Source organism: Lipophrys pholis (genome assembly GCF_963383615.2).
Source record: "Lipophrys pholis genome assembly, chromosome: 6".
NCBI lineage: Eukaryota > Metazoa > Chordata > Actinopteri > Blenniiformes > Blenniidae > Lipophrys > Lipophrys pholis.
The window spans coordinates 34584034-34651012 of NC_137629.1; the positions used below are offsets into that span (position 1 = coordinate 34584034).

Consider the following 66979-nt stretch of genomic DNA (forward strand, 5'->3'; position numbering starts at 1 on the left):
TAGACAAAAAAAAACCTTGGAAATGCTCTATGTAAATCAATAAATCTATACTTTATGAAAAAAATATATACACACTATATAAAATAAATAATCTATATCCAGGTATACACACACACACCAATCTAGAAATACATACATACATACATACATACATACATACATACATACATACATACATACATACATACATACATACATACACCTAAATTAGCATATCTGAAAAGTTGTAGAAAGAGGTACAACTTGTTTTCTTCTTCTATAATCAAATCTTATATTTATCCTGCTCCAGTGAAAAATGTATGAAAATTGATATTTATATTAAATATAGTTTGACAAAACCTGAAAAATTTCAAATACCCCAAGACAAAGTAACTGCTATTTGAAAATTAGTCAAATAATGTTTGCAGCTTACATTTCTTCTTTGTATTTTGTTTCTCCAAAGTTATTGAAGTTGTACCTGTTTACTGGGGAAGGTCTTGTTTATGCACATGCACCGATCAGCTGGGTCCAGTCGGACTGCTTTTGAGCACTGAATCATCTGTGTGAACCAGTCGGCCTTGGAAAACTTTGGAAACCATTTCAGCTGAGACAGCCTTAATATCAAATTGGAAAATCAGTTACTTTAAATTAGAAACTAACATAAATTACAGTTTGCATAGCCGTCCTTCTGGTTCTGTTTCATATGTTTGACCGCCATCATGCCTGGTTGGATTTGTTGAGTTTTCACACTGTGGAGGTTTCCAGTACTGTGCAGACAAACAGAAAAACTGTGGGCTGCATGTAAATTGTTGGTCCTGCTGTGTCCGCCATCGAAGGAGAAAGAAAGGATGAAATCCTGCAGCAACATGAAACCTCATGAATATATCTAGTGGGAGACTGACATCAGGTTTGATGCTCACTTAAATCTTTTTCTGAAAACGTATGGAGCACACTATGTTTCAGTGTGTTTCAGTGTGTTTCAGTGTGTTGTGGACATGATGGTGGTACCTCACCGGAAGTGTGTGCTCAGTGGGTTTCCACGGCAACATGCCATATATTCTCAGTCTCCTTTATGATCATGAATAGAAGTCAGGAGTTAGAAATAATTGGTTTCCTTTTTCAAGTATATGTCATGTTGCTTGTACTAAGGCTACTTAGCCTCCTCCAACAGCTACTTGTAAAATCTAAATATTTAGAAATGCATATAATAAATATTCATTCATCATGCAGATGAATGAATATTTATTATATGTAACCATTAGATTCATAATTTTAAAAGAAAATTATTTTTTATATCTATATTTTCTTAGATAACTAATGTCCAGGTTAATGTTCATATAGTTTAATGTTTTCATTTGATATTTAATACAGATACATTAAATGAAATGGTTGGTATTAACCATGCATTTTCATAAAATTATTAATTAAAGAAAAAATTAGTTTGTGTAGTATTTGGGAAAAGTCCATTGTTCCATACAAATCAGGAAATTGTACAGCAATACTTTAATACCATATTTTTCACCTTTTCTTATAATAAGACATTTACCAATATAGTAAATGACCAACAATCACACTTGATTGAAAGCAATCTTAAACACATTTATTCACCATGAAATGTTCTTGTTGTATATTACAATAATGGGGGTGCTGCTGTTTGTTTTTATAATGAAACCACAGACACTTGCAGCAGAGAACAATGAGCTCCAAACATTGACCCTGGGAGAACAGGACACTCTAGTGGACAGACCACAAAGTTGGATTGTTATTATGGCGACTGTCAAAATAAAAGTACCAAGTCCCAGGACAATGGACTAGGAGTCATGACACCACGGAGGAAACATTGTACTTCTTGTCCATCTTCTGAGCATGTGCAGAACAACTAGTTACTTCGGCAAGCATTTCCAGGAAGTCTCTTTTTCAACGACAGAGTTAAAGTGTTTTCTAAAAGTTGCGTTTTCAGCAGTTCTGAGCATCATTGTTGTGCAAATAGACACAGAAAATGCTGTGAAAGTTTAGCATTTTTGCTTAAAATCATTGCTGTGTAAATGGGCCCCAAAGTGCAATAATTCATATTTTTGCAGCTATTACTCTACTCATGGGAAACAGAATGAAATTAAAAGAATAATCTGCTGCGTTCACATTCAAAGTTTCACCAGCGGGTCTCAACGTGGGGTCCTGGGGCCCTTTTTGGGGAAAATGACCTTTCCTTGCATCAAACACTATAAATAAGACACTTTCTAGTGTTCAGAACACATTCATATGTTTAGAATGTGTTTATACAATAATAAACTGATAAGAACATTTTACAGTTTCATTTAATTTTGACTGTTTATTCCTTTTAGTCTTTGAAAATGGTGATTTTCAAGAGTTTTTTCTCTCAACCCACAACTGTCTAGTCCAGCAGAGATATTCTCTAAAACAGACGAGTACAAGTGGCTTTTTAATCAACGTCTCCGCTCCTCCTTCCATACAGACTCTGTCCTTGCAGGTGGACGACGGTCAGGAATGCATTTTTCAGCTCGTGTCTCATTTAAATCAGCTATAATTACATACAGTCGGTCAGAACTTGGTGAAACAGGTGCAAGTACACTTCCCATTTAAATGCAGCCTGTCTCTCTTCCGCTCACCTACTCACTTGGGCTGAGAAAATCTCTCTCACACACATAAGGCGTGTAGTAATTAGTGTAGTAATTACTTTGCCCAATGTAAAGATTTCCACTGTAATCCTTTTCATCTGAGGCCTTCATTTTGTGTTCCTGATTGCCTGCTGCTGCTTTTGAGTTGTATTATTTATCAGGGAGTGTCACATGGTCCACAGGGGAAGAGGAGGCAGGGGAGAACAAGACTCATCTTCTATTATTGTTTGATTTACCTCCTCACAGAGTCGGCCGGGAGCCCAGTCCGCTCACAGAGCCAGTTTCACCTTTAATTGCTCTGGTTTGACAGTATAACACAGACTGGAATTATTGTGTGGTAGAAATTATTTGAATGTCCTTTTTTGTAAATACAATAGTAAGAAAAGCTTGATATTTCAGCCAATTTGATAAGAATTACTATGTATGTGATATTTGTAATGGAATGACTTTGTTGTATTTGTTGTTAGATGTCCAATGAACTTGATACTCAAATGCAAAGAAATTCAACCACAATGGTTTTTGAGCTCTTTGCATTGACTTCAAGGCACAGGATATATTTCTGGATGAATGTGATTTCCCGGCTAGCTCAGTTGGTAGAGCAATAGACTCACAATCTCAGGGGCAGTGGGTTCGTGTCCCACGCCGGGCGTCACCTTCCCGTGGGCTCATCACCTGCAGGAAGGTTCTTAATCGGTGCGTTGTGATCTGGGTGATGGTGCTCAGACTATCACCCCCGCGACCTGGAAACAGATAAGCGGAAGAAAATGAATGTGATTTTATTAACCTGCAGACCTCTCAGAGGTTTTCAAAGGCCTTTTGAGAACAGGAACAGGGGGTCGCCAGAGAGCTGCAGAGGGGGCGAAAGAGTGAATCTGGGGGTCAAGGCATGCTTTTCTCAGAATAATTCATTGGTTCATCATTTGAGAGGAAATCATGATAAACTAGGTGTCTCAAATGCATTCCACAGCACAGTACTTGGAAAACTTTCCAATTCTGAGCAGCAGTGTCCAGCTCCCACTGAATCTCCTTCTCTCCTGTTAGGCAGTGGAGCGTCTGCACTTTGTCTGAACACCAGGGGGCAGTGTTGTGTACCGAGATTTTTAATAAACTGAGTTAACTAAACACCCGGTGTGCGCAAAGCGGCGTTCAGCCCAATTTCACCTTGAGTGGGCGAGTGGGCCAGGCCAGTAAAATATTGTCGTAATAACTATCAAATTTAAACTTTAAAGGTTTTCTATGTGGTTGGCGCAGAGTATACATGATAGAAATATCTACATTTTGAGAAAACTAAACAATTACCACTGAAAATGACTCCAATCTCAACATAAAGCAAATTCTAATGAAACCTTCTGGTGCAAAATCCAGCGAAATGTCCAGAAAACTTCTCTTGTAGCTGCTGCATTCTCATGTCTGACACCCCTGAAAAGAAACCAAAAACGATGAAGCAGAAACACTACTAATAATTCTATTATTAAAAACCTTGTTAGAACAAAATGTGAAGATATTTTTTGGGGATGATTAACATAAAATAACAAATGAAATACCAAAAAGGACAGACTAAACTATCTCCCAAGACTTCTTTACCGACCTAGTTATATCTTTTTGTTTCTAATAAGAGAAAAAAAACTCAGATTACGTGTTGGACTATGTTCCCGTCATGAGCAGCACCTTTCTGGAGTCTGTGGTGGTTGCCTGGAAAATGCTCACTGCCAACAAGCTGCTGTTTTCACTCTCTGGTTTTTATTAGTGAAATAATCAAACAGCCAGTCACCAAATGTTTATGTTTCCCACGTCAGACATTCCTCTTCCCACATTTTTAATAAAGTACCATGAATAGGCACAACGAACATTACATGAGTTTGATGTGCAGAGTGATTGAATATTGAGTCAATGTGGGACAAAACAGCAGTCTTGATGTTATCATGAGGTATGTAAAGAAAAAGGGTTTCTTTTTTTTTTTCTCATCCAAATTCATGGTTTGAACATTCTTCATAGGTTGGTAGTTCAGTCATCTTCATCAACAGCCTCAAACACATTTTAGTGCCCAACTGTATCTTGAGTGGACTGGACAGGTTACATAGTGCCATAATGCCCTTTAAATTGGCATTCAAGAAACGCATAAAAGCTAGAATGTTAAAAAAGTATGAAAATTACATTTGGACAAAAATAATGTTAGACATTTGATTTGAACAAATATGAAAATTATGGGTTCTTTTGTATTTTGTAAATATTGCACATAAAATTCCAAAATATATCTGTGAAACTGTAAATGTTTAGAAAGTTGGATATTAACAAAATAACTGATGTAAAGTGATTGTAAGGTAACAAAGGGGTCTGATCTTCTGTTCTGCTCCATCTCATTCAGACTGTCAGATTGGAAGTTTTGTTGTGGGAAGTGTTTTTGATTGTTACTTTTTAGTGAAAAAAAATAAAAAATAAAAAACTAATTCAATCTTTAGTTTTTCTTTGTTGTGGCGCAGGGTATAGTTGATGAAAATGTCTATATTTTCACACAAAAAACAGATAATTATGACTGAAAATTACTATTATATCAACTTAATCCAATTTATATTGTATTTTCTGGTGCAAAATACAGTGAAATGTCAAAAAAGCGTTGCAGTCTGGCTGTTTTTACAAACTCCCCCTGACAGCTAGGTTTTTTTATTTGTGTGTGGAAAAGTTCATTTTGGACATGTGGGTACAACAACAAAACAATAAAACAAACAAACAAGCAAACAAACAAACAAACATAACAGAGCAAAAGTAAACACAAAAACAAAAAAGTAACACATAACTAAATAAATAATAAGGTTATTAAAATACATAATAGCAACTATAAATGATCGCGACCTGGTTGCTATGAAACGATCATTCATGGCAGCATCGCCGATTTCCTCAGCTCCAGTCTCAGACGAGCCGTCTCCCGTTTTTTGTCTACCAATATCAAATTGGAAAATGAAAATCAGATGGTTTCCCGTTTTCGGACATCAAAAGGAAAATCGAAGTCACACTTTACAATTATACTTTACTGAATGCAATACACACTGCATGGTGAGAGACGGGCGAGCTTCACTGAGGCCCCGTTGTAGATCAGGAGGAAACGGCCTGAAGCAGCAAGAGGAGAGGAACCAGGAAGGAAAATACTCACACTCTAGATATGTGCAATTTTGGAAGAGGTTTTATTCATAGATAGGAAAATATGGTAGATAATCTTAAAGAATGAATAACATATTTTGCATCCAGTCCTTTCTGATGACACCAGGTGGCGCTCAGCCCCCCTGCCCCTAATGACCAGTTGCCCTTCATCAATGCCTGCAGAAGGTTCGGGAATGTTGCTCTGACTTTTGTTAACAATCCGGCTAACCGTTTCCGAATAAATCCCCCAGAATTGTGGAAAAAATGTCCCATCCAGAGTGAATGGGAGAGGCACTTCGTGGAGATCAAAGATTAAATATATCTTTCACATATTCTTTCCCATACCACTGAAATGTTTTCTTTGACTTTTGACTTCAATCTGACTTGGAAATGTTTTAATTTCTTCCTACAAACTTGACATTTGTGGCGAACAATAAGGAACAGAGCTTGTTTGTACAGGATTGTGATATTTCAGGTTAGTAATTAATCATTTTACTATTTAACAGAAAAAACATTTTCAATACCAAGTTGAATAATTATTTGATTGTACTATTTCTGAAGACTGATCTGATCCCTGATTTGATCAGTATTTCAGCTTTTCACTTTTTCTTTTACTTTGACATTTGAGGAAGTATGATTCTTTTATTTTGAAAATGTCATGCGGAAGTTCCTGCGCGGCCGCGTGAGACTGGAGACCTTTGACAGGTTATTGTTTGTGCTGCTTGCCCTTGTGGGTCTAGATGGTGATATAGGACCACCAGACGGGAGGAGGACGACTGAAGATACAGGACCTGTGAGGTCGGTCAGTCTGTCGGTCTGCTTCTACACGAGTCGGTCTGTCTCTATAGGAGTCTGTCTGTCTGTCTGTCTGTCTCTCTCTATAGGAGTCTGTCTGTCTGTCTGTCGGTCTGTTTCTGCACGAGTCGGTCTGTCTGTCTGTCTCTATAGGGGTCTGCCTGTCTGTCTGTCTGTCTGTCTGTCTGTCTGTCTGTCTGCCTGCCTGCCTGTCTGTCTGTCTGTCTGTCTGTCTGTCTGTCTCTATAGGAGTCTGTCTCATGTTTGACCCACACTCGGGTGACCTGTTGCTTCTCTACCGGTCTCACCCGGGGCTCTGGAGGCTGCACGCGCACCTCCTTCATGTTCTGAGCTCATTGGCTGAAATAAAGTATTTTATTTTGTAGCATAGCACCATTGCATCCTGGAGGACTTGGTTGAAATAAAGTCTTTTATTTTGTAGCGTTACACGGTTGATTAATGTGCCTCCTGGAAGACTTGGCAGAAATCAAATTTTATTTTGTAGCACCATTGCATCATGGAGAACTTGGCTGAAGTAAAGTCTTTTATTTTGTAGCATAGCACCATTGCATCATGGTTGGGAAGCACCATTCCACGTTTTTCCCTTCCGATCCGATCCCGATACTCGAATTTGGATATCTGTTGATACTGACACTATTCTGATAGCAGAGCTCTGTTTGTTTTAATATTATTATTATTATCATTATTGTTGATTCTATATGAGGCTGTAATAAACTCCTCTCTACAGTAAAGTATGAAATGTACTAATGTATACATGTACTCTCTCTAAAGACAACTTGAGGTTAGTATCAGGACAGAAAAGGAAGCAGTACAAAGTATTTTAGTTCCATGTGGACAATGTGGGGGTCTGCATGACGTCATCATCTCATAATAAACTAGTTCTATCTTTAAAAGCTCAGAATGACTTTATTAATCCCTGAGGAAACCCTTGAGCAAGGCAGCAGCAACACAATGTTTCCAGCTCTAACGCAGCTCCAACCATTGGGACTATTTCCAGGGAGTTTAGGGTGGAGTAGGACGCAGCTTCACGGAGGTGTGAATCTCCTGCTGACAGCCTGGAGGAGCTGCTGCTCATTGTTCTGATGTCAGAGCTGTTCTCCTCCCAGAGCTGGAGGCTGAAAACACTGAGGTCTGGCTGCAGAGCGCCGCCCTGCTGGACTACGGCTCTGCTAACATCCACGTTGCTGCGTTGCTTTGAAAACATCCACGTTGCTGCGTTGCTTTGCAAACATCCACGTTGCTGCGTTGCTTTGTAAACATTGATGTGTTGCTTTGCAAACATCCACGTTGCTGCGTTGCTTTGTAAACATTGATGTGTTGCTTTGCAAACATCCACGTTGCTGCGTTGCTTTGTAAACATTGATGTGTTGCTTTGAAAACATCCATTTTGCTGAGTTGCTTTGCAAACATTGAATGTTGCTGTGTTGCTTTGCTAACATTGCACATTGCTATGTTGCTTTGCAAACATCCATGTTGCTGTGTTGCTTTGCAAACATTGCTGTGTTGCTTTGAAAACATCCATTTTGCTGAGTTGCTTTGCAAACATTGAACGTTGCTGTGTTGCTTTGCTAACATTGCTGTGTTGCTTTGAAAACATCCATGTTGCTGCGTTGCTTTGCTAACATCCACGTTGCTGTGTTGCTTTGTGGTGTTTTGAGTGTAAAATCCATCCAATCAGCAACATGTTGCCATGAAAAGTTGGATAGCACAGTGCTACTTCCCTAGCCTGCTCGCTGGCTGCAAACTGTGGACTGGATTTCCTGCCTCATTCCTCCTGGTCTCATTGAGACCCGCCTCCCTTCAGGAAATCCAGTCCACAGTTTGCAGCCAGCGAGCAGAGCAGCAGCAGGGAAACACTGGGGATCATTTCAGCACCATGAAGCAGACCAGGATCATGGATCAGACCAGGATCATGGATCAGGAACCTCTGCAGGTTGGATCGGAAATTTCTGATCAGTAAATTACGTTGATATCGGAACCTGATAACGGTACTGGATCGGATCGGCCCCTTCCCTAAGACTTGGCTGATATAAAGTCTATTATTTTGTAGCATTACATGTTTGTCATCTGACCATCAAACCGTTTTCGTCTAATGGTTCAACGTCACATTGAGCTGCTCTGAGTTCATTCATGATCAAAAGTACCAGGACCAGGTCCAGCCAAGCCACCAGGACCAGCTTCAGCCAAAGCACCAGGACCAGCCAAAGCACCAGTACCAGGTCCAGCCAAAGCACCAAGACCAGTTCCAGCCAAAGCACCAGCACCAGGACCAGGCAAAGCACCAGGACCAGCCAAAGCACCAGGACCAAGACCAGCCAAAACACCAGCACGAAGACCTGCCAAAGCACCAGGACTAGGTCCAGCCAAAGCATCATGGCAAGGACCAGCCAAAGCACTGCAGCAAGGTCCAGCCAAAGCACCATGGCAAGGACCAGCCAAAGCACCAGGACCAGGTCCAGCTAAAGCACTGAAGCAAGGTCGAGCCAAAGGACCAGCCAAAGCACAGGAGAAGGTCCAGCCAAGCACCAGGAGAAGGTCCAGCCAAATCACCAAGACCAGGACCAGCCAAAGCACCAGGACCAGGTCTAGCCAAAGCACCAGGAGAAGGTCCAGCCAAGCACCAGGAGAAGGTCCAGCCAAAGCACCAGGACCAGGACCAGCCAAAGCACCAAGACCAGGACCAGCCAAAGCACCACGGCAAGGACCAGCCAAAGCACCAAGACCAGGACCAGCCAAAGCACCAGGACCAGGTCTAGCCAAACCATGAAAACCGTTCAGCCACACACTGTATGCAACTACTTTGTACTGAAGTACTTGTTGTAGTTCCCTGAGCCACAGTGTACTGCTGAGTGAAGTTCTTTTGGTTGTTTCTACCTTTTTACCTTGAACTTTCTGCTTAATCTTGAGATGTTTGAAACTATGTGGCGGCTCTGAAAATTGAACATCTAATTCCCAGAAATATATCTTATTTTATGATAAGAAGCACAAATGCAAGAAAATATTTTGGTAATATTTTCATGTATTATCCTTTATAAGAAGCAATATAACGTTTAAACAATGCTTAACTTCTGAAACGAATCCTTATATCTATATAATTAAGAATAAAGTACAAATTTAAATCCAGAAAAAAAACCTGCATCAATACATGAAAAAAGAAAAAAACATTTCAGAAAATAAATTTCATAAAAATTGCAATAAGATAATTTGTTATTTAAAAGAACACAGTGTTTACAGGGTAGAAAGGCAATAAGGAAACGATGAATATAAATGTGAGGCGTAAAGTGCATCGAAAATATAGTTTATAAATTCTAAAAGCAACTCTAACCTTGATAAATATGCTGATATGGAGAACTGGTTCCATGGTGGCTGTTCTGATAGAGGAGAGCTTTATCCTCTGTAGTTTTACTCTGGTGGAACATAAAACGCCACTCGACCCAATCACAGTAGAACTGGGGGGCTCTGTGGTAGGACGAGTCCAGGAGCCAAGTTGATCTTCATTAGAGAACAATGTGGTGGGGAACATTATAGTACTGACTGGTTCTGACTGGTACTGGCTTGTCCTAGCTGGACCTGACTGGTCCTGACTGGTTTTGACTGGTTCTTACTGGTCCTGGCTGATCCTGACTGGTTCTTACTGGTCCTGGCTGGTACTGACTGGTACTGGCTGGTCCTGGCTTGTACTGGTTGGTTCTGACTGAACTCTGTGGATGTCTCTCTCTCCAGATCTCCAGATGTCAGGTTCTGGTCCATGGGTCTGAGCCGACTCGATGTTTTCTACAGACGGCTGCTCCTCACTAAACTCTTCATCGGGGGATGGGGGAAGCCTGAAGACCTGAAACGGTAAAATTAGATAACCGATGATTGGAGCTGCACCTCTACAGGTCTGTAGCGTTAGTCTGTCTGACTGTAGGGGAGGGTTAGTCTGTCGATTAGGGTTAGTCTGTGTGTCTGTAGGGCAGGCTTAGTCTGTCTGTAGGGTAGGGTTAGTCTGTCTGACTGTAGGGGAGGGTTAGTCTGTCGATTAGGGTTAGTCTGTGTGTCTGTAGGGCAGGCTTAGTCTGTCTGTAGGTTAGGGTAAGTCTGCCTCAAGCTTCAAGACCAGGTCTAAGCTTCAGGACCAAGTCTAAGCTTCAGGACTAGGTCTCCTTGGATATTAGGGGTGTAACAATACATCCAATCACATCAACACATCGATTCATTTATTAATGATGCAATTACATCATGATGCACAATGACGACATCGACTCACATCTTCATCTTTTAGATATGCCTTTATTTTGAAATTCACGTAGCACATCTGTACGTCGGTGTCACCATTTCCTTCACACTCCCGCCGCTTTCACGCAATGTGTCCAGCGGCGTCATGGCTGGCGCGACCAGCCCAAAAAAGTACGACATACGCTCACCTCTTGAAAATAAATCAGCGGGATGCAAATATTTTGGATTCCGACGGAAAGACGGCTCAACAGACAAAATGCAAACACTGTCAATGCGAGTTAAAATACTCGGGAAACACTACGAATTTGCCGGGCGCCTACAGAAGAAGCACGAAGATATCACATCACAGGCTTGTGAATCAAATCGAAACAACAAACATTTCGACATCGTATTTTATTTTATTTATTTATCCAGGAGAACCACATTTCTTTTTCAAGTGTGTCCTGGAGAGCTGGGGGGGCTGAGGGTCTTGCTCAGACATTTTCACATTTAACCCAAACCCAAATCCCAAACTACAGTTCTAAGGAAGGCCTCCTATTCCAGAAAAATTCTGAAAGCTTCTTCTATTCCACATGCTTTGGAGGGATCAGAAATAAAATCCTCAATGTTCTCCTCTTTGTTTTGCAGAATCTTTGAGTTCCGGAAAATAATTGCTGACAGAGAAAAGTGCAAGTCGTTGGTACCCAAGGACTATCCGGTGTACATCAGCAAGGTAAACTGTTTGCTCTCAAGCTGCTGATGCCACTGGTCTGTTGAGGATGTCTGATGAAGCTTCTGTGTCCAGACCGAGGAGCTCTCTGACTGTCTCGTCCATGATGGCTTCTTCTTCTCTCCGCTGGAGCACCTGGTTCCTGGCATCCTGCCTAGTGAGGCTGTCAAGGCCAGGTAACGTCCCGCTATGGAGTCTTACTGCTGTGGTCACTCTGGTGGAGTCCACTGAACACCATTGTTCTCAGAGGCTGTGGTCACTCTGGTGGAGTCCACTGAACACCATTGTTCTCAGAGGCTGTGGTCACTCTGGAGGAGTCCACTGAACACCATTGTTCTCAGAGGCTGTGGTCACTCTGGAGGAGTCCACTGAACACCATTGTTCTCAGAGGCTGTGGTCACTCTGGAGGAGTCCACTGAACACCATTGTTCTCAGAGGCTGTGGTCACTCTGGAGGAGTCCACTGAACACCATTGTTCTCAGAGGCTGTGGTCACTCTGGAGGACTGTGTATCATTACAGAAACCATCTCTCCATCCCGGAGTGTTTTGACTCGTCTGCCTGTAACATGTGTTTGATACGACTACATAAAGGAATTGACTTATAGCGTTGATGAATTTAGTGTTGCTCTGACCTGAGCAAGTTTATTCCTGATCAGCTGTTGTGGCAGCGTGTCTTTATTATTTATTAGATATTATATTTTAGAAACATTTGTTCCTTTGGACAACTTCCCTGTTAGAACAGCAGCAGCAGCCACTTTCACACATAGTGTAGAGCAGAGGGCGGAGAGCCCCTCTGTAGTGGCTCTGTAGAGTCACTACAGAGGGGCTGTAGAGCTACTACAGAGGGAACGTAGAGCTACTACAGAGGGCCGTAGAGCTACTACAGAGGGGCCGTAGAGCTACTACAGAGGGAACGTAGAGTCACTACAGAGGGAACGTAGAGCTACTACAGAGGGAACGTAGAGTCACTACAGAGGGGCCGTAGAGCTAATACAGAGGGGCCGTAGAGCTACTAGAGAGGGAACGTAGAGTCACTACAGAGGACCGTAGAGCTACTACAGAGGGGCCGTAGAGCTAATACAGAGGGAACGTAGAGTCACTACAGAGGGAACGTAGAGCTACTACAGAGGGGCCGTAGAGCTACTACAGAGGGAACGTAGAGTCACTACAGAGGGGCTGTAGAGCCACTAAAAGGGGCAGGAGTGTCACTATAGCCATTACAGAGGGAAGGCAGAGCCACATGACTGCACAACTGTAGATTGTCACATTATACCACTTTTACAGAAACTACAAAGTACCGTGATGTAATTCAAACATGGGTAAAGGCAGTGCTGAAGCTATAGTAACTGTATTAGTAGTATATGTCGCTGCATGTGAACAATTTCAGGAAATGTGTAATCCAGTGGAAAATATAATTTGAAAGAAACCAAAACCTTTTCTCTGATAAGAAAAGGATCTTACCTTTATTACGCTGCTTTCTGCTTCAAGTTGTCTGTCACAGAATATTAAACATGGTTCTTGTCAAACAAACAATAACTGCAGAATTGAGACTTTATATTAATGCAGCTCAATGTGGAGGTTCTAATATATTTGTGTAGTGTGCCACAGCTGTCTATTCTATTCTATTCTATTCTATATTTGCGTCGTGTCTCATAGCTGTGTGTTTCCAGGTTCCAGTTCATAGTCCCTAAGAAGTGGCAGAAGAACAAACCAGTATGCATCCACCTGGCAGGGACTGGAGATCATGTAAGGCTCCTAACTTTTCTCATCAGGCTATGATTCTGTATGTGAGGCATCTCTTCCACTTCCTGTGATGCGTCTTTTTGGTTTCTGCTGCACTGCAGCCAATCACACTTCACTAAGAATTACTGCAGCTTAGTGAAACACTGTTGAAATCAAAACAGAAGCTGTGCTTACTTTTTGACTGTGCCACAGACAAAATATCAGATCATTGCAATAATTGTACACTTATTTTCTGTATTTGTGATCCTCCTGCAGCATTTCTGGCGCCGGCGGACCCTCATGGCCAGACCCATGATCAAAGAAGCAGGGATGGCCTCTTTACTTCTGGAGAATCCTTATTATATCCTCCCATCATTTTACAATCTGCTCCTTTGGTCAATATCGCCCTTTGAAATAATGCTGGTGGTCCCTTTACAATAAGCTATGATTATTTAATATTTCACAGACTTGGAGAAATTCGCTGATAGATGTGTGATGGTCTTTTCTGATGACTTAAATATTAAGACAGCTGTGTTCAACTCCACGAGACTCCTACATTAAGATGTGATATTCAGATTATGTCTGAAAGTGCAGATGCCAACCAGTTAGCATCGTTGACATGTATTAAGTCTTGGTGAAGACACGAATGAGATTTTAACACTACATCAGGACAGAAGTTGTTTGTTTTGTTTTTTGTATGTCCTGCACACTTTGTGGGAACTTCATATTCCTTAGCTGAGAACCACATGGCTATCGGAAGCCCAAAGACCAGCTGTAAGTCCTCCACTCAAACCCTGCCGGTTCACAATCATTCTGATGGTTAAAGGAGCGAAACTGCATCAAACTAAGCTTTTTCATTACAGTGATAGGAAGCATTAATCCACTGAAGCAGCTCTTTAATTAGTCATTTAGCAGTTACAACTGAACAACAGCTTATACTTTTGTTTTTACTTAAAAAAAAAACCTGTAAATTCAATAACCTTTTATGTGCTGACATTGATGTTTTTCATGACAGTAATACGTGTGTGGGGTCATGTCCTCCTTCTACACTTTATTTGTGCCATGCTTATACAGTACATCTATGATGCATAAGCATGATGACAACCTGCCAGTTCCGAAAAAGATGGGATGGTGGTAAAATTTCTAGAAGAATTCAGTAAATCACTTTAATCAGACTTTGGTGCCTCATTTATAAAATAGGTAAAACATTTAAACCCACACATGCAAAATAAGAGATTCATCCTTCTCTGCTGCAGATTCATTCAAAATGCATTTGTCCTGTAGCTCCAAAATACACATTTCACCTCCTTTTGATTCCTTCAGCTAAAGAGAAGGATAATTCCAACTTTCACATACATAACCTGTGTGAGTAATGGTGGTAATGGATCTTTGGATTTGGCCTGGATTCAGTCCTCATGAAGCCAAACTGGATTATTTGTGAATATTTAGGCGCTCCTGTCTGAAGAACGTGTCAGACCTGTTTGTGATGGGCGGGGCTTTGATACTGGAGTCCACAGTGCTTCTCCACTGGTTGGACAGAGAAGGATATGGACCTCTGGGAATGACTGGCATCTCCATGGGAGGATATGTAAGTCTTTATTTTTGGTAGATCTTCTTGGATCTGACCCAGCTACAGGTGGGCAGATTGATTGATTCTTACATTACAGTCATTGGATGACAAGAGTCACCAACAAAGAAAAGCTGTGTTACAGGACAAATTTGACAAGTTTAATAAAAAAGACTTTAAAATGGCAGAAGGTTTACTGCCAAGAATTGATATAACAAAGAAATAAACTGTAGTTTCTGCAGGTGGTTTTTGTTTCAGTAAAATCTTTTGCTTCTTTTGCAGATGGCGTCCCTGGCAGTGACCAACTGGCCAAAGCCCATCCCTCTTGTCCCCTGTTTGTCCTGGTCAACGGCCTCCAGTGTCTTCACCATGGTGAGCTCCTCTTTTGGACTAACCTGCTGTGACAGGCACTGTGCAAATGGAACTGGAGAATGATTCCGTCTACAAACCACAAGAGTGATTCATGGAACCGGACGTATATTTTCTCCAGATTTCGATTCTAAGTCCCTGGAATCGAACCAGAGTCCTGTTAGTGTGAGGCAATAGTGCGTAACACTGCAGCGGCCCTATGACACTGTGTGTGTGTCTGTGTCTGTGTCTGTGTGTGTGTCTGTGTCTGTGTCTGTGTCTGTGTCTGTGTCTGTGTCTGTGTCTGTGTCTGTGTCTGTGTCTGTGTCTGTGTGTAGGGTGTCCTGAGTAAAGCAGTGAACTGGACGGAGCTGGAGAAACAGTACGCCATCAATTCAGTATATGAAGAGGAGATCATCAATCTCTTAGAGTACTGTGGGGTAAGTCATAGTACTGTGGGGGTAATTAAGAGTACTGTGAGGTAGATAGCATCCAGACTTGGCCCCCCGAGATGACATAATGTCATGTCCATTGTTTTCAGGTCAGATCATGTCCATTGTTTTCAGGTCAGCAGACACATGAACTGAAAGGCTCACTGTGATTGTCTGAGGAGAAACACTGAGGGACTCTTCATTCAAACAATCCCCCTTTCTGACGGGTTTCTGTTAGTAGCCTGGTCATACTGGTGGGGGCCGGGACAACGATAGTCCTCCAGGAAGCCCAGTCGTCCCCCAATAGTCCTCCATGAAGCCCAGTCCTTCCCGAATAGTCCTCCAGGAAGCCCAGTCGTTCCCGAATAGTCCTCCATGAAGCCCAGTCGTTCCCGAATAGTCCTCCAGGAAGCCCAGTCGTTCCCGAATAGTCCTCCATGAAGCCCAGTCGTCCCCCAATTGTCTTCCAGGAAGCCCAGTCGTCCCCGAATAGTCCTTCATGAAGCCCAGTCGTCCCCGAATAGTCCTCCAGGAAGCCCACTCATCTCCCAGGACACCAATAGTCTTCCAGGAAGCCCAGTTGTCCCCCTATAGTCCTCTGTCAGCAGCAGGCCACTGAGAGGCTGAGGGTTCCTGCTCTATTAATCCCAGGTGATATTTTCCAGGCAGAAAATGAAGCGTATGAGTCAGAAAAAGGGTCGGTAAAATTAAAGCTTTGAGAAAAACAGAATTGTGCCCATTTACAACTTGGCAATAGCTCCCTGACACACATTTTACACCGTTTGGCTCAGCCAGAAGTGTGTGTAAGTTGTGTGTTTTCACACACATCAACCATGACATCATAAAGTTCAGGTGAAGTCGGCTGCAGCAGGTAGAAGAGATTCTCGCTCCGGTAAGAAAAGAGTGAAGGTGTTAGGACTGAACAGACTGGAGTAGAACCTCAGTGATTCCTGCTGATTATGCTGTCTTTGACACACATCTCCCTGGACATGATGGTGGACCAGGGTGGAGCTCTTCTTCAACACAGAGCAGAGATTTGAACTACCAACTGAAGTCCAGCTGTTTCTTCCTCCTGCACATCAGCTGGTCTCCTCACTTCATTGAGGAACAACAGATTAACGTTAACGACCAGAGAACAATCAGAGTGGCTATTGCCCCCAAAGCTACAACACCTGACCTCATCTCTGTCTCTGTCCCTGTCCCTGTCCCTGTCTCAGGCTGATTCCTTCAAGATGGGTCCAGACATTGTGAAGACAGTGGAGTCACCGGAGCTGCTGGGCCTGTCAGAAACTCTTAGAGTGTCAGTGGAGTCTTCCTCCAGAGGATCAGTCCTCCGCCCTGAGGGATCAGTCTTCCGCCCTGAGGGAACAGTCCTCCGCCCTGAGGGAACAGTCTTCCACCCTTCATCCAGGTTCAGTCTTTCAATCACACACATCCTCATGACTAGGAATTTTCACGATTGCTTTTACATTTTTGATTCTGCTTAACGATTTCATTATTTATCGAGTCTCATTTCTCATTTTGAGAGAGTTCGACCTGTTTGTTCTCATTTTGAGAACAAACAGGTCGATTAGCCTCCAATGGAACTGTACAATTCTGCAACCATTGACTATGAAGAATTAGCCCTGACTGGGCTGGTTATTGACGTCATTGGCACAACGTGACGTTAATGACCAGTGATGCGCTAATTAGTAACTCCCATATGACCAGGAATAATCCAATGCATTACTATTTAGTCAGAACCTACAAACATCATCGTTAAACCTTAACATCAATAACACAGCTGCCGAAATGTTACACTATTTTCGTAATTTCCCTCAGTAAAAAGATGTATTGGCAGGAAGCCCCTCCTTTTTTCAATCAATCAATCAATCAATCAAAGACTATTTGTCCCCAGCAGCCGATTAAAAGGTAGCACAGACCAGGTAGTGCATATAATTAAATAGATAAATAGTGCAACAACAGACTACAACTACATCACCGGGTACATAAATACCAGTAATAGTAAAAATGGGACAATAAAAGTGAGTCAAATATAGATACAATAAAAAGTAAAGGTTAAAATATGTATCAGCAGGAGGCCAGGCAGGGATCAGAACTGAGTTTTGGAAAAACTCGTTGGCATTTTAATGTTGAGACTGTGGGGGGTGTTGTCGGCAGCTGCTGAAAGTAACTAAAAAAGTTACTTGTAATCTAACTTAGTTACTTTAAAAAAGAAGTAATCAGTAAAGTTTAGACTTTTTAATGAGTAGCTAGTAATCGGTAATCATAATACTTTTTCAAGGTAACTGTGGCAACACTTCATCCCTAGTGGAATCGAACATGGAATCGATTGCAAAATTAGCAAACGATTCAATGAAATCAAATCACTGGGAACCGGTTCTCAAGAAGAACCGGTTTTTGGTTCCGTCCCTATATATGGCATTGGAATGCAGCTTAGAAAACTTTGAGAGCTTTTATAATCATCTTTTCAGCTCGACAGGTACAGAAAACAAATCTTATAGTCCAGATACAATATTTCACCATTTTCTTCTTATTTCAAACCTTTTTCAGTTTTCTGACTTGTGTGTCCAACATGTTTGGTCACACTGAACTTTCTGTGTGTACAGGAAGCCGGTCGTCCCGGATCCAGCGCAGAGTGACGGGGCGGCTAAATGCTGCCGGCCATCGTTACACCGAGAGTCCATCAGCTTCATGAAGGGAGTGATGGACGAATGTACACACATGGCCAACTTCTCTGGTGAGTCATGAAAACACATCAGGGAAAGAAACAAGATGAAGCACAGCAGCTTCTCCACTCAACACACACAGATCATCATTGTCATGTTTCCTGATGAGTGGATAAGGATGATGTCTCCGTCCTCCACAGTGCCTGTAGACACCAGTCTGATCATTGTGGTCCAGGCCAGAGAAGATGCCTACGTTCCTCGAACAGGAGTCCTCAGTCTGCCGGAGATCTGGCCTGGATGTGAAGTTCGATATCTCAACGGAGGACATATCAGTGCATATCTGTTTAAACAGAACGTCTTCAGGTAACAGACGGCAGAAACATGGGGCTTCATGGAGGAATGAGGTGGAGGAAACATAGCAACACAGGACGTTATACCAGGTGGAGGAGTCATAGCAACATGGGACATTATACCAGGTGGATAAGTCATAGCAACACAGGACGTTATACCAGGTGGAGGAGTCATAGCAACATGGGACATTATACCAGGTGGAGGAGTCATAGCAACATGGGACATTATACCAGGTGGAGGAATCATAGCAACAGGACTTTGTACCAGGTGGAGGAGTCATAGCAACACAGGACGTTATACCAGGTGGATAAGTCATAGCAACACAGGACGTTATACCAGGTGGATAAGTCATAGCAACACAGGACGTTATACCAGGTGGAGGAGTCATAGCAACATGGGACATTATACCAGGTGGATAAGTCATAGCAACACAGGACGTTATACCAGGTGGAGGAGTCATAGCAACACAGGACGTTATACCAGGTGGAGGAGTCATAGCAACATGGGACATTATACCAGGTGGAGGAATCATAGCAACAGGACTTTGTACCAGGTGGAGGAGTCATAGCAACACAGGACATTATACCAGGTGGATAAGTCATAGCAACACAGGACGTTATACCAGGTGGAGGAGTCATAGCAACATGGGACATTATACCAGGTGGATAAGTCATAGCAACACAGGACGTTATACCAGGTGGAGGAGTCATAGCAACATGGGACATTATACCAGGTGGAGGAATCATAGCAACATGGGACATTATACCAGGTGGATAAGTCATAGCAACACAGGACGTTATACCAGGTGGAGGAGTCATAGCAACACAGGACATTATACCAGGTGGAGGAGTCATAGCAACATGGGACATTATACCTGGTGGATAAGTCATAGCAACACAGGACGTTATACCAGGTGGAGGAGTCAGCAACATGGGACATTATACCAGGTGGATAAGTCATAGCAACACAGGACGTTATACCAGGTGGAGGAGTCATAGCAACATGGGACATTATACCAGGTGGATAAGTCATAGCAACACAGGACGTTATACCAGGTGGAGGAGTCATAGCAACACAGGACGTTATACCAGGTGGAGGAGTCATAGCAACATGGGACATTATACCAGGTGGAGGAATCATAGCAACAGGACTTTGTACCAGGTGGAGGAGTCATAGCAACACAGGACATTATACCAGGTGGATAAGTCATAGCAACACAGGACGTTATACCAGGTGGATAAGTCATAGCAACACAGGACGTTCTACCAGGTGGAGGAGTCATAGCAACACAGGACGTTATACCAGGTGGAGGAGTCATAGCAACATGGGACATTATACCAGGTGGAGGAATCATAGCAACAGGACGTTATACCAGGTGGAGGAGTCATAGCAACATGGGACATTATACCAGGTGGAGGAGTCATAGCAGCAGGACTTTATACCAGGTGGAGGAGTCATAGCAACAGGACTTTATACCAGGTGGAGGAATCACAGCAAGACAGGACTTTATACCAGGTGGAGGAATCATAGCAACACAGGACTTTATAACAGGTGGAGGAGTCATAGCAACAAGACTATATACCAGGTGGAGGAATCACAGCAAGACAGGACTTTATACCAGGTGGAGGAATCATAGCAACACAGGACTTTATACCAGGTGGAGGAGTCATAGCAACTGGACTTTATACCAGGTGGAGGAGTCATAGCAACACAGGACTTTATACCAGGTGGAGGAGTCATAGCAACACAAGACTTTATACCAGGTGGAGGAGTCATAGCAACACAAGACTTTATACCAGGTGGAGGAGTCATAGCAACACAGGACTTTATACCAGGTGGAGGAGTCATAGCAACACAGGACTTTATACCAGGTGGAGGAGTCATAGCAACACAAGACTTTATACCAGGTGGAGGAGTCATAGCAACACAGGACTTTATACCAGGTGGAGGAGTCATAGCAACACAGGACTTTATACCAGGTGGAGGAGTCATAGCAACACAAGACTTTATACCAAGTGGAGGAGTCATAGCAACACAGGACTTTATACCAGGTGGAGGAATCATAGCAACACAGGACTTTATACCAGGTGGATTAATCATAGCAACACAGGACTTTATACCAGGTGGTGGAGTCATAGCAACACAGGACTTTATACCAGGTGGAGGAATCATAGCAATACAGGACTTTATTCCAGGTGGAGGAATCATAGCAATACAGGACTTTATACCAGGTGGAGGAATCATAGCAATACAGGACTTTATTCCAGGTGGAGGAATCATAGCAACAGGACTTTATTCCAGGTGGAGGAGTCATAGCAACACAGGACTTTATACCAGGTGGAGGAATCATAGCAATACAGGACTTTATTCCAGGTGGAGGAATCATAGCAACAGGACTTTATTCCAGGTGGAGGAGTCATAGCAACACAGGACTTTATACCAGGTGGAGGAGTCATAGCAACACAGGACTTTATTCCAGGTGGAGAAATCATAGCAACACAAGACTTTATACCAGGTGGAGGAGTCATAGCAACCGGACTTTATTCCAGCTGGAGAAATCATAGCAACACAGGACTTTATACCAGGTGGAGGAGCCATAGCAACACAGGACTTTATTCCAGGTGGAGAAATCATAGCAACACAAGACTTTATACCAGGTGGAGGAGTCATAGCAACCGGACTTTATACCAGGTGGAGGAGTCATAGCAACACAAGACTTTATACAAGGTGGATTAATCATAGCAAAACGACTTTATACCAGGTGGAGGAGTCATAGCAACACAGGACTTTATTCCAGGTGGAGAAATCATAGCAAAACGACTTTATACCAGGTGGAGGAGTCATAGCAAAACGACTTTATACCAGGTGGAGGAGTCATAGCAACACAGGACTTTAAACCAGGTGGAGGAGTCATAGCAACCGGACATTATACCAGGTGGAGGAGTCATAGCAACACAGGACTTTAAACCAGGTGGAGGAGTCATAGCAACACAGGACTTTAAACCAGGTGGAGTCATTTCTTTAGCACAACTTTTCCTCTCAGCAGCTTAAAAGTGCACTGTTGGCTACACACACACACACACACACACACACACACACACACACACACACACACACACACACACACACACACACACACACACACACACACACACACACACACACACACACACACACACACACACACAGATTGTAATTGTTGGGAATCAGTGGATTGTTCTATTGTGTTATCAGTTCAGAATACTTGTTATATCTAATGCATTTGTTTTATTTCTTCACAGACGGGCCATTTACGATGCCTTTAACAGATTCTGTGAGAAGTATCCAAGCCTGCAGTAGCCATGGGAGTCTGTCCTCTCCCTGAAAACACTGCAGTGTGTGAAGTTGTATGCTAATATCTCTTCCTTGTGACGTAGAGAAGGTCACTGAAGCACATTGTACGAACTTTTCCGAATTCCTCTTTTAAGTAAGATGAGTTATACCCAAAGTGGAGGTGAATAAAAGTGTTTCCCACCAGTTCTACAGTCAAAACACAACAGATGCTCACTGATCAACTGGTTGGAAAACAGCATCACGCCTTCTCTTTATATTGGCTTGAAATCCTGATGCTTCATAAAAGGAAGCTGCACATAGAAAGAAACAGACCACACATATATCCGAAGGTTTAAGCAGGGCTTACTGAGTATTACATCTTTAGGTGATCCAGTATATTAACATGCATTTTATTATGAAGGAAAACTGGCAAGGTAATTATATCCATGGTCACGTGATTGATACAGGATTTTTACTTGCACTTTTTTTGGTTTCCGCCACATCATCAGAGAAAAAACTGATTCTTCCGCTGCCAAGTCTTGTTTCACAGTTTCATTGTTTAATCCGTGACACAGTGGACACTGGTTTTCTGCGAACATTTCACTGAAATCTGCTGCATATTGATGCAAATGGCCTTAAGGAGAGTGTTGAATAAAACTTTAACAAAACTAGTTTTGGTTTGACTTTTCATTACCACACACGGTTGTTTATATAGAAACACTGTGTTTATGAAATGGTGGGGGGGGGGGGGGGGGTGATCACCTTGAATGTGTGGACCAGAATATAAATTGGTGAACCGGGAGCCAGTGGTGGGTGGAGGGGGTTCCAGTGATGACCTTGTCAGCTGAGTTTTGGATGATTTGGAGTTTATGGAGGGTTTTGTGAGGAAGGCCACAGGAAAGGGAGATGCATTAGTCCAGATGTGAGATGACGAGGGAGCCACAGTAGGAGGTTGGGTGTAGGTGAGGGGGCATAGCAACCCAGTCTCGGCAGTTCGTCAAATGGTCAGGATATTTAATCTATTAGTTCGTGTTCAGGTACACGTATTGCCCCTTTTTTTTTTGTGTGTTGCAAATTACAAATTTCAAACAAATACATTTCAATTTCAAATGGACTTATCTTTAGTGTCTGGGTCGAGCTTTTTTCCCAATTGGACAGTCAGGCGTGAAGTAATGTTACTGTATGGCCCATCCAAACTGACTATAAAGTTCCCAAAAAGATGTGTGCACCCACATTGGCGAGCATTAACATTTTGTGAACACCTGCTCTTAGCAGGTACCGTATCTCTCTCTATATTTATATATGTACAGTATAACCTCTGATGTAGTAACACCCTAAAATCCAAGGCTAAGTGTCCCCTGAAGACAGGTGTTCTCTCTTCAGAGGGACAGGTCATGAGGTCAGATTGTGGGACCAGTTGATATTGAACAAACCAAACACCAAATATGTTATGGTTATTGAAAAGGACATAACTGAACCAATACAAAGATGTATACAATATATGCACATACTGTGTATACAGATATATAAGATGTATGCAAAATAATAGGATTCGATAAATACAATTGCATTACTTCAGGAACCACATACAGTCCAGTTTCATTTTGAGTGGGCCAGACTGATAAAATATTGCTATAAATAACCTTTAAATTTACACTTGAAAGTTTTTATTTGTTTTGGTCACAGTGTATGTAATGAAATTGTCTAGATTTTTGTAGGATCAAACAGTTAGTAATGAAAATGATTACTATCTCAATGAAACATTCTGGTGCAAAATACAATGAAATGTCAAAAAAAAACCTTGTATAAATCCTTTATAACCACCTTGCTTGGTGTGTTGGTGAGACCAGATTGGATCCTCTTGGTCGGTTTTGACCCACAGGCCTTATGTTCTCCGCTGTAAAGGGAAAGTGAAACTTTTGTGTGCGCAGAGTACGTATGACGTGAAGGCGCCTTCATGCTACCAATGTCCACGAGTACGCGCAGTACTCGTGACGTCAACATCGTCATCCGCCCCCTTGCGCGAGTGTCTTCTGCACCGACCCCGCGGCACTTGACCGCACGGAGCCCAAATTGTGTGACCGCGCGACTGTACGCTCCGACTGCGGAAGCGCCTGAGCCTACCGGTCGGTTGCATAGTCGATCCTCCGTCTCCCAGACTGAACAATCACAATTTAAAAGGAAATAAAGATACCCAGACGGCTCAGAACTCCTGAAGTGAAACATAAAGTACTTTAGGAAAGGTGGAGAACGCCAGGCAGCAGGAGTAGAGATGTTTTCGAGATCGTTACATTACGTTATGGAACGCGCACAGAAGTGAGCCCAGAATGGAGTATGACCACAATCGTGTGTGCCCTGTGGACACTCGTGGACATTGGTAGCATGAAGGCCCCTTGAAGAAGCCTGGGGGCCCACTGGAAAATACATGCATAAATATAAGCAGTAATTGACCATATATTGTATTTAAAAATATTATTCAATATATTGCAATATATTTCCCTATATATTACAATATACGATTGTTCCATAAGGGTAAGACACTGCAGTTCACCCCACAGCTGGTGTTTCTCCATGGATACTGAGCTGAGGTCTAAAAGGAGTTTTCTGTGGTGGAGTCGTCCAGGTGGAAGCCCGGTCGGGAGCCTCGGGGGGGGGGATGTATTCCTGAAGGGGGGGTGTCCGGGTAGTGGTGAAGCATTGGTTGGTCTAACACTTTCTTTGCTAAAGAACTGACATTGGACAATCAGGGTAAAAACTAGGGGTAAAACCAGAGATGACGTTGCTTACAAACAATGGTAACATGATAAAATAAATCTGGGAACCGGAGGGCAGCGGCAGCCAGCTGCTCCAGTGTTCACTTCCACATCCAGAACGTCACGATTGTAATATCGTCCAGCTTTGTAGCACAGGCTTCATGTTGTATATCCATTGAAAAGAAGATGAGGGTATGCTCCAGGCTCCTTGTTTTTGAGCAAAGTGGGTAAATTCATATTTCATCTTTGCCCCATGAGAACATGTTTAAAGGCCAAAGAAGAAACTGTAGTGTGTTGGGATCTCAGAAAACCACAGAAAAGGTGGTTAAGTTCTAATGAAAGACAATCCTTATATGTCGTGATATAAGGTTATGACGTGAAGTCTGGAGACCCTTGCATGGACCCAACAAGGTTGACCTATGTCAACACTCATCAGTATGACCTGAACATATTCCATGTGAGGAAGAAATACAATTCTATTAAAGTAGTCTGTGTTCTAGACCATCAGCCACTGTTGTCACCAGACGAGCCTTGGTGGTGGAGCCGTTACAGTGTGGGCAGGTGTGTGTAGTCAATACACAACTGGACTTGCCCAGACTACCAGAAGAACATCTTTCATTCAGTAATTGTACCCCTGCATGAATAACACAAGCCTCATTTCATCTTCATAGATTACAATGCTCCAACAGCATGGAGGAGGTATCATCAAGGATTAGCTGCTGCAGACTGTGGTACCTCAAATGGAGTGTCCTGCACTTTCTCCTGACCTGAATCCATGGAAAACCTCTGGATCAGCTGAGTGGCTGTGTAGAGGCTTGTAACTATGTACCCAGAACTTCAAAGAGCTGAGGCCTGTCTCTTGAAAAGAGTGCAAGGCCACGCCTCAGCAGACAATAAGTAATAATAATAATAATAATCATAATAATGGCTTGGATTTATATAGTGCTTTTTTCGAGCGGACTCAAAGCACGTACAGAGACCATTATTCATTCACACCAGTCCCACCAGTGATGGTAAGCTACGTTATAGCCACAGCTGCCCTGGGGCATGCTGACAGAGGTGTGGCTGCCATGTTGCCCCAACGGCTCCTCCGACCACCACTAACATTCATGCACCATTCATACCCATTCATACTAGGCAATGTGGGTAAAGTGCCTTGCCCAAGGACACAATGACAATGACTGTTTGATAGAGTGGGATTCGAAACCTCCAACCCTCCGGTTAATGGACGACCGACTCTAGCGCTGAGCCGCCACAAGTCCCCTTGTGAACAGCAGGAGACGTTGTTGTCAAGCTGTATTTGATGCCCAAGGCCACATGACAAGTTATTGAGACAGGGACATGTTGTGCGCAACCTTCCACTGCTGTTAGATTCTGTTTCAATAAATAAGGATATAAAGGAAATAACAAATTTCCCTCTGAGATTAATGCAGTATTTCTAACTGGTTTGAGATGAGGAAATCACAATTGCTTGCTTCTCCGTAAATGCCATACTTTCATGATATATCACTGTAGTAGGAACTTTTTACGTTTACCATGAAATTCATGTGAAAGCCAGATAACTTTTTGTTGTGGATCTTGATAATACAACTGGTGGCTCACCCAGATAAATACAAGTTCAGACTATAACTTAGCACATGCTCTGTGTTTTGATTTAATGACAACTTTTTCAGTTTAACAATAAATTGATCAGATATACAATTTAAAGCGTACTTTAAAAAAAAAAAAAGCCAGTTGCCGATCAAATGATTTTTGTTTGTTTGATTTTATGTTGCTCTTATTTTGTAGCATTTCGGTGCACAGACCGGAAGCGGATATGACGTGAGGCTTATTGTGCAGGTGATGGTCGGATCGGAGTTTAAATGTCTTCATCTGTCCTCCGTTCCCTCTGTAGCACGGCGACGGAACGATAGGACCCCGGGGCTCGGTCTGTGGTGAGCGGTGGTCCTCCAGCGGGGAGCTACGGCTCTTCAGTGGCTGTCTGATGACCGGGAGGGCCGAGAGCCTCTCCGGATACATCACCGAGGCCTACCTGTGAAGCTAACTCGTTAGCCGCTAGCACCGTGACGGAGCTGCAGGTGGAGACAGTGACCGGAGACACGGACACAGTGACTGGAGACACGGAGACACAGTGACTGAAGACGCAGAGACACGGAGACAGTGACTGGAGACGCAGAGACACGGAAACGGTGACTGGAGACACAGAAACACAGCGACTGGAGTTACAGTGACTGAAGACACAGTCACTGTGTGATTGACATGTAGAGTTTTATTGTCCCCCTGCAGAGACATTACAGAGTCCAGTACCTGATGCAGTCTCAGCCCCTCTAGAGCTGTAGAGTAACCCCCTCCCCTCCCGGGTCCTCCTCCTTCCTGAACATGTGGCTCAAACTCTTCTTCCTGCTGCTGTATTTTGTGGTGCTGTTCATGCTGGCCCGCCTCTTCGATGCCGTGGTTTGGTACGACACCGGCATGTTTGCCTCCCAGCTGGTGGACCCGGTCACTCTGAGCTACAAGAAGCTCAAGACCATCCTGGAGTGTCGAGGACTGGGACACTCTGGACTGGCTGAGAAGAAAGACGTCAGCGAGTTGGTGGAGAAGTCAGGTAAACAACACAATGGCATAGTCTTTAGATAGGTATGTAAAGAAAAATTAAAAAGTCAACCAAATTGAATGCAACTGGTACCACTGGAAAGAGTAGGAAAAAACAAAGACAACTGCACCAAAACCAATTCAGATATCTTAACAAATAAGGAATTTATAGGCAAAAGAAGTTGAACTAATTAGTGCAATTTTCTTAAAGGTAATTAGTGCACAAATCTGTGACCAAAAACATAACGTTTTACATACAAACACTTGTAGTTTCTTTAATAATCAAGAAGTCTCAATGAAACTTTCAGGGAAGGAGTATCTCTTTATACTCTTCAATCTGAAGGAATACTAATACTTATTTTAAGTTTGTTCTTGGTCTGAAATAAATTTGATCGTTTTAAGATTGGAGCTGCCACACCCTACTACCAGACTACTACATACTACATACTACATACTACCACACCATATTTATTGTATTAGTCACTTTTTAGCCATATACTTGTTTTTTTAATAGAATGGTAAATGTGTGTCATGTATTTTTATTATATTGGTCAATAACAAATCAAATCCTGTCCCTCTTTCTCCTCTTCCTGCTCACTCCATTTTTTTCCGGAACCTTAAAAAGTTCGGAAACTTTGGGATTAGAAAGTCAAAATAATCCAAAATACGTCGTGTTACCTTTGAAAAGCGTCCCTTAATTCGTTGAAGTTGTTTTTATGTGTTGAAGTCGAGTGAGTTTTTAATACATTCCGGTGACGATCTGAATGTTGACGGAAGTGAAAACTTCAAAATGGCGGAGGACGAGGAATTTCCCGACTACGTAACTTGAGGGAAGCCCGAGGAATTACGTGATGCTATCCAATCAAAATGCATATTTTTCGAGTAAGAAGCAGCACATCACTGACCAAAATGCGGATCACAAATCGGAAAAAAAATTGCGTCTGCGGTCTTTACATACCTAATTTAAATACAAATAAGAACCACTTCAAACGTGTACTCCTGGTGTAAAATGCAGTGACACACTTTTCTAAACCAAGTCCAGTGTTTGCAGTGTTTTATATTCTCCGAGCATATTTTCCATGTTGAGGAAACTCTCTATAGCTGATGTCTGAGCTCAGTGAATATTATCTTCTTCATTTCTACACTTTATACCTGTGGGCTGAATTGAACCATGGGGAGGGCACGTTTCGCCCCATGGCCATATGATTAACACCCCTGCTGTAAAACATGGTGGTCCAACTCACCGTAGGCAGAGATCAGTCCATATTGACTGGTCTGGATCAGTGAAAAAGTCACTTTGTACCAGTTTAACCTAGAGATGGTATCCACGTGTTGATAGTTTAACCTTCCCTACATGTTCCCGGTATATGGTGTTACTGTTAAACCTTCCCCACATGTTACTGGTATGCAGTGTTACTGTTAAACCTTCCCCACATGTTACTGGTATGCAGTGTTACTGTTAAACCTTCCCCACATGTTACTGGTATGCAGTGTTACTGTTAAACCTTCCCCACATGTTACTGGTATGCAGTGTTACTGTTAAACCTTCCCCACATGTTACTGGTATGCAGTGTTACTGTTAAACCTTCCCCACATGTTACTGGTATGCAGTGTTACTGTTAAACCTTCCCCACATGTTACTAGTATGCAGTGTTACTGTTAAACCTTCCCCACATGTTCCTGGTATGCAGTGTTACTGTTAAACCTTCCCCACATGTTCCTGGTATGCAGTGTTACTGTTAAACCTTCCCCACATGTTCCTGGTATGTGATGTTACTGTTAAACCTTCCCCACATGTTCCTGGTATATGGTGTTACTGTTAAACCTTCCCCAGAAGGTCAGATAGATGAAACGTTACACCGTATAACACAATATAATAATGTACTATCTATGAAGTATCCATCCAGGAAAATAATCTAGTTTATAATCAATATAAATGGAATCTCTCCATTCTCTCATCTTATGCTTTGCTCACAAAGTGTGTCAACTGACCAGATATGAAGCCTGGTAGAGCCAAATAATATAACGGTAGTTTCTACAGGGCTAGGAGACACATCACTTCCTGTTTCATAGTGAACCATCAGATTTTTGCTATTGCCACGACCTTTGACTTTTTTGACAAATTTTTCCAATTAATCGACCAATCTAAAGGACTCATTGAAAAACAAATGAGGTGGTTACTATTTCATTTGCGTTAATTATATTTTGAATACATCTCAAAAGCCAAAACATAAACTCTCACCTGTACCATGACAATTGTAAACAATAAATGAACTATTACCAAATAAACAAAATGAAGCAAGAATAGAGTGGCCAATTTACCGCATCACAGTCATTGTGTATTTAAAACACACCAAGGTGCACGCTCGATGTAGTGCATTTTGAGCTGTGCTGCGTCTTCCAGGAACTGCCCTTGGTTAGTGGGTTTAACTGTTTAACAGAGTTTAACTGTTTTAGACTCTGTAACGCCTTCCGTGACCACCTGAGGGCCCCACAAACTTCAGATGTTTTTAAACAAAAACCGACCTTCTTAAAAAAAGCCTTCTCTTATTTGTCTTTTATATGTTCCTTTTTAACCCAATAATACCTGCAATTTCAACTGTTTATTTTTATTTTTTTTACTTATCTTTTAATTTTTTCCGGTAGCACTTTGTTTAAATGTAAAGTACGTTATAAATAAAATGTATTATTATTATTAATAGCAGGTTGAGCACACCGCACACAGTGGTGTGGAGGAGAATTGTGAAAGTGAACCATTTGAAATGGGAGACCAAAAAAAAATAGAAGTTCTAATTGTAAAATGACAACTCGATGACGAAAAATGCCTTCTGTGAATATTTATTGTTTATTATGTCAACTATGGTGACTATTCGTGGCAGCTCTGTTTTTGTGTGTTGAGCTCATGGTAATCTGTGGAACAGATGAGCATAATTTTCCTGAAGGGAAACTACTCCCAGGCGGCGCTGTAATCTGGTTTTCCTTGTCTCCCTCCAGGAGAACTGACCCAGGGTGAACTGTACTCTGCTATCAAGAAGGTGAATGAGCAGACTGAGGCGGGATACTCCAGCACCACACACTTCAGTGGAGAGATGCACTTCTACGAACTGGTGGAGGACACCAAAGATGGGATCTGGCTGGTCCAGGTATGCACACTCATGAAGTAAAGTTGAAATCAAAACACAACTAAAACCAAAGGGAACATTCTTTTGGTTCTTAATGTGTTTTTGAATTGCGGTAGTGGACGCACTGATTTCTATGCATGTTTTATTGAATTTAGTTGTGGATGCATTTCATTTTATTATTATTATTATTATTGTTATTTTGTTATTATTATTGTACTTCTCGTGTCACCAAAACTGCTGCATTCTTTACGGCCTAAACATGCTCAACTATGCATGAAAATATGCACAGTTGCAAGCGGCAAAAAAAACATTATATTTTATGGCCATTTACATGCCAATTTTTTAATTTAAATTTTTTTTAAAATCTGTTTGAAGTTTTCCAACTTTCAATAAAAAATTACAAAATGCAGTGCATAGAGTACAGATTACAAAACATCAATTATTTCTCCAGACTTCAAATTGTAAATATTCAATATAAGTACAAGATATTCTGATGTACATACTCGCACTAGATTATATATTTATCATGATGTAATTAAAATAAAGGAATACAATTAAAACAAACAAGCAAAAAAATAAACAAAAGGAAAATATATAATCATTTAAAAAAAAGGGTGGGGGGGTGGGGGGGTGGGGGGCGAGTAATTAGTTTCATGTTCAGCCATTTGTATGCTTGTGTTTGCTAAAGTACTCCAGAAAGCCGCTCCATGTCAGATAGAAATCTTCTATTTTTCTTTTTAGTTCAAACTTAATCTTTTCTAACTGAACATGCTTCATAACATCACGTAGCAGTTTCATATATGTTGGAGGTTTTTTTGTTTCCAGTTTAAGAGGAGCAGTCTTCTGGAAAGCACTAACTCTCTTGAATAGACAAAAGACAGTCATAACATTTTTATGCCTGTCTTTTGTCTATTCAAGAGAGTAGCAGTGAAAGGGGGCACTCCAAATAGTGCAAGTAAAGGATCAGGGTGTATTTGAGTTTGACAGACATTTGATAACGTATGAAATATTTTAGTCCAATAAGGTATTATGTTTGGGCATTTCCAGAAGGTGTGGGCAAGTGAAGCCTGCTCCTGGCCACACCGGTCACATGTAGTGTTCACCCCATGAAACATCTGGGAGAGTCGTACTTTAGAGAGGTGAAGCCTGTGCAGGACTTTGAATTGCAGTAGTCCATGCTGGGCACAAACTGCAGAGGAATGGATGTTGTCCTGAACCTTAGTCCATTGAGCAGGAGTGATGTTTATTCCCAGGTCTTGTTGCCAGGCTTCTTTAGGTGATGAAGTGAAGGCATATATTCCTTATCTGACGGTTCATTACATATTTTGGAAATGGAACCTTTTTTCAACGGGTCTTTCAGGAGCACTGTATTCATTTCGGAGTTAGGGGACTGAGATGGGAAAGACGGAAACAATGTTTTCACAAAGCTATGGATTTGCAAATACTTGAAAAATTCTGTGTTTGACAGCTGGTATTTTTTACGTATCTGATCAAAGGTTGAAAACACTCCTTCAAAAAGTAAGACTTGCATAGAATATACCCCTTTGATTAAATGCTGATTTCTAATGCCACTGCTCTGAATTCAGCGCCATTGTCTCTGTTTGGGACTTTTTTTTTTCTCTACCTTTGTCTCCATCTTCTCAGTGGCATAGGAGTTTGTTCTCATCTGGGCTGACAGACACTATTATTTCGTCTTAGTGCTCTGTGTACTATGAGCTTTGTGTAGCAACATTGTGTCCTGATCATCCCTGTCTTTAGGTAATCGCCCAGGACCGACAAGCTCTGCTGAGTCACTACGACTGGGGGAAGATGGTGCAGAAAGTGTCTCAGTTTGGGATTCGAACAGGAACCTTTAACTGCTCCAATGATTACAGGTGAGACCACCTCTGTTCCACAAAGCCTTTTTCACTAACCTCTGGACAGCTGTATGTGTGGACAGACAGTGAAGTTTACAGAGGAGTCAGAAAAAAACACTAAAATAAAGGAGAAAAGCATACTCTTTCAAGATAGAATACAAGCAGCTTTTGTTATGACTTCTATCCTCACTGAAAGAGTGCGTTCTTCTGGTGGACAGATTAGGAACAAACTGTACTTGTGGATTAGTTTATGCCTGCGGGCCACATATTTGACACATCACAGATCAGAGGAAAGAGTCTGGGATTTATCTGCTGCAATGTTTCACAAGCAGAGCAGCTCCTTCGCTTTTCCATTAGCAGCTTTCTTCCCCTGATTTTGCATGTTTATATTTGGCCCTATTATGACACAAGTTTTAATAATGAACTGAAACTAGTGATAAAGTGCATGGCTAGTAGGGTTGGGTGATTATACGGTAAGAAAGTATCACATTTTCTCACTTCCGATCCCGTTACCTGAATTTGGATATCTGCCGATACCGATACTATTCCGATACCAGAGCTCTGTTTTGTTTAATATTATTATTAGGGACCGAGCCCAATAGGCCAGGACCCTATTTTATTTCTTATTATTTCTTATTCTTTTTTCTTTTTTTTTCTTCTTCGTTTTTTGTGACACTCTATACCGGGAACATGTGGGGAAGATTTAATGGTAACACTCTATACCGGGAACATGTGGGGAAGATTTAATGGTAACACGCTATACCGGGAACATGTGGGGAAGATTTAATGGTAACACGCTATACCGGGAACATGTGGGGAAGATTTAATGGTAACACGCTATACCGGGAACATGTGGGGAAGATTTAATGGTAACACGCTATACCGGGAACATGTGGGGAAGATTTAATGGTAACACGCTATACCGGGAACATGTGGGGAAGATTTAATGGTAACACGCTATACCGGGAACATGTGGGGAAGATTTAATGGTAACACGCTATACCGGGAACATGTGGGGAAGATTTAATGGTAACACGCTATACCGGGAACATGTGGGGAAGATTTAATGGTAACACGCTATACCAGGAACATGTGGGGAAGATTTAATGGTAACACGCTATACAGGGAACATGTGGGGAAGGTTTAATGGTAACACGCTATACCGGGAACATGTGGGGAAGGTTTAATGGTAACACGCTATACCGGGAACATGTGGGGAAGGTTTAATGGTAACACGCTATACCGGGAACATGTGGGGAAGGTTTAATGGTAACACGCTATACCGGGAACATGTGGGGAAGGTTTAATGGTAACACGCTATACCGGGAACATGTGGGGAAGGTTTAACTCTCAACATGTGGATACCTACCAGCTCTAATAGTTAGTTAAACAGTTGATCTTTTCCTCTTCACTGAAATCTCAGCCAGTGTTTTCTTACTGAACAAGATGACGTCTCATGTTTCCCAGGATGATCATTTAGAAAAATAAAACAAAAAATCATGTAGGCTGTGTCTGTTGTGTATGTGTAGACTTGATAGGGAATTTTGTAGTCAGCAGTTCAGAAAGAAACCTCACCAAGGCACATCACTTCATTTTACACAGCAAGCCTCTAAAGCTGGAGGGTGTGTGACAGTGAGGCTCTGCCTCCTACATGAATTAAACCATTGATCTCAGCTGTGACTTGTCTGACTAAAGTTTTCATTTTGAAGCTCAGATGAATATTTTTGGATGAAAAACCTTGTGCTTCCTCAGGTCATGCATCAGGAGAGGCTGGCAGCACTCCACTCTCATCATGTCTGTTCCTCAAACCTCGTCCTCCAAGGGGAAGGTCATGCTGAAGGAGTACAACGGCCGCCGCATTGAAACCGAGCACATCTTTCGCTGGATGACTTCACATGTGGCTCATCGCATCAAAACCCTGCGCCACTCTCAGCAGCTCATTGAGGAGTGGCGTCCGGACCCCGTCCACCCCGTGAAGATGTTTCTGTTTGCCCACCTGTTGCAGCCGCCCGCTTTCTTCTCTTCGCTGTCGGTGAAGTTCACCGGCAGGATTGAGTTCATCTTTGTGGACGTACGTCACTGGGACAACCACAGCAGCCTGGCAGAGATTGGAGTGACACGCAGCCCCTCATACATCCTCAAGATGCCCGAGGGCATCTATCGCTATGGCAACAGGTGATGGATAATTCAACGCTGAAGCTGTGTTTCTGTGGTTTGGAGAAGTTACATGACTTTCCTCCTGTCTTGATCCTCCTGTCTGGTCCCTGTAGTACCGGAGAGTTCCTGTCCCTCGCTGCCATGGACACCTTCCTGCGGTCAGTCCAGCCGGAGGTCAACGACCTCTTTGTTCTCAGTCTGGTGCTCATCAACCTGCTGGCCTGGATGGATCTGTTCATCACACAGGTATATACACTGCAGTATCAACATTTCCTCTACTTTTTACATGACCATGCTCATTTATTCAGACATTTATTGCAACTTTAAAAATGAATTCTGTTATTTCTCTTCATTCATCTGTTTAGTGACTCAAAACATAATTGGTATGTAATATATTGATATATATTTGTGCAAGTCTACCAAACAACGGCTATCCCCAATGTTACATGTGTATGTTCTAGAGTTTTAAAAAAAACAATAAGCCTTTACTTATCTCACAGTGGAGCAATTCAGTGTTAACAGCAGCAGTACATAAAGAGATACACATATACTAAACAGTAAAAAGAACTCAAGAAAACTGTGCAAGCTTTAGTATAAAAGTACACATAAAAAGCTCAGAATATAAAAAAATGCACATTAAAAAAACATTGCCGGTCCAGATTTCTGAGAAAGGACCCATGGTATCTCTCTTTGGCACAGTATGAGTGAAGAAACCTGATGGAGCACTGATGGATCTTTCCAGGCCTCTGGAAGATGATGACAAAACCCTACATGGGCCAGTCAGTCACCCACCACCTCTATAGGATGACGCTGTAGCTTAGGACAGAGCCGGCCTTCTTCTGCAGTTGGTTCACCACATTAGTTTGTTTACCTTAAGATGATATCAACACCTGCAATACAGTGACATCTTTACTATTACTATGGTAAGATTCCTGTAAGCGGATAAAAAAATATGTTTTGGCGTAAAATAGCAATATTTTGAAATATCAACTTTATCGTCAACTTTATTTGTCTCTTGAAGGGCGATTTGGTTTGCAGCAGTTACAATAGTGTAAAAAAATGCAGTAAAGCAGTAAATACAGTAAACTCTGTAAAACAGTAAAAGACTATAAAACTAATATCACACAAGATAGATGGGCATTGGCAGTAGTCTTGGTCATCAAATTTTAATCCCTTTCACCAGGGATGAAATAATGACTTTTGTACTAATGTTTGGGCTGTGGTCACATATGTTTTTTGAGATGACGGTCCCTTTATCCGATAACCTCGTTCATCAGATCCATTCATCGTTGGCTACATGTCAGTATTTGTGCTAAATTTAAAAATCAAAAGGCTAAAAAGTTTTGTAATTAAAAACCTTCCTGCATAGAATTATCGTTGTCACGATACCAACATTTTGTTATCCACACCACTATGTAGTTCGATACTTTCAATACTTTTCGATACTTTTGCAAATAAAAAGAGAACACAAAAAAAGTCATTAGATACAGCATGTCTTAAGTAGGACCAATGTCTTTAAATGGTATGTCACTATACAGTAATCTTTATAACATTAAATGGCTAAAATAAAATATTTTCATATTATATTCATTAATATTTATTATATTACATTTATAATACTAATATTATTAATTTTTTTTTAAACTTAAATTTTTATTTTTTGCTTTTTCAAACAACATGCATGAACATACAACACAATTGAGGGCAATGCTATTTACAATTATATACATATAAAAAAAGATACAATCAACAAGTAGGAGCAATGCACATGTTTTGCAAGATTATGTACTCAACTATAGACAGTCCTTAAGAGTTTTTGACGCTATTGTGGAGGCTGGGAAAGATGAGACGGACGAAGGAGTCGAGTCGGCTTTCTTTATTGCCTCCAGCCACCTGACAGTTCACCTGTCAAACATCTCTACCTGTGCGTCACAGCACTTCCTCTTTTGACCCTTCCCATCACCAACACCCCCCCGCACGTCACCGACACACCCACTTCATTCTGCTTGGGAGAACCTCCCTCAAGGTGCACACCACACAATCCCATTTTTTCCAGTATTCCTCTCCTTTTTCTTTTTGTAATCTTAGTTTGAAAGTCAATATCTCCATCTTGTGAATCATGTTTGTTTTTGAGCAGTTTCATGCTGGGTGGGTCCTTCTGCAGCCAGCATTTGGTTATAGCCGTTTAGCTCTCCACCATAATGATCCTCAGCAGGGATGAGTCTCCTCCGCTCAAACCCTTTGGAAGATTTCTCAGGTACATTGCCATGAAAGAAAAATCCAGTCCAATTCCCAGGGTTTCTGATATTAGTTGTTGTACCTCCTTCCAGAATTTCTTTAAATTTGGGCAAGACCAGAATATATGAACACAATCTGCAGGAACCGTTCCACACTCCCTCCAGAAGGACGCCTCTGAACCCCTTCATTTTGACTTCTGATTTGGGGTAATGAAAATTCGGATAAGATTCTTCCAATTAAAATCGCGCCATAGTAAGGAGCTTGTTGTTACAGATCCATTTGTCAAGAGTTGTAGCCATATGTCATCTGAAAATACTATATTGGCTTCTTTCTCTCTGCGCTGTCTAATATAATCTGTAGAGTTCTTATTGTTGGACATTAGACTTTTATATAATTTCCCAATAATGCATTTTGGACTTTGAGATTCATATGCTTCGTTAAATATTTGAATTATAGAGGAATTTTCTTTATGTTCATGAGTCTTAATTTCTTTTATAATAAAGTGGCGGATCTGTAAATAGAGGGTTCCAGAGCTACTTTTTCATGGGTATATAAGTTATTACCTGCCGTTCTTTGAACTCCTTATGCAGGTCTGGGTGCTTGTCCTTCAGGTGTTTAGCAGGTTAGTAGCGTTTCCAGCCTTGGCCAGACATGTTCTCAAACACTGTTTTCACAGTGGTGCTTCTTTGTTGATGGAGACACCGTGCTCTTTTGTTTTGAAGCCAAAGTACTTCATATAGTAATTCTAGCACCTGTTTTTTCTACATGTTGCGGCCTTGTGGACGTATCAGCAGCCATTGTTTCGTCTCTGTCTCTGTCTCTCTCTCTCTCTCTCATTCATTTCTTTCGCCAGACTCTTGTTCTTTGCTGCTCCGTTAGTGATGCACTCCGTTTCTTTTTACGGCGTTTCCACGGGTCGTTTGAGTCAGTTACGCATGCTCACTCTCACATGGTCGCAAACGCCATGTCATTTACGCATGCGCATCCGGTATTCTTTTCAAAGTACAGGCTCGGTTGGGGAAAGATTGTTTTGAAAATACGTTGTTTTTACTTTTATTTTGAAGTTATGTCCAGGAATGTTGTTGGTAAATAGGGTCGAGTATGAAGCGCTTATTCAGTTGCGGATCTCGGGGAGAAACCGGAGTGCCAAAAAATAAAGAAACCGGAGCGCTGTTTTCCGCACTTTCAATCGTCCAAAACATCCCATAACCCCCCCCCCCCCCCCCCCCCCCCCACACACACACACACACACACACACACACACACACCCACACACACACACGATCGTGTAAAAAGCTGTCAATATTTCGCGCACACCCTCTGTCAACGATGGCTCTCCTAGAGGGATCCCCGGTCATTCGCCACGCTCCCACGTCTACAAAATCCTAAGTGAAAAGTCAGAAAGTGGAGCAGCCAGCCGACACTTTCCCCACAGAGAGACTCTCCTCGCTGCAAATTGCAACACAGTGCACAGTGACTAAAAAAAACAAAAAGAAGAAAGGTACCGGCTGGCCCAGTATAGTATCGTTTCAAAGGCGTCAGTACTGTGATACCAATACAGTACCGGTATACCGAACAACCCTACATGGAATAGAATAGTTTATTGTCATGTGTGCACGGTACACATAGAAAAAGATAAATAAGATAAATCTATGAATTAAAGGATAAAAAGACTACAAATATATATACAAGGGAGCCAATAGAAACGATAACAAAGGTTTGTGGAGAAAACGATCAGGACAGCAACAACCAACGGGTATAAACATATTGCACTTTTTTACGCTTCACTGAAACACTGAGGATACATGTATGATGAGCATGTATCCTTACACATGATCTTTAAAGTTGTTAAGTATTCAGTACCTCTATTGTGCTCAGGTAAAACGTGTCGGTGATTCTGGTGGTGCAGGTCTGGATGGGCCTTTACCTCTTTCCTGAGAGCAACAGTGAGAACAGGTTGTGTCCCGGGTGTGAACCGTCAGAGGTGCACCTGGTGGTGTAGACATTACCTGGTGGTGTAGACATTACCTGCTGGTGTAGATTTTACCCGGTGGTGTAGATTTTACCCGGTGGTGTAGATTTGATCTCTTTGAGCCTGCAGCAGTTTCAGGGACAGGTTGATCCTCTACAGTACATCAGTATGACAGCAGCAGTTGTTGGTACACCATCTGTTGTTAGAGTAGATAATCAGTCCTCCTCCTCTGCTTTTCCCCGAGTCGCTCGTCTTGTGGGCTCCGTGTGCTGTGCACCCCACTAACATGATAGCTTCATCTGCTACACTTCGTGAAGGCAGGTCTCCGTCACCATCATGATGCAGCTGTCCTGCGCGGTGTTGTGAGCCTGGATGGTGGCTGAGAGCTCACCCAGCTTCATGTTCAGAGGCCTGGCGTTGGTGAGGAAGACGCTGGGCAATTCTGCTCTGTGCTGGCTCTTTAGTAGCCGGGCCTGGATGCCAGCTCGGCAGCCCCACTTCCTGCCCCGTGTCTTCCCATGTTTTGTCCCCAGTATGTGACCCACGACCTGCTTGTTGGTCATGTGCTCTCCGGTGGAATGTCTTGTTTAGAAGCTCCGGCTAGAGACCCCTCCAAAAAAGCCCTTTTTTTAAACCCACTTAAAAAAAGTGCCATAATACAATCCAAGCCGGACTAATTCTTCTCTGCTGTATGTCTTGGAGGAAAAACATACATTCGTTGTGGAAAGAAATAAAAACAATTAGAACCACTGTCTGAATGCCGTGCACCGCCATCTTGCCAGGCCATCCCTCCATACTGCCCCATGCTGCCATCCACCAGTCTTGGTGTATTAAATGCAATGCCCTGAAGGATTCGCTTAATTCTATGAAAGTAAATAATGAAAATCATAAATTGAGTGGAATACTGCGCAATTTACGTGTTCACTACATTCACAGTTTTACTCAGAGATTCCAGTTTTTCCAACCTTCAAACTCGTGTGGCCAGTTTAATTTTCCTGAAGTCAACACACTTACATTCTCACACAGGACATTTACAGTCACCAGCTCACCTCACACACAATTTTTTACACTGTGGTAGGAAAACCCACACATGCACCAGGAGAACATGCAAACAGCCTTTCAGTGACCACTACACCACCGTGTCATGGTCCACACTGTCGTGAAACTACAGGCCTGAGTAAGAAAAGGTCGGATTGTTGCTGGAGTGTTGTTGAGTTTCTGTTAGTGTTACTGTATCAAAGACTTGGATGTCATCGTGAACTGTGTAGAAGGTTATTTCTCTCTGACATCTTGTCATTTTTTCCAAACCAAACAGATGCCAGTGTTCAATGTGAGAAAGTAGAATATGATTGAATGTTTTCAGAAAAATGTTGCTGAAGGCCTCAAGCTGCTGGTTACAACTTTACTTCAACAAAACATTAAATCAATCCCAGACATGTTAGCTGGTTGTAATTTATTCTTTAGACATGGAAATGATCTACTTCCTGTGGGCTCACCACCTGCAGGAAAGGTTCTTAATCGGTGCAATGTGATTTGGGTGACAGTGCTCAGACTGCCACCCCCGCAACCCGGAAACGGATAAGCGGGGGAAGATGGATGGAACTTTTCTACAATGTAAGATGTTATAGGTAATCAAACATGGTATAAGATGTTATACATCATGTTCTGCATAATTTAGACTTTGATGTCTTAACTTTAGGCTTTAACAACACATTCAGCTAAATAATAAAACACTATCATGGGACCATTAATAAATGTAAATATTTATTACTTTATATATATATAATGGTATGAATATCTTTTTTTATGACTTCTACAGTTATTGCTAGCTTAATTTCCCTACAAGCCTAGCTTTTTGTAATTAATGCTAATGGCAAGTTTGTACATTATATATTAAAACGTGCTGCAGGTTTTTTTTTCTGCCAACTTACAAAAAAGTGTGTTTAAACTTTTAGGACAGGGGTTAATAATAATAATAATAATAATGATGCATTTTATTTGTATTGCACTTTACGTTCATAAATCTCTTTCTCTCTCTATTAGAAACAACCACATAAGCTACAGGCAATGATATATATATATATATATATATCTTAAGGACAGCAAAAAAAAACCTAATAAGAGCTGCCAAATAGGAATGGTTTTAGTCCCTTTTTAAAAGAAACAATGGTCTGTGGAGCCTCCGATGGTCTGGAAGTGAATATGAGTGCAGCAGGACAAACAGCCACCGTGTGTCAGTAATGAGCCACTGTGGCTATAAGCTACTAGCTCAGCAGGAGAAGAAGCAAACGGCCAATCCTTAGCCTTGATTTGCGTCGCATGTCGCCACAGTAGTCAATTCTTTCAGCAAGATGGTGGAGACGGCTGGCGAAAGGTCCAAGAAACAGGAGAAAAGAGATGCATCAGGAGAGAAAAGTCACCGGAGCACTCCACACTAAATCCACAAGGAAGGATGTGTGACCTGCAAACTGAGACAAGGTTGAGACAGCAGTCTATTTTTGCGTTTTTCATTCAATTATTTTTCAGTAAGCATTAATTAATTTCATTGTGTTAGTTTTGAGCGGTGTGGCATTTGAGCATGCCACCGCTGGGTTCCCCCACAGAGACGCAGAGTGAGAGCTTCCAGAAATCATCGTTTTTATTAAAGTTTAGCCAAACTCTCACCCCAAGTTTGCACACAGGCTTTTCAGCCTGTCCTCCGCCTGTCACCCCGTGTGTCTGGCGGTTCCTCCTTTATGGGCAGACGTGAGGCAGCACACCTGATTCGCATCAGGGGCTTAATCACCTCTCTGCCAGAAGCTGTTTTAGAGAAATTACTTAAATAAAATGCTGTGCAGTGCACAATTCTTTTGTACTTTGCTTTCTCTTTATGAAAATATTCTCTCAATAACTTAACTGGATAAACAAAAATAATCTGCACATTAATTGATGAGCAAAGTAATAGTTTAGGTTAGTTGATCTATATTTGGGCTGCAAAGTGAATTGAATATTAGAATGAGGCCATATTGTTGAGCATTTTGTTCTCTTACATGTGTGGCGTGTGACCAGGGAGCAGCGGTGAAGAGGTTTGTGGTTCTGATCCGAACCCTGGGGACGTACAACTCCATCCTGCTGGTGTCCTGGCTCCCTGTGCTGGTAGGAGACCACCAACACTCCACGTTACACACTGTTTCTACACGTCATTCTCTCTGGTCAACAGACACACTTTGGTCTGTCTTGTGCACAATGAAGAATTGTTCTTTCCTTAAATCTTTACCAGACATTGTGCAGCCCCATGACCTGTTGAGGGTTTGCTGCCTTTGTACTAAAAAAATAATCAAAAATGGAGATTTTTGGACAAATGTGTGAGTTTAAGTTTAAATTGTTGTTCTTTGAGAATATTCAGTTTCAGTGACAGTTATGAGAGATTAAAAATGTAAAGAGTCCTGACTAGAGTCCAGCTGGAAGCTCATAAAGAGTTTTCTTGGTATCTTGATGGATTTAAAGTTTGAACAATGTATGATAAACTGCCTGCAGTTACAGGAGACACGATTAAAATCAAAGATTGAATGGTGTTGGATTTTCTTGTATCTTGTTGCTGATGGTGAGTGGATGACTGTTTCAGGCTCTGCTTCAGCTGCCCTACCTGGACACTCTGTATGGTTACAGTCTGAAGCTGCTTCGCTATGCTGACACCACCACGCTGGCCAGCTTAGTGAGAGCCGACTGGACCTTCTACTCTTCGCACCCCGCTCTCTTCCTGTCCACCTACCTGGCCCACGGCCTACTCGTCGACTACTTTGAGAAGAAGCGGCGCTGTGGAGCCCGCACCCTCCAGGACAGCAGCTCTAACCTGGAGTGGCTGGCCAGTCTGTGGGATTGGTACACTTCTTATCTGCTCCATCCCATTGCGTCACTGCAGCAGTTACCTTCGGACCACTCGGACTGGGAGGAAGATCCCAGCTTCATGTTTGAGCGCTTGGCTTTCCCTGACCTGTGGCTCCGCCCATTAATAGACATGGACTACATAAAAGAGCTTCCCACCTGGAGGCTTCAGGATGAATATGCTGCAGGTACCGGTGGATCCCCTGGGAGACCGCCTCCCTCACCTGAAGCAGTGGAGAAGGACCGCCCCTCTCAGCAGCTGCATTGTGATTGGTCAGCGTGGCCCTGCAACATGCTCCGGTCTTCGGAATGCGTGGTCTGTCTGGAGAACTTTGTGAGTGAGGAGCTGCTCATGGGTCTGCCATGTGGCCACGCCTTCCACCATCAGTGCATCGTGGTGTGGCTGGCAGGGGGAAGACACCGCTGTCCGGTGTGCCGCTGGCCCAGCTACAAGAAGAGAGCGCTGGCCAACTAGAGCCTGTTGTCTCTCAGTTCACACTCTGACCAACACAGCTCACTTCCTGTGAGTGGTGGACTCACTGTCACTGGTATATTTACTTCCTGTGAACAGTAGACTCACTGTCACGGTTACATCTGTGTCCATATCTTCTGAAGGCCGAGTGTCTCCCTGAACAGTAGAACCATCCGGACAGTGCCAGTCGATGGAGTCACAGTCACTGTGTGTGTAGTCAGACTAAAATATGTAGTGCAATAAAAGATATAATGTTAGTTTGATTACTTTTGTCCAGAAACCTTTGCAGTGACATTTTCCTCACACACTTCATATGGAGCTAAACTCCATGGACAGTCGGCGGTAGGAGAGGATGTGCATGCTGTCCACGCCACTGTCACTGGTAACTATTAGAAGTGTGTGTGTGTGTTTTAATGTTAAGACTTGGACTTTGCATGATGGTAGAAATTATAATTTTCTAAGCCTGAGATATGCTAAATCCCCCTTTTTGGTTATAAACAAGTTACTCTGGTTAAATATGAGTGAGAGTATTCAGAGCCTGTCTACCAGTGAGTCGTTTGGAGAACTAAATTTGTGATGTTTTAAAACTCTGTTCAAGTCATGGTTATTTTTTTTATCACCGTCACAGAAAGAAGCCACAACACATCTTCATTCATACCACACAGCTTCAAACTTCATGACCAGAGGAGCTGTCTTTGTCCCATTTTCACCAATAAAATGTGTCTGGAAAAATGTCATTAAACCTTTTAAGAAGATCTTGAAGTTACCAAAAGTCTAAATGTAAATCTTTATCAATCCCTGAGGGAAATTGAATTAATTAGATTTTTTCTTACAGTTTAGAAATGGTAGTTTTAATCCCTTTTAAATGGACTTTACTTCTATAGCGCTTTCCAAGTGTGTCAGCAGGGGCTGCTCTTAAAAGCTCTTTAAATCGTTCATCACAGTCACATGCCAATGAAGGCTGTGGGATTGTAAGGCACTGTCACTCCACTGGGAGCAGTGTGGGGATCAGTGTTTTGCCCAAGGACCATGTATGTGGACTGGTGGCGATGGGAATCAAACCTGCAACATTACGATTGTGAGATGACCACTCAACCATCTGAGCCATACGAAATTGAGTGATTCATTCAGCTGTCTGAGCTTTCATAAATGAGATTTTTAAATCTGTTTTAACCGTTAGTAGAGAGGAGCCGTACCAGGATGAAACGTTGAATGTTTAGTTTAGGTGATTTGCAACTGACTGGCTGTGAATCTGTGTTCTGAAATATTTAAGAACCTCAACCTGCTGGACAGACTGACCCTGGATACTGAGGATGTAAAAAAAAAAAAATGGGTGTAAGAGAGTGACCTCTGACCCCACAGCACAACTCATTTGCTTTCGTAATGTTCAGCTGGAAGGAGGTTTTATCCAAGGCTTGGATCAGGTTGTTTACTGTCTGCTGGTAGCAGGTCAGTGCCGTCCGGCAGCCCTTATGCAAAGAAAATATATACTAAAATATATTTATTACAATATATGGAAATATTCAGTATTCTGATTTATTGGTTAATTGAAAAGATTGAATAAAGCTTCTGTCTATATATATATATATAAAATGATATCTGTGATTCAGTCCAGGAACGAAGAAGCGATCAGCTAATCAATGTAAACAACCAGCTGGAGCTTTGTTTACTGTCAAGTCACCGACACACTAGAATAAAATCTCACCGACACACCAGAGGGAAATCTCACCGACACACCAGTAAAACTCTTTGTTACGCCCCAGCCTAGGAGCTACTGGAGCGCAACTTAAAGTTGGCATCACTCCATTGGTCCAAACAGCCACAACAAACTAGTTTTCAACGCAAAAGTCAATTTATGTTCAAGGTGCTCAAGTGTTCAACAAACAAATTAGGAATCATTAACAAATTACTCCCAAGATTGAGCTCTGCTCTAAAAAACAACAAACCAAAAATCACCACAGTCTATCAGGGGTAAAACTTATCTAACAAACAAAAAAACCCATACAAAGTCTTTCCTTCCTACCTATAATAAACAATAGAAAAAGATTTAACTCAAACGTTACGGCTCACTCCAACAAAAGCACACAATGCACTCTGGCAGAATGAAAGATGGCTCCGCCCCTCTGAGCCAAGATCTGCCACCTGGCAATGTCATCCTTCCTCCTTATGAACCGGGGTACTTCCTGAGTTTGGCCAGTCAGGTCGTCGGGACGACACAGCCCTATTTAAGTAATTAATTGGCAAGGAGAATCACACAGGACACCGAAAACACACACAAGTACGACCGCAGTTGTAACACTCTTGAACACACCGGAGTAAAACTAGCCAACACACCAGTAAAACTCACCAACACACCACTAAAACTCATCAACAGCAGTAAAGCTCACCAAAACACCAGAGCAAAACTCACCAATACACTAGAGTAAAACTCACCAATATGCCGGTAACACTCACCAACACACCAGTAAAACTCACCAACACACGAGTAAAACGCACAAAAACACCAGTAAAACTCACCAATACGCCGTTAAAACCCATCAACACACTAGAGTAAAACTCACAAACCAGTCAAATTCATCAACACACTAGAGTAAAACTCACAAACCAGTCAAATTCATCAACACACTAGAGTAAAACTCACAAACCAGTAAAATTCATCAACACACTAGAGTAAAACTCACAAACCAGTAAAATTCATCAACACACTAGAGTAAAACTCACAAACCAGTAAAATTCATCAACACACTAGAGTAACACTCACCAATACACCAGTAAAACTCACTTACACGCCGGTAAAACTCGCCAACACACTCAAGTAAAACTCACCAACACACCAGTAAAACTCACCAATACAGTAGAGTAAAACTCACCAACACACCAGTAAAACTCACCAATACAGTAGAGTAAAACTCACCAACACACCAGAGTAAAACTTACCAACACACCAGTAAAACTCACCAACACACGAGAGTAAAACTCACCAACACACCAGAGTAAAACTTACCAATACACCAGAGAGAAATAAACCAGAACTGATGATTAAAAGTTTAGATATAGGAAAAAAACTGAATAAAAGTTGTTAAGACGTCAATGAAACAATAAAGGATTGGTTAAAGGTCTCCTTTCTCTCTCTCTGTCCAGCTCACTCTGCACCGTCTTTTCCTCTCCCCCCTTCTCCCTCCCTCCCTGTCTGCCCCCAAGACACCCTCCCTTTCTGCCCCCCCTTCACACACACACACACACGCCCACGCACACACACACACACACACACACACACACACACACACACACACACACACACTCTTGGTGCTACCTCCCTCAGCACATGTGGTGAAGCTCAGCCTCTCTCAGACATCTCTGGTTCTGTAGTTGCCTACACAAGTGGAGTCCTCGAGAGGACTGACGGATACTGACGCCTGGAGCTCAGACACCATCGGAGGATCAGGAGGACTGACAAATACTGACGTCTGGAGCTCGGACACCATCGGAGGATCAGGAGGACTGACGAATACTGACGTCTGGAGCTCGGACACCAGCGGAGGATCAGGAGGACTGACAAATACTGACGTCTGGAGCTCGGACACCATCGGAGGATCAGGAGGACTGACGAATACTGACGTCTGGAGCTCGGACACCATCGGAGGATCAGGAGGACTGACGAATACTGACGTCTGGAGCTCGGACACCAGCGTCACTGATCTCCCCGACTGCATCTCTCAAAGGTTTTCTCCTGTTTCTTTTCCAAACTGCTGTTTGTGAAACACTTTAATATCAGAGCTGTGTGTGTGTGTGTGTGTGTGTGTGTGTGTGTGTGTGTGTGTGTGTGTGTGTGTGTGTGTGTGTGTGTGTGTGTGTGTGTGTGTGTGTGTGTGTGTGTGTGTGTGTGTGTGTGTGTGTGTGTGTGTGCGTGCGTGTCTGTGTGTGTGTGTGTGTGTGCGTGTGCGTGTCTGTGTGTGTGCGTGTCTGTGTGTGTGTGTGTGTGTGTGTGTGTGTGTGTGTGTGTGTGTGTGTGTGTGTGTGTGTGTGTGTGTGTGTGTGTGTGTGTGTGCGTGCGTGTCTGTGTGCGTGCGTGTCTGTGTGTGTGCGTGTCTGTGTGCGTGCGTGTCTGTGTGTGTGCGCAGCAGCTGCACTGTGGGTTATTCACAGTCCTGCTATGCAGACTGACTGGAGCCACACTCAGACTGCTCCTCTGTGAGCCCAACATGGAGGCACAGCCAAAAACAGGAAAACTTCTCTGGGAAGCAACTGTTACACAGCTTTGTGCACTAATGTGGATTATTCAGCCTGCAGACAGAGTGGAGCCTGGACCTTCATGTCACTGCAACAGAGAGCATGAAGGTCTCTAGATGCTTGAGGAAGGTACTGATTTGAATGTTTAGGAACCTTAAAGCTCAATTTTCATTGAACAACTGTTGGATCTGAACCTCCTGAAGGAATCTTAAGTTGTCACTGGAGCTTTTCTTGGATGAACATTTCTTCCTCTTGAATTGATATTTTTGGAGATTCTTTTTCTCTTCTTCTTTGTTACCTGCACTCAGGGTTGAAAATGAAGAACCCTCTTCCCCTGGATAGTAGCTGGAATAGATCTGTTGGCCAGGACACAGTGCTGGTCTCTGTACCAGGCATTAACAAGAAGTTCAAGAGGAAGTCACGTGAACCTAAAAGGCTTTTCACCAGCACAGACCCTGACAAGATGAGCATGTACCCTGGAGATGTTTTGGATTGTGTGGATGATGCCCGGCTGGAGATGTGTGATGTGAGACAGCGGATTGTGTCCCAGGAGCCGGTGGGAAGACCTGCAGCAGCAGAGGACAGCATGGCTTCAAGCCAGAGTGCTGCTATAGACATGAGGATTGGCATCAACGTGCCTGATATCACTTCCAGAATCTCTCCATTCCCAGAGATCTCCCACTGGCCTACCTCCATCTCCCAGCCTCTGTCCAACAGACTCAAGCTCAGCCTCCAGTCCACCTTCTCTCTGTCCACTGGCACTGGTCCCTCACCCAATTATCAGGCCTTTTCCCTGGATCCCTCCAGCCAACCTGTGGACCTGGACCTGGACCTCCCCAGAGCCTCCCAGTCCTCCCAGTGTCAGCAGCATGCAGAGCACAACGCTCCCTCAGACAAGGTAAACACAGTCGCTGTGCAATGATCTCCACCAACTACAAACAATAAGTCATTACATTTATTACAAATACACTTTTTGCCATTACCATTTCAAGGATGTTATGCATTGTGGTAGTCCAGGGCCTGCTACAGGGGGAACTAATGACAGACAATTTAATCGTTCTTCTATAAATGGAACTAGTATTTATACTCCATTGACTGTGGACTGACACTGATGTAATGAGAGACCAAACACATTGAGCCTGGACCTGATCCATCAGGAACCCTCCACTGGAAAGACGCTCAGAAGACATGTCTTCTGATTAGTTTCATCATGAAGCCGTACTGTATCAAACATACCTTCACTGTGTATTTCTGTGTTGCTTCCTCTTACATATCTGACATTTTAAAAGGCTGCACAGTGGTATAGTAGATATTCTCTAGCCTCAAAACAAGAAGATCTCAGGTTTGGGTCTGGGCTGAAGGAACCTTTCTGTATGGAGTCTGCATGTTCTCTCTGTATGTTTGTGGGATTTTTTCCAGGTTTCTTCTCACACTGTTAAAACCTAACAGTTGAATGTTGGTGTGTCATGAGCCAGAACTTTAAAAGGTTTCAGCTGATGACATTTTTTCGAAACAATCATGAAATGATTGTGTTGAAGAAACACTGACGTCCACATGCTGGTGATGTTTTGGTCCCCAGGACTCCCCCAAGAAGCAGGTGGGTGCTGATGGAGGGGGGTGTGTTCCTGAGGTCAAAGCCATCCAGCAGACCAGGAGGCTTCTGGCCAACGCGAGGGAGAGGTCACGAGTCCACACCATCAGTGCTGCCTTCGAGGCCCTGAGAAAGCAGGTGTGTGTGTGCGTGTGCGTGCGTGTGTGTGTGTGTGTGTGTGTGTGTGTGTGTGTGTGTGTGTGTGTGTGTGTGTGTGCGTGTGCGTGTGCGTGTGCGTGTGCGTGTGCGTGTGCGTGTGTGTGTGTGTGTGTGTGTGTGTGTGTGTGTGTGTGTGTGTGTGTGTGTGTGTGTGTGTGTGTGTGCGTGTGCGTGTGTGTGTGACTAAAGATGAATTTATGTAAACCTGCGAAATGCTGAAAAAAGGTGGGACGATGTTGAAGGTATTATCCCTCAAAATAGTCAAATTGTGCATCAAATTGTTTGGCAAAAAAAAGCTGAAACTATAAACTTTATCAGTTTTGACCAAGTGGATCTACAGCATCAGATAATCTACACCACCAGATTATCTACACCACCAGATAATCCACACCACCAGATAATCTACACCACCAGATAACATTCACAACACCAGATTATCTACATCACCAGATAACATCTACACCAGCAGGTGATCTACACCACCAGATAACATTCACAACACCAGATTATCTACACCACCAGATAACATCTACACCAGCAGGTGATCTACACTACCAGATGATCTACACCACCAGGTAACAGCTACACCACCAGATAACTTCTACACCACCAGATAATCTACACCACCAGACAGCATCAACACCACCAGTAAACATCTACACCACCAGATAATATCTACACCAGCAGGTGAGCTATACCATCAGATAGCATCTACATCACCAGATAACATCTACACCAACAGGTAATCTACACCACCAGATAACATCCACATCACCAGATATTCTACACCACCAGATAACATCTACACCAGCAGATAATCTACACCATCAGATAATCCACACCACCAGATAACATCTACACCACCACATAATTCACTCCACCAGATAATCTACACGACCAGAAGCGTCACCTCTGACGGTTCACACCCGGAACACAACCTGTTCTCGCTGTTGCAATCAAGAAAAAGGTGCAGGCTCATCCAGACCTGCACCACCAGAATCACTGACATGTTTTACCCAAGTACAACATGGGTACTGAACACTCAACACTGAACACTGGCGTCTAAGGATATGTGTTTATCATATATGTATCCTCAGTGTTTCAGTTTTTATTTGGCTCATATATATTCCTAAATTTTATCTTTGTATTTATAGATTTTATCTTTTGTTGTACTGCGCACCACAAAAATTGTCTTTTAATTTCATTGCACCTGAACAATGACAATAAACTATCGTATTGTCTTGTCTTGTATTGTTTTGTATTGTCAGGATCCGCTGAAAACTTCTTAATGAATTCATGAGCTGTATGAGCAATCACAAGTTTTGCTCTTTGTTAAATTCTGCTGAAAATCCCACCAAACACCGGGACACAGAAGACCTGATGCCATCATGCAGAAGGTTGACAGCATCCCTTTTTAAATATTGACCGAGGTCCACAGGATCCTGCGATAATAAGACTTTAGACAGACAGACAGACAGACAGACAGACAGACAGACAGACATTATTCATCCCTGTGGGGAATTCACAGTTTCAGCAGCATCAACACACTGGTTTGCACAGGAATAAAGGAAACAAAAGCTTTATATGCAATAGGGTCCGGTACTCATGGGTATTAGGGTCCACTCTCGTTCCCTTGTCTACAGTTTTTTTTTTTTTTTTTAACTTGTAACGCCCTTGGACAATCAACAGCCTCATGGCATGAGGGAGGAAAGGTTTCCTCAGTCTGTCAGTGGAGCAGGACAGTGACAGCAACCTATCACTGAAGCTGCTCCTTTGCCTGGAGATGGTGCTGGACAGTGGATGCAGTGGGTTGTCCATGATTGACAGGAGCCTGTTCAGCGCCTGTCGTTCAGACACAGATATCAGACTGTCCAGTTCTGTTTCCACCACAGAGCCTGCCTTCCTCACTATTTTGTCCAGACATGTGGCGTCATTTTTCTTGATCCTGCCCCCCAGCACACAGCAGCGTAGAAGAGGGAGCTTGCCACTACAGAGCGATAAAACATCTGCAGAAGATTTTAACAGATGTTGAAGGACACCAGCCTTCTGAGGAAGTACATCCGGCTCTGTGCTTTAGTTTTATATGACAACATGAAGTCACTGTCTCACGTCATTTCCACGCATATTGAATTCCCCTGACTCTCTAATCAATTGATCAGTTTATATTTGAGGAAGTAAGGAACTAAGAAGCAGATTTCTCTGTTTGGACCTAAAGACCATGGATACATCTAAAGACTTTGGATACACCTAAAGACTATAGACACACCTAAAGACTATGGAGACACCTAAAGACTACAGAGAGACCTGAAGACCATGGATACTCCTAAAGACTACAGAGAGACCTAAAGACTATGGATACTCCCAAAGACTACAGAGAGACCTAAAGACTATGGATACTCCTAAAGACCTTGGACACACTTAAAGACCATGGATAGACCTAAAGACTATGGATACACCTAAAGACCTTGGATACATGTAAGACTATGGAAACACCTAAAGACTAAGGATACGCCTCAGTATGAGTGCCGGTACAGTTTAAACTGTCCACACTGAAGAAATGGAGAGAAAGAGGCCAGTGGACGTCATGCTCGACTGCGAGCAGAAAACCTGAATGTGAATTGGAGCCCCAGCAGCATAGCGCTGCAGGATTCTGTCTGCTCATTAAAGTGTTAACAGTTCAATACGTGCTGATCAGTGCAGGGTTCGGCTCTTATCGGGTCTCCTTGTCAGAGGTTCAACTGTACACATATTTTGTGTGTTTCTCTTTGTGGCAGCAGGCTGTCAAACTGTAACCATGAGCATTTTCTTGAGGAAAATTACATTTACTTTTTAAAGATCTCCTTTAACACATCCAGTCCACAATGGTGACTCTCTCTACTCTAACCCTAATATTTAATTCATTTAATTTGAATAATCGCTCAGTATTTGATACAAGGAATAGCATTTTCCAATTCAAACTGATTTTGGTAGATCAATAAATAGATTTCAATATGTTAACATGGTCTATAATCTTTATTTCTTTGTGGTTATTGTACACAGGGGTGTGCAGTTTCAATCTAACAGTGTTAAATAATTTCATTGTTCTACATGTTTAATGTTGAGCTGATACAGAGATGATCTGTATTATTCAATTTTAATGGTTTCAAATGAAAGTATTTCAGTCATAGCTGCCATTAGAGACCTCCACTGTTATTTTTGTCTTTTCCTCTCCAGGTACCTTGTTACTCTTACGGACAGAAGCTGTCCAAGCTGGCTATTCTCCGTATCGCCTGTAACTACATCCTGTCCCTGGCTCAGCTCGCTGAGCTGGACTACAGTTCAGACCACAGCAGTCTCAGCTTCTCTCAGTGTGTGGAGCAGTGCACCAGGACCCTGCAGGCCGAGGGCCGGAGCAAGAAGAGGAAGGTGAGGCTCCTCTTCTCCACCATCATCGACAGTATTCAATAACTTACACAGCCAACAGGGCTCCACCTGCTATCTCAATGACTACTTCTACGTTCATCGATATCAAGATCTGCACGTTTGCCTCATAACCAGTGATTGTCTGGTCCCAGTCATCCCCAGACACTTCAGGTTTGCTGCCACAGTTCATACACAATGAGCGTTCATTAGTGGCGCTGAATGTTGTAGGACTAATCTGGATAAAGGTAGTGATTCAAAAGATAAATCAATCGGGAAGGAAAGTAAATACACTTACATAAACATAAAATCAGTGTAAAACACCCTGTTGTGCTTGTTCCACATCATATCACATGTTGAAAAGCATCAGTGACCAAAATCACAAATATTGTAGCTTTAAAAGTCTATAAAATGAATCTTCTTAGACTTCACTTAAATGGTTGCTGCATGCTGATGAATGCCACTGTTATAATGCAGGGGACATCTGCTTGAAAACGTGCACTAGTTTCATGTGTACAATGATTTGCTGGAGCAGTCAGCTGAAGTGAGTGAAAGAACAGATGCTCAGTGAGAGGAAGGAGGCCAAACACAGCAGCACAGCTCTCATTGTTCACATAGCCATTCAGTCAGGTGGGATTGTCCCCACTGGACACTGGACGATATGCACACATTACCAATTGACTCCATGAAGGTTTAAAAACCACACAGATGAATTAGACTGGATCATGACTCTGGAATGATATTAATTATTTGAATCAGAGGTCTGCTGCTCTAGAGCAACATGTGCAAACCAATCTTCTCAGAAGAATAACCACACCCCCACTTATCCGTTTCCGGGGGGTGGGTGACAGTCTGAGCACTGTCACCCAGATCACATCACACCGATTAAGAACCTTCCTGCAGGTGGTGAGCCCACGGGAAGGTGGCGCTCGGCGTGGGACACGAACCCACTACCACTACCCACTACTATCATTCTCTACCAACCGAGCTAGCCGGGGGACTAGAATAACCACAAATAAATGAATATAAAGAAAAACAAAAACCAGAGGAAAGTTTCTTTTGTTTCCTTTGTAAACATGTTGCTTTACCTGTGTATAACATCTCAAGAGAAACTACTAAAAACCTAGGCTAAAAGTGATAAAAGATTAAAACCACCCCAACAGAAAAATGCATAAAAAGGAAAAAAATAACAACCAAAAAAACAACTTAAAGTTTTAAAAAGTTTTCGTTAGGCTCATTCACAATACAGCCTCCACATTGAGAGCAGCTCTCATGTAGCACATTCATATGTAAACGAGCTGAGAGCTGTTTTCTCTGTGTGTGTGTGTGTGTGCGTGTGTGTGTGTGTGTGTGTGTGTGTGTGTGTGTGTGTGTGTGTGTGTGTGTGTGTGTGTGTGTGTGTGTGTGTGTGTGTGTGTGTGTGTGTGTGTGTGTGTGTGTGTTCTAAAAGTCCCAGACACCAGATGTTTAGAGTGAAAGGGAAGTGGAGCTGGCGCCATGAAGGGCAGAGGGCAGCTTGAAGGCACGCGAACTGAAACCACACACACACACACACACACACACACACACACACACACACACACACACACACACACACACACACACACACACACACGCACACACACACACACACACACACACACACACACACACTTGGCACATTCCCCAGCAGCAGTCTCTCCAACACATTCCACAGCTCTGCCTCTCCAGGTCATCTGCTCCAACAAGGAAGGAAAAAATAGTCATCAGCAGCCTGTCAGACAGCAGCAGCAGCTGTTGGTGTGTGTGTGTGTGTGTGTGTGCGTGCGTGCGTGTGCGTGCATGCGTGCGTGCGTGCGTGCGTGCGTGCGTGCGTGCGTGCGTGCGTGTGTGTGCGCGTGTCTGTTCAGAATAAGGTTAAAGACAGAAATAAAGCTAGAACACAGGTAGGAATCAGTACACTAAAGGCATGGTGATCATACATCAGGCTCAGAAGAACAACCTGATCCTGGAATCAGTGGTCAGATTTCCAATATCTAAGCAGAAACGTAAACCGTGATCATGGTATCGCTAATGTTATCTCCCTCATTTATCAACTGGGTAATGATGTGATGACATGATTTGATTTTCATTTCTAAATTCCCATATTGAGTGTGTACGTATTGTCTGATTTGAATCGGTTTTCAATGTGTTCACAGGTCGGGAGAACGGTGGAGGACGTGTGAGTCTTTTCTTTCTACTGTGACCTGAACAGGATCCAACGACCTTCCTCTGGCTCAGCTCATCTCTTCAGTTTGGAGGAGAAATATCCCTGTTTAGTAGAACTATAACTGCTTATTTTATAGAAATCAGATGTAATACAGATTATCCAAAACTCATGAATTATGACATGTTGGACTGCGCACATTTTTACATGGTTCATTTGCTCTCTATACTGATGATGATTACATATATTCTAATTTCTGTTGTTTCTTTACTTTTCTTGCATGGTTTGAGTGACATTAGAGAAAGATTTTTCCATTGATACCGCTAAAAGTTGTTGATATTAAAATGAGCCTGTGTTACAGGAGTGAGCAATGAGTCACACTACTTGAGTAATTTCAAATCAAGGGAGAAACACAGATCATATTTAGGGCTAGTATTCATGACCCCTCATCAGTTTACTTCACACCTTGATGGTAGAGGCGGTTCAACATGAGGCAGGTGGGATTATTTTGGATCAATTTTGAATCTTGTCCTGTTAACCTGATATTGTGCAGTGAAACTCTGTTTCCACGTTAGTAGAGTTTATTCCTTCTCATCTTATTTTGTCATTCTTTTGTACTTTTAATACTGAGACATCAGCTCCTTAATGGAAATATATTAATGGCTGTTTGTATGTTTTACCGTCTCTGGATAAAAAAACACATTCTTTAAACCACTGGATACACTTCTGCTCTGTCAACAAACTACAACATCACAAACTGGAGCTTCGAGGTTTATGGTAACTTGTTCACTGTCCTCACTAAAGCCTCTTTTTCACTGATTATCCTTATTCATTGATATTAGTGAGGTCTTCTCTGTCCTCTGCTTCTCCTGCCTCTTTCTCTTACTCAGTGTGCCTCATGTTGTCTTTGTCCTCATCCTCCATTACTGGTAACTTTCTCCTCAGTCTCCATTACTGGTAACTTTCTCCTCAGTCTCCATTACTGGTAACTGTCTCCTCACCCAACATCACTGGTAACTGTCTCCTCACCCAACATCACTGGTAACTTTCTCCTCAGCCTCCATTACTTGTAACAGTTTCCTCGCCCTACATCACAGGTAACTGTCTCCTCAGCCTCCATTACTGGTAACTGTCTCCTCGCCCTACATCACAGGTAACTGTCTCCTCAGCCTCCATTACTGGTAACTGTCTCCTCAGTCTCCATTACTGGTAACTTTCTCCTCAGTCTCCATTACTGGTAACTGTCTCCTCAGCCTCCATTACTGGTAACTGTCTCCTCACCAAACATTACTGGTAACTTTCTCCTCAGCCTACATTACTGGTAACTGTCTCCTCACCAAACATTACTGGTAACTTTCTCCTCAGCCTACATTACTGGTAACTGTCTCCTCACCAAACATTACTGGTAACTTTCTCCTCAGCCTACATTACTGGTAACTGTCTCCTCACCAAACATTACTGGTAACTTTCTCCTCAGCCTACATTACTGGTAACTGTCTCCTCACCAAACATTACTGGTAACTTTCTCCTCAGTCTCCATTACTGGTAACTGTCTCCTCGCCCTACATCACTGGTAACTTTCTCCTCAGTCTCCATTACTGGTAACTTTCTCCTCAGCCTACATTACTGGTAACTGTCTCCTCAGTCTCCATTACTGGTAACTGTCTCCTCGCCCTACATAACTGGTAACTTTCTCCTCAGTCTCCATTACTGGTAACTTTCTCCTCAGCCTGCATTACTGGTAACTGTCTGCTCGCCCAACATTACTGGTAACTTTCTCCTCAGCCTCCATTACTGGTAACTTTCTCCTCAGTCTCCATTACTGGTAACTTTCTCCTCAGCCTGCATTACTGGTAACTGTCTCCTCGCCCTACATTACTGGTAACTGTCTCCTCAGCCTCCATTACTGGTAACTGTCTCCTCGCCCTACATCACTGGTAACTTTCTCCTCAGTCTCCATTACTGGTAACTTTCTCCTCAGCCTGCATTACTGGTAACTGTCTCCTCAGCCTCCATTACTGGTAACTGTCTCCTCAGCCTCCATTACTGGTAACAGTCTCCTCGCCCAACATTACTGGTAACTTTCTCCTCAGCCTCCATTACTGGTAACTTTCTCCTCAGTCTCCATTACTGGTAACTTTCTCCTCAGCCTACATTACTGGTAACTGTCTCCTCAGTCTCCATTACTGGTAACTTTCTCCTCAGCCTACATTACTGGTAACTTTCTCCTCACTCTCCATTACTGGTAACTTTCTCCTCAGTCTCCATTACTGGTAACTGTCTCCTCGCCCTACATCACTGGTAACTTTCTCCTCAGCCTCCATTACTGGTAACTTTCTCCTCTTTAACCTGGGCTCTACTGATAGAAAAGGGGTTCAAGACAAGGCAAGGCAAGGCAAATTTATTTTATAGAGCACCATTCAAACACAAGGCAATTCACAGTGCTTTACAAAGAAATAAAAGAAATACAGAATAAAGAAATACATTAAAGCTTGAGAAGAAATGAAAGACATACATTAAAATAAATAATGAAGAAAAGTATAATAAAAAGGTAAGAGATTTATTAAGATTAGTTGTTTATTTAAAAGCCTGTGTATATAGGAATGTTTTAAGTCCTGATTTAAAAGAGTGAGTGTGTCAGCAGTCTTCAGGTGTTCAGGACGTTTGTTCCACAGGTGAGGAGGTAGGAACTAAAAGCTGCTTCACCTTGTTTGTTTCTGACTCTAGGAACACTGAGTAAACCTCTTCCTGAGGACCTCAGAGGTCTGGAGGTTTGTTATTCTACATGTAAATCTGAGATGGATTTAGGCTAGAGACCATTCAAAGCTTTATAGACCAGAAGTAAGATTTTGAAGTCAACCCTTTGAAGAGCAAAAGTTCTCAAAATCTCTTGCAAAGGTTTGAGGCTGTGACCACGCCGTGAAGTTTGTTTCACCATGAAACAGGAGGTGCAGTGTAAATCTGCTAAACGAGGACAGATCAGCCTCAAATTGTTCCATCAGAGTCCAGTCCTGATCACAACTATATGATGACTCACAGTCATAACACCATTTGAAGGCGTGGCAATGGTCAAAAACGCCATGGAACAGGAAGTGCAATGTAAATAGACGTGATCAGATTGACCTCAAACTTGATACGTTGCATCATAGGCTGGCCAGCATCACTACCATATGATTCTTAATCATAACGCCATTTGAGGGTGAGGCTTTGACAACCTTCGCCATGGAACAGGAAGTGCAATGTAAATGGACTGAAGGTGATCAGATTGACCTCAAACTTGATTCGCTTCCTCAGAGTCCGACCCTCATCTAAGCCATCCAACAATTATGACCATCAGCCATGGCGCCACCTGCTGGAAACAGGAAGTGGGGTGTACATATTCAGATCTTACTCTAACTTTACACGTTGCTAGAGGGTCCACATCTGATCACAGTCAAAGACAGTCACGACCATCGGAGCATTACCATACACGCTAATTGGCATATGCACTGACAGTAGCATACGCACTAATTAGCATACATGTTAGCATTTGCATAAGTGTGGATTAACATACGCACTAGCATTAGCATGTGTGCTCATCAGCTTACATGTTCGCCTTAGCACAAGTGCTAATTAGCATCCGGGCTAATAAGCATTTGCTATAATGTTAGCGTCCGTGCTATTTAGCAGCCATGCTAATTAGCATACAGGCAAATGTTAGAATCCGGTAATAAAAAAAGTAATATCATTTTCAAGATGGCCGCCATTCGTCAAGATGGCAGCTGTCACTTCTGTGACTATATATGGGTGGTCTCAATGTAAAATCAGTAATATTTTCTGGGAAAATATCTGATTGTGCAGAATTCAAATTTTGAACTTGGAAATTAATCAGAAGCTTCCTTCTACAACACAACTGCTGACATCAGCATTTGCCACTGTTGACCACTGATGTCCTATGACCACTGTTTATTTCAAGATGGCAGTCATATGGCTGAAATCAAAATGATAATTTCAGGAAATAGAGCTATTAACTATCTTATTAGAATTAAATTGTTGATCCAATAAACTCATATATTAGTGTTAGGAATAAGGATGAAAAGCAGTTTGACTCTGGCTTCTATGACTCTCATTTGCATATGGGCAGCTCACAGTTGAGCCAGCAGAGGGAACCATTGAGGCAGACCTGTTTGACATATTGGAGCAATTTTGGAGCTGTCATTGCAAATAGATGATTGCAACATTTTGTGTGTGTGTGTCTTTGTGAGTGTTTGTTTGAGTGTGTGTGTGTGTGTGTGTGTGTGTGTGTGTGTGTGTGTGTGTGTGTGTGTGTGTGTGTGTGTGTGTGTGTGTGTGTGTGTGTGTGTGTCTTTGTGTGTGTCTTTGCGAGTGTTTGTTTGAATGTTTGTGTGTGTGTGTGTGTGTTTGTTTTGAGTGTGTGAGTGTGTGTGTGTCTGGGTGAGTGAGTGTGTGCGTGTCTTTGTGAGAATGTGTTTGAGTACGTGTGTCTGTGTGTGTTTTGAGTTTGTGTGTGTGTTTGAGTGAGTGAGTCTGTTTGTGTGTGTCTTTGTGTGTGTGTTTTGAGTGTGTGAGTGAGTGAGTGAGTGAGTGAGTGAGTGAGTGAGTGAGTGAGTGAGTTTCCAAAAGGCTTCTCCATACATATCATTGTTGAGATTATCAAAGCACTCTGTAACAGGATTTGACAGATAGTTAAGTGGTGCGGCCAGCAGGGGGAGACTGTGTGTATTAAAGTTTGGGGGTTAGGGTAAGGAGATGAGTTTGGGGTTGTGGTTAAGGGTTACAAGTTGGGGTTTATTTCTCAAGGTTAGGGTAAGGGGTTGGTGTGTGTGTGTGTGTGTGTGTGTGTGTGTGTGTGTGTGTGTGTGTGTGTGTGTGTGTGTGTGTGTGTGTGTGTGTGTGTGTATGGGGGGGGGGGGGGGGTAGGGTTAGGGGTTTGGGTTGGGGTAAGGAGTTTGGGATAAGGAAGGGGTTGGGGTCAAGGGTTACCAGTTGGGTTTAATTTCATGAGGTTAGGGTAAGGGGTTCAATATATTTATTTATCAGGGACAGTGCAATATACATAGAAAAAATCTGATGTGTTGCACATAGAGTATGTAGCTTGACACTAATTTGCAACTCTCATCCGGGTTAGGGTTGTCGTGGTAAAATTATATCTTGGCCTTATGCTCGTTATATTTTATCATCATAGGCCTTGTACTCGTTATACATTGTAGGCTTCATATCTTCCTGGCTTTAGACGAGGCAAGACTCCCTCACTCCCTTGTCCAGGTGGATTTCAACTAACAAAGATTCCTTCTTCCAGCAACAGCCTTATCTGTGTGAGAACTATGAACTCCAAGGTGAGCCACTTGTTGTGGCCAAACTCTCTGTGGTTCTATTGTGCTACTCACCCCTGCTTCCCCTGCTGTTCTTATTAGGACCCACAGACACAACCTGGGTCACACTTGATCTTGCAGACCACTGATTGCACTCTGTATGATTCTGTGCCTTGAGGCCTCAATAAAATACTCTTGACTGAGAAACCCTGCTTTAACAGTTTATTCCAAACAGCACCGACAACAACAGCAGAATATCCACAACAGGCTTTTCAGAGGGTAAAATAGGAAACAACAATACATACAACACCAAGATACATCAGACAAGCAGAAATACACAGAATACACAGAGTAAATATCTGATTCACAATTACATGTTATCATAAAACACATTCCCTCCTTCCCTCCCTCCCCCATTCACTCATTCACTACAATAAAACACATGCCCTCCCTCCCTCCCTCCCTCAGTTTGAATTTGAGTTGAGGGTCTAATACCACTCCAAGATATTTAAATTCGGTCACTAAGCTAATGTCTTGGTTATGGATACTAACTTTGAATTGTTGCAGGTTCCATTTTCTAATTGAGAAGCACATGGACAGTGTTTCCTGGAAGTTCAGAAGTAGATGGTTCTGGATGAGCCCCTCTTGGATGTCCACCATATATGAAGCCAGGAGGTGTGCAGCCTGTGCTGGAGTCTTGGCCTCTGTATATAGAACAGCATCATCTGCATAAAGCTGACATGTTGCTGCTGGGCATTGGAATGGCAGATCATTACTAAAGAGGCTGAAAAGTAAAGGACCAAGAATGGACCCTTGTGGTATGCCCATATGATTGTTTACAAAGATGATATGTTTTGATCAACTTTTACACTCTGTTCTCTGTCCTGGAGATATGATGGGAACCATTTTATAGTATCAGGAGAACAATTAGAAGATACCGTTTTAGATCAAAGTAAGTGTTGGTTGACCTTTTTAAATCAAATATTGAAGAATCTTGATCTCCAGATCAAGGCAATATAGTTGAGTTCTTTAGTCAACAGACGGTGAGACTTTTTTGCATTTATAGTTTTGTTTGGTACAAACCCCAAAGTCTCAACCGCCTCCACAGTTGTGTTCAATTGTTAGTTTTGATATTTAATAAACCTTTTTCTTATCTAATTATTTGGTTGTTTGTCTCCTTTTCAATTTTCCACCACAGGGCACTCTAGAGAAGTGGGGCCTTGTCCCGGAACATTTTTAGTTATGGAATTATTGGATACTCCAAATTGAGTCACTGTAGTGGAGGCAGAAGTAAACTTGAGAGGAGTGAGGTAAGTGTTTCTCCTGGATGTGTATGTGACAGGGTGGAAACAGGAAGTCAGGAGTGAAAGGTTGTTGAGAGGAAGTCTGCAGGAAGGGGGTGGAGTCTATAAAAAGGAGTGGGCAGCTCACGTGAGCCATTCCTTCTGTGCGGAGACACACCTGAATGAGAGCAGCTGAGGTCAGCTTTTGTTTGGTGTACGCTTTGGAGCCAGGTGAGTGATTCTACTGGATGTGGAGGCCAAGTGAGGGTTTCTACTGGATGTGCATTTCAATGACAGTATTTTGATTCACTTTATTTTTTTCTCCGATTCTGTTCTCCTGGTGTCCTCAGCCTGATGGCCAGCGGTTTGAAGCCAGGTGAGTGTTTCTACTGTGTGTTTCAATGGTGACAGCATGTTGATTTAAATCTTTTACTTCTCCCATGCTGGACTTCTGCGTGAGAGTGTGTAGTCATATTGGAGTGTTCTTGGAGCCATGTTGGACTTGAGAATCACTGCACGCATGGCACTCGACGCAATGAGGTAGAGTTGTGTGTAGCGTCACACAATACATGGCCAAATAAAAGCCATGTGCACACAAATTTTGAAGGATAGTTGTAAATCCAATGCATTGGTTCCTGTAGTGAGTCACAAACTGACCTTTTTGACGGACTATACTGACTTTTCGACACTGAACTTTTACTTCCTGGTTACCATGGAGGCACGCAGCACTATGTTTGATGTCCCCATTGACTGGGGTGTTGGCTGCTGAAACACAGAATCTTTTTTCTTTTTTTTCAGACTGCTGTGGGGTTTGCGGCTAAATGTGAAAGGCTGAAAGCTGTCGAAGGCTAAGCTAAACCTAGCAGCCAGCATAAGGGATCACATCCATGGTGTCAAACAACAAATTAAAAGTAAATGGTGTGAGAGCTGTTTTGGGTGTGCAATGATGCCAAATGTGTACATGAAAGTTTGTTGGGTTTCATGTCACCTGATTTAAAAACCAAACAAAAACTGAAACTGGTTCAAAGCAAAAATGGTCAAGAAATCGGTTTGAGGGGGAACTGTGGGTTTCAAACCAGGGTGAAGCAGATGATGAAAAAGATGGTGGTTCAAATGATGGGTAAAAGTTTAAAATCCAGCACCTCTTCTTGTAAGAGCAGAAGTGGAAAAGGTGACATGCATTGTTGCATTTTTAAAGGAAAGGCATGCATTGGAGGAGCAAGAGGAACTGAGGAAAGCAGCTTGACTTGGAAGATAAATGGCTGCAACAACTGCAAAATGATCTGTTAAATGCCTCAAATGCTGGATGTTCCTCGCAAGGCTCCTCAAATGCAATGAGCTCCGATTTGGAAAAGTAAAATGGCATCTGTCAGAACTTTAAACTCACCAGCTCAACCTTGAAAGTCTGTGGACATGGGGGACTCAAAACTATCACACAACAAATGGGAGAATGTGAGACCAAAGGAAAGATTGCAATGGATGGAACCTGCTTCTAATCAACCATCCAGTCATGACCACAAGGAGGAAAATGAAAGCAGGCCAACCGTTTTCACCCCCAGACATATGGACATACAGGAGTTGGACAGGACCAGTGTATGCCTTCCATTATTCCTGTGAGGGTGAAAGCAGCTTGGGGAAATGACATCATGGGAACTTGAGCCTTCTCGGACCAGGGAAGCTCCTATGTTCTGCTCTTGTGATCTAATGCAAAAGGTGAACATTACTGGAGGAGTGGCAGGCTTCCTGCTGGGCACAATAGGGTGGGAGGCAGTCATTCCAGGCTGCTCCTTAACTGATTTGAAGGTATCTGGTTTGAGCAGCAAACATTTCTATCCTGTTCTGGAGGTTCTGAAACAGAAAATGCAAGTCACCACTGAAAGCATGGCGACACCAGAAAAGGTGGCAAAATGTCGAAATATAGCAACCATCCACATCCCACACATCAAGGCAGGTGTTGACCTGCTGAGTGGTAAAGAGACACCTCAGGAATTGGAAGCCTGGGAGGTCATCAGTTTTGAGTGCATCTCCTGGATGTTTATTTTGATGGTGACAATATGTTGATTTAAAGATGTTTTTTTCTTCAAGTGCCATCAAGCCTAGTGGCCATCAGTCTGGAACGAGGTGAGTGTTTCTAGTAGATGTGTATATAATGGTGACAGTATGTTGATATAAAAATGTTCCTGTCTTTACTCCAGGTGCCATCAGCCTAATGGCCATCGATTTGGAGCCAGATAAGTGTTTCGACTGGACACGGAGGCCAGTTTGTAGACAGGTGAGTGTTTCTACACAATGTGTTTATTTCAATGGTCACAATATGTTGACTTAAATCGTGTTGTTTTTCAGGTGTCATCAGCCTAATGGCCATCAGTCTGGAACCAGGTGAGTGTTTCTGGTGGATGTGCATTTCAATGGTGATATGTTGACTTATTTTTTTTTTTCTTTTCTTCAGGTGTCATCAGCCAAGTGAGTGTTTCTCTTTGATGTCAAGGCCAAACAGTGTTGAGCCAGGTGAGTGTTTCTCCCGGGTGTGTATGTATATGGTGACAGTATGTTTTACTTTTCCTCCTGTGTTGGACTTGGAGTTGGGCTGTGGAGCTATGTTGAAGTGGTGGTGGAGTGTTCTTGAAGCCGTGTTGGACTTGAGTCACTGCACGCACGGCGCCCAACGCAAGGAGGTACGATTATGTGTTGCGTCACAACATACATGACCAAATAAATATCATGTGCACACTTTTTAAGGATTGTTGTAAAGCCAATGCATTATTTGCTTTCGTGGTTTACAAACTGACCTTTTACTTCCTGGTTACCATAGAGGCACACAGCGCTATGTCTGACGTCACCATTGATTCTGGTGCATCCGCTGTTGACGGCAGTGATGGTGCGGGAACAAACAATAAAAAGATGGGTGATTCAAATGACTGCTGAGGGGTTTGTAGCTAAATGTGAAAGGCTGCAAGCTGTCAGAAACCTTAAGCTGGACCTAGCAGCCAGCACAAGGGATCACATCCAAGGTTTCATGTCAAACAACAACCAATCAATGGTATCAAATGGTCTGACGTGATTTGGGTGTGCAATGATACCAAGTGTGTACAACAAAGTTTGTTGGGTTTCATGTCACGTGATTTATAAAAAAAAAAAAAAAAGGCCTGAAACTGGGTTCAAAGCAAATATGGTGTTTAATAAGAAATGTATTTCTGAAGGGGAAACTGGGTTTCAACAAATGAAGGTGGAGCACATGACAACTTAAGGTGTTTTCAATGTTGTGAGCAAATACTGGGTAAAAGTGTGAAATCCAGCACCTCTTCTGTTGTGGTTAAAAAACAAACCTTGATCAAATTTAAAAAGCTGAATCTATTAGAAAAGCCTGGACATGGCGGATTCTCCTAATAAAGGCATTTCATATGTTTGTTACAAACGTATAATCATTGTTCCATGTCTCGTGTCCCCACTCGAGGCCTGCACCTTGTCCTGGTGATTGGGCTGCACCACACTCAGAGGTTTAGCTGGACCGAGCAGCCAGCTTAAGAGATCACATCCATGGTTTCTTGTCAAACAACAACCAATCAATGGTACAAAATGGTCTGACAGAGCTGGTTTGGGTGTGGAATGATGCCAAATGTGTACATGAAAGTTTTGGGGGTTTCATGTCACCTGATGAAAACAAGAAAAACCTTAAACTTGGTTTAAAGCAAAAATGTTCAAGTAATGTATTTCTGAGGGTGAAATGGAGGTTTCAAACAATGAAGGTGAAGTACAAGGTGAACAATGGTGTTTCCAATGTTGAGCAAATAATCATTGGGCAAAAGTGTAAAAATCCAGCACCTCTTTTGTTCTTGTAAGAACAGAAGTGGAAGAGGCGGCATCCATTGCTGCATTGAAGGAGGAGGAGGAACTGAGGAGGAAAAGAAAGCAATTTGACTTGGACACCAAATTGCTGCAACAACTGTTAAATAATCTGTTCAATGCCTCAAATGTTGGATGTTCCTTACAATCCTCCTCAAATGCAATGAGCTCCGATTTGGAAAAGTAAACTGGCATCTATCAGAACCTTAAACTCAGCAGCTCAGCCTTGAAAGTCTGTGGACATGGAGGACTCGGAACTATCAAACAGGAGAATGTGAGACCAAAGGAAAGATTGCAATGGATTAAACCTGCTTCTAATTAACCATCCAGTCATGACCACAAGGAGGAAAAGGAAAGCAGACCAACCCCCCCCCCCCTTCCCCCAACATATGGACATACAGGACCAGTGTATGCCATCCATTCTTCCTGTGAGAGTGAAAGCAGCTTGGGGAAATGACATCATGGGAACTTGAGCCTTCTCGGACCCGGGAAGCTCATCTATGTTCTGCTCTCGTCATCTAATGCAAAAGGTGATCATCACTGGAGGAGTGGCAGCCTTCCTGCTGGTCACCATGGGGTGGGAGGCAGTCATTCCAGGCTGCTCTTGAACTGATTTGAAGGTAGCTGGTTTGAGTAGCAATCATTTCTATCCTGTTCTGGAGGTTCTGAAATGAGAGAAAATGCAAGTCATCACTGAAAGCATGGTGACACCAGAAAAGCTGGCAAAACATCCAAATATATCCAACATCCACATCCCACACATCAAGGCAGGTGTTGACCTGCTGAGTGCTAAAGAGACACCTCAGGAATTGAAAGCTCGGGAGGTCATTGGTTGTGATGAGTGCCTCTCCTGGATGTGTATTTTAATGGTGACTATGTTGATTTAAAAATGTTGTTTTTCCAAGTGCCATCAGTCTGGTGCTAGGTGAGTGTTCCTAGTGAATGTGTATATAATGGTGACAGTATGTTGATATAAAAATGTTTCTCCTATGCATGAACCTTGGGAAGTCTTCAGTTGTGGTGAGTAGCTCCTGGATGTGTACTTTCATGGTGACAATATGTTGATTTTAAAATGTTCCCGTCTTTTCTCCAGGTGTCATCAGCCTAACGGCCAATGATTTGGAGCCTGATAAGTGTTTCGACTGGACATGGAAGCCAAACCGTTTGGAGACAGGTGAGCATTTCTACAGGATGTGCATTTCAATTGTGAAAATATGTTGACATGATTCTATTAAATTGTTTTCCTGTTCTTCAGGTGTCATCAGTCTGGAGCCAGGTGAGTGCTTCGAGTTAATGTGCATTTCAATGTTGGCAATATGTTGATTTGAATCTTTTTCTGTTTTTCAGGTGTCATCAGCCTGATGGCCAGTGATTAGGAGCCAGATAAGTGTTTCTACTGGACCAGGTGAGTGATTCTCCTGGGTGTGTATTTAAATGGTGGTAGTTTGTTTTCAATTCTTTTTTTTACTATTCCTCCTATGCAGGACTTGGAGTCGGGCTGTGTTGAAGTGGTATTGGAGCTTTCTTGAAACCGTGTTGGACTTGAATCACTGCATGCCCTGCGCCCAACACAAGGAGGTAGGATTACGTGTAGCGTTTCAACACACATGGCCAAATAAAAATCATGTGCACACATATTTTGAAGGATAGTGGTAAATCCAATGCATTGATTGCTGTAGTGAGTCACAAACTGACCTCAGCTTTTACTTCCTGGTTAACAAGGAGACACGCAGCGCTTTGTGTCACTTCACCATTGACTCTGGTGTGTCCGCCGCTGACTGCAGTGATGGTGTGAGAATAAACAATGGAAAAAGGGATGATACTACTGAGGGGTTTGCGGCTAAATGTTAAAGGCTGCAAACTGTCACCAAGCTTAAGCTGGACCTAGCAGCCAGCACAACAGATCACATCCAAGGTTTCATGTCAAACATCCACCAATCAATGGGATGAAATGGTCTGACAGAACTAATTCTGGTGTGCAATGATGCCAAATGCAGAGAAGAAAGATTGTTGGGTTTTAATGTCACTTGATTACAAAAAAAGCCTGAAACTTGGTTT

The 66979-nt window shown here is 42.6% G+C and overlaps 2 protein-coding genes across 5 annotated transcripts; both read left to right on the plus strand.

Moving 5' to 3' along the window:
• The first annotated feature begins 6413 nt into the window (after nucleotides 1–6413).
• abhd18 (abhydrolase domain containing 18) lies at nucleotides 6414–22564 on the plus strand. Of its 2 annotated transcripts, XM_080465750.1 has the most exons (14): nucleotides 6414–6548; nucleotides 10290–10406; nucleotides 11412–11496; nucleotides 11569–11669; nucleotides 13164–13239; nucleotides 13492–13576; nucleotides 13962–13989; nucleotides 14665–14803; nucleotides 15065–15154; nucleotides 15469–15570; nucleotides 16779–16972; nucleotides 18171–18301; nucleotides 18431–18593; nucleotides 21863–22564. In XM_080465750.1, the coding sequence occupies exons 2-14, from the start codon at nucleotides 10315–10317 to the stop codon at nucleotides 21918–21920; spliced, it is 1344 nt and encodes a 447-aa protein (XP_080321876.1). In that variant the 5' UTR covers nucleotides 6414–6548; nucleotides 10290–10314; the 3' UTR covers nucleotides 21921–22564. The 2 variants fall into 2 exon arrangements, with proteins under 2 accessions (XP_080321876.1, XP_080321877.1); XM_080465751.1 differs by lacking the exon at nucleotides 15469–15570.
• A 3876-nt stretch (nucleotides 22565–26440) lies between these two features.
• Nucleotides 26441–55196, plus strand: rnf103 (ring finger protein 103). Of its 3 annotated transcripts, none has more exons than XM_080465414.1 (9): nucleotides 26441–27251; nucleotides 30233–30381; nucleotides 32119–32234; nucleotides 33969–34391; nucleotides 34487–34619; nucleotides 41632–41718; nucleotides 48729–48878; nucleotides 52113–52304; nucleotides 54476–55196. In XM_080465414.1, the coding sequence occupies exons 1-9, from the start codon at nucleotides 27026–27028 to the stop codon at nucleotides 54500–54502; spliced, it is 1503 nt and encodes a 500-aa protein (XP_080321540.1). In that variant the 5' UTR covers nucleotides 26441–27025; the 3' UTR covers nucleotides 54503–55196. The 3 variants fall into 3 exon arrangements, with proteins under 3 accessions (XP_080321540.1, XP_080321538.1, XP_080321539.1); XM_080465413.1 differs by lacking the exons at nucleotides 48729–48878; nucleotides 52113–52304; nucleotides 54476–55196 and adding an exon at nucleotides 42188–43687 and having other exon boundaries at nucleotides 26444–26467; nucleotides 26541–26835; nucleotides 26933–27251; XM_080465412.1 differs by lacking the exons at nucleotides 48729–48878; nucleotides 52113–52304; nucleotides 54476–55196 and adding an exon at nucleotides 42188–43694.
• The last annotated feature ends 11783 nt before the right edge of the window (nucleotides 55197–66979 follow it).

Excerpts from the sequence above, each read along its gene's own strand:
- abhd18 (XM_080465750.1), top strand. The coding sequence starts at position 10,315 with ATGGGTCTGAGCCGACTCGATGTTTTCTACAGACGGCTGCTCCTCACT. Across the intron at positions 15,571-16,778 it reads ATCTCTTAGAGTACTGTGGG|GCTGATTCCTTCAAGATGGG; the intron begins GTAAGTCATAGT and ends TCCCTGTCTCAG. Across the intron at positions 16,973-18,170 it reads GTCTTCCACCCTTCATCCAG|GAAGCCGGTCGTCCCGGATC; the intron begins GTTCAGTCTTTC and ends CTGTGTGTACAG.
- rnf103 (XM_080465412.1), top strand. The coding sequence starts at position 27,026 with ATGTGGCTCAAACTCTTCTTCCTGCTGCTGTATTTTGTGGTGCTGTTC. Across the intron at positions 32,235-33,968 it reads AACTGCTCCAATGATTACAG|GTCATGCATCAGGAGAGGCT; the intron begins GTGAGACCACCT and ends GTGCTTCCTCAG. Across the intron at positions 34,620-41,631 it reads TGGATCTGTTCATCACACAG|GGAGCAGCGGTGAAGAGGTT; the intron begins GTATATACACTG and ends GCGTGTGACCAG.